Genomic DNA, 72,089 nt, shown 5'->3' on the forward strand with positions numbered 1-72,089 from the left:
TAAAATAAATCATACAAAAGCTCCCTATCCTATGTGATTGCTAAGGGAACCAAATCCTCCCTAGTTATATAATACTCGGCCAATAGGCTTATTCACATATTTTGATAGAAAGCATTATTTGATGCTGAACAATTCCTCAATTCTTTCTTTACTAATACACAAATAAGAGGAAGGCATTCTCAGTCGAGAGCTCACCTGTATTTCAGCTGCAGCCAAAAGATTCTCAACCGAAGACATGACCTCTGCCTGTAATACATAATCAATGAAGTTACATTCATGAACAGGACAATTGCAAGGGAAATATTATGATGCTATTTAAAACGAGCTTTCAATTAAGGGAGTGGTCAATCATTGCCCCCCTTTGTAAAAACAAATCAGTCAAGGCAGTTATTACATTGACAGCCTTAACAGTTGATGACCTATTAAAGCTGGTTTAACACGGTCTAGTTCATCACTAATTATGCTCATAACTGTAAAGTCTAGCTTTTCAACGTTGACAACCAGATGGCTAAACAATTCAGTTCACAATAGTTAGCTATGTAAACTCACCTTCACAAGCACAAATATTACATTTACTACATAAAAGACCCAGAACCACGACAAAAATAAGTTCAAGTACCTTGGGCTCATGGTATATAGTGTGCAATGCATCAGTAAGTGGATGATCAAATAGAGTTAAGCAACGACCTTCACCAAATGCAATCAGAGGAACTTTCTCCTCTAAAGAATAAAGGCATGCCTGCACCTCATAGAACAAAAATTTAGATATCCGTAACAAGCATCTTGTGTTAAAAAGCCTTTACTTTATTAGGTTTGTCAGAAAATTGTTCATAAAATTATCATTATTTCTGTGATTCTTACAGTTTTTAATTTCAAACCATACTCAGAAAAGAGGTTTGATAGCTGAGTCATATTCTTTGGCAAGCATCGTTACATGAATACATCTATTCTAGAATGTTTTGTGCTCGCATGGCTTTAATCCCCAAGACTTATCCTTAAAAAAATTTTACTTAATCATCATTCAAACTGCAGACTAGTACATATAGCAAACAGCAAGAGACATACCTCTCTGCAGACATCTTGGTCTAAGTTCCTCCTATAAATTTCTTTGCCTTGTCTACCATAAACGAGTAATCCCTAGAACCAAGGAAGGAAAGAGAATATATAATGAATAAAATAATGTGGAACAGTACATAAAAATAAATTGAAAGGTAAGGATATAAGTGAAATAAGTCTGAACTTCTATTTTGCTAAAGGTATAAAATCAAGGAAACCGTGGCTTATTATCAGGAGTGTGTGAATGTATATTTGTATATTTTATCAGGGATATAAAATTGAAGTTTGCATAACATATATCAATAAGAAGTTAGCAAGCTCCCCTGAATTGGGATTCATCTCCACTCTTCTTGTACTTTCAATCCTCACTTATTATTATATATTATTTGGTTGAAAAACTAAGCCAAGAATATACAAGGGCATAAAAAAAACACCTCCATTGAAAAGTGGAGAATGGGAAGCCCACAACATAGCATTAGATCTAGCAATATTCCCCAGGTCACACCTCAACCGTGGATCTTTTCACACTCCTAAAGACCCGAATATTCCTCTCAAGCCATAAAACCCAATGCACAACAAAAATACAATCATACGGAACTCTTCCTTCATCCCTAAAGGGAGGAACCAAGAGAATCTCCTCTATCAGAGAACCACCACCTTTGTTACAATCCCAACTAATCCTGATGCCCAGAAACACTCCCAGATGGGGACAACAAACTGCTCTCCCAACATATAATCCAGATCCTCCATAGCTCAATGACACATACATCGCCAATTACAAGATGTAAAAGCACCTCAGGTAACTGGTTATTCCAAACATATAATTAGAAGTAGCTATGTATCCTCAACGTTAAAAGTTATGTGAAGAAAGATGAAAAGGAAAGGGGGAAGATTGAAACCTGTAAGAAAACTCCAGGAGAAAATTCAGACACGGCACCATCTTTTCCAGCTAAACCTGCCTTCTCCAAAATGCTAATTACTGCTGGGCGGGCCTACTCCATGTATTAAATCTAACCATTATTCCTTAAAATCTTTGTGAAAATAAAGCAATAGCAACAAAAGCTACAAAAGAATATAAATACAGAAACACCCAAACATTCAGTGAAGAGTAATAGAGCAGCTCCTGGGAAAAACAGTTGGAAAACAAGCTAAAGGTCAATATCCTGACAATGAAGCAGAACGCCCTACCTTTCCAGTGGCTATTACAACTTTAACACCCCTTGACAAGACAGCCTTCAGAGCCTTGGCAGTTGTTGGAGTGATTTGACTTTTACTGTTGAGCAATGTACCTACATTATTAATAAACTTAATAAAAGTCGTAAGCACAAGTCATGGAATAATTTAGATACACCTCAAAAGGGCTCTTACCATCCATATCACAAAAAATGTAGCTGAACCTTGGGCGGTAAAATCGAAGACTACCTTCTTTTTTCCTGTCTTTAACATGTCAATAGTAAGAATATACAGAAAGCGAACATGGTATTACAGTATAGAACAGTAACAAATGTACTGAACATAATACAGCCTTATTAAAAATAAAGGAATTTTGATATTAGTCTTGTTCTTTTTGATTGGAGTCTTCTCTGTAGCTCAACAGTCATTAGTAGAACAATAATGACTACTACATTACTTACCATCTGAGACAACTGCAGCTGAGTTTGAATTGGTTTCAGCATCAATTGCACTCTGAATTAGCCCTTTCCCTTTCCATTCTAAATTCTTCAAAAGTAGTTCCTCCTCCTTTTCCATTTCTACTTCAGCCTCTTCACTAATCTCATGATCAAATCCCACAAGATGCAACAATCCATGCACCTGTACAAACCCCCATGCAATGATGAATTTCCTTTTCTTAGTTGATGTTTTTATAGTAAAAATTTCTCAGGAGGCTAAAGAAGAAAATAGATAGTTGCTTCAGTTTGGTTGCCTATCACTTAGTCTATAGTGCTTTTCTTTCAACTTGGTTATAGACATAATTTTGTATCAACTGGTTTTCTTTTCTTTCACATAATTTTGATATTCCTAAATCAAACAAAAATAAATAAGTAAATTATTGAAGTTTCTATTTCTAGGAAATAGATCCTTCAACATTTTAATTCCCATTGCCTTTGAAAAACAGTACTTGAAAATGGAAAGCCTAGTATTGCTTAGAATGAGATATCTAGACTTTGAATACTTAATGAGTTTCAAATGCTTGAAAATGAAGGATGTGGTGTTAAAAATGTGATAATAATTGTGATATTGGAAATATTGGTATACGTTGCATTGGAATGTGAAGCTTGAGAATGAAATGTTTGTGTATAGGTTGTGCAAGAAATTTTTATTAGTGACACCAAATCCCATGGAACCGTCATGACTCATGCCTGGATACTAAATGCCCTCATAGTCTTATACACTTCCCTAAAGGCAGGTATGCTATATGAATAATAGCAACGCTACTAATTCTCAAACAAAAGGATGTAGGGGAAAAATTCTTAGGTTTTTTCTTTAAACAAGAAAGGCAATCAAGTAACAAACCAGGAGTATCCGAATTTCATCAAGGAGTGTGTGCCCCCTTTCCTCCGCCTGCCTCGCAGCAGTCTCAACAGAAATGACAATATCACCTAACATAAGCTGAAGATACAAAAATCAGTCAGTTATTTATCATTCTCAAAGACAATTTTCCATTCTCATTTCTACTCAAACTCTTACAATTGGAAGCTTCAATTCGGGGACATGCTGTGACATGGACAAGACATCAGTGGCATGATCCTCATCCCTCCATTCTTTGTTAAGTTTACAAATAAACTCGTCGTTACAAAGTAGCACGGACAACTCGACACTATCAAATAAACCAACATCATTTATTGAACTATCTCGAGTTTTATATTCTGAATCCTTTAAATTGTTGAGAGCTAACTTCAGAGCCTTAGGAACATTCAAACGAAGCATTTCTGCAATACTCTGAAGCATTGGGAAAAGGAAAACCATAAGCATTAAATGATCAATCAAAAATGAACCTTCCAAGAATGCAGAAGAGATAAAACATGCAAGTTCATTCTACTCCTGATTCTTGACATATTCTCCCAGATCCAAGTTTGATATGTTAAAGCATAAATCTCTCAAATACGATTCTAACGTCCAAGCACTCTGCACCTCATGATTAAGAACTACAAATTTTTATCCACATGTGTGACAGATGAAATTATAGTCTTCCTAGATGCATTTGGTGCATAGATGTTAAACAGCTGGGAGAAGCTATGTTCACCTCAATTGTTGGGAGAAGATTTTTTTTTTCTGGAAGGAAATAAAACTTTTCTTTGAGAGGCCAATGCTCCAAAAAAACTAGTAAAAATATTGAAAGCAATACAACATCAACAAAACAATACAAATTGAAATCAAGCAGAAAATATAAACGCTCCCCAATTCAGATAAATATCTTGGATGAAAAAACTCACGAAAAATTTAGAAAATGAACACCAAGAGGAAGCATTAAGTCTTGCTACTTCAAAGCGTTCTGTCCACTGAAGATGCTTATCTTGGGAGAAAATGATGACACAAAACTAAATTTCATAGCTTACCTGCTTTTCTCAAGATTTAGAAAAATAACAATAAACTCCAAGATGATTACCAGATTATTGCATACCCAAAATTAAGTATAAGAGTGAGGAATGTGTCGACTAGCAAGTCCTCTTAGTAGTAACATTCTGCTAGTCTTCTTGAGTCTAAATAAATGATAGGTGGTGGAGATTCAAACTTCTAACATTTACGGAAAGGATTTGATGTCTTAGCCAATTTCTTATGCTCAGGTTAACTTATGCCCGTGCTACTATTGTTAAGTAACTCGCTTAAAGACAATATCCACATTCACATATTATATGAAAATAATGTTATCGGAAATTAATTCCACCTGTAGATTCCTAAATATTAGAATAGCATACAGAATTTTTATTTTTATTTATTTATTTTTTTTTTTTTTTATCAATGAATAAGGAGATGATTATTTGTTTGTGAGTACAACTAGTGAGATATGACGATTTAAACCTCTAACCTCCAAGAAAATGGTATAGGTCAATTATAGTTGAGTTATGCACTAAGATAGCATTCACAATTACAACAAAGAATGCAACAGGACTGCCCAAAACACCATTCTTGATCCCTCCCATTGTCGTCATGAAAGAAATTCTTTATGCACATATACTACATCAACCAAAAAAAAAAAAAGAAAAAAAAAACTGAAAAAATGAACAAATGGACAAATGTGTAAAATGTAGGTGAAAAAAGGGATACCAAAATTTCTGGGTCGTCCGGCAACTCTTCTTCAATACATATACTGACGTTGAGCTCTAATTCCTTAATCTTACTCTTCGGGACTTGTCTCCTCAGCTTTCGATACTCTCTTTGCCCACAAAAAATCCTTCCACAAGGCCTCTGTACCTTATTGTAAGTTCCCGATAAAACGTAGAAACTCCGAACAAATTGTGAAAAAGTTATTTTAGCCGAAATGCGGTCATAACCATTCGCTTGACCAACAGAAACCAAATGGGAAGAAGATCGCCAAGAAGTGGAAGTTTTACAGTTGGGATATAAAGGGAGATGAGCAGCTAGCGCCATGTGAATCCCAGAGGAGAATGGAAAGTGGGAAGCGCGAAGAAGAGAGGACGCTCGGAGAAGCATGAAGAATTGAAGATACAGAGTGGAACTGTTGAGCCGGCTTCTTCTATTGCTTGCTTTGTTTGTGAGGATGGTTGGAAGGATTTGATTGCGCCCAAGCCTGAGAAACTTGAAGACAGGGAGGTTAATTCCTTTTTCTTCTTTTTGATGTTTAGCCTTGTTTTTGATGTCTAGCCCTATTTTATCTATTCCATGTAAATAACCCCCCACAAGGCCACTTTTTGAAGTTTTGTCTCTAATGCTGGTAAATTGACACTATTACCCTTGTTTTCTGTTTGTGCTCTTTTGACGTTAACTGTGATGAAGATTCAATTAAAAGAAAGTTTCGATACTTCAAAGTTGTTATAATGCAACTATCTTTTGTAACGATTGAATGAAGATTCAAATATCAATATAACCTTAGTAACTATTAGACACGATTTGAAATATTTTTTGAAATATATCGGTCAACATTAAAGAATAAATATGGGATGGAGTTCAAACCTTCAACTTCAAAAGGAAGTATTGATACTTCAGCTGATAAATTCTATTTGAAAAAGTAATTGGATGAGATTGCTATAACGCAACTGTCTTTCGTAAAGATTGACTGTAGATTTAAATCTATAGATCCTTAAAACTATTAGACTCGAATTTGAAACATTTCGTACATCGGTCAACATTAATTTCTGTGACCCCAAGTTGTCTGAAACATAAGTTTATAATCAAAACTTATAGGATGCAGTAAATTCCCAAGAATTCAAAATCAAAACTCATATATTTCTGAAGAAACAGAATACAATTATATACACACAACAGCAGTAGCCTCAACCTTGAAACCCAAGGCTGCGCTTACAACTTGCAGCTTCATAACACTGCCAACATCTCTAAAAGTGTAGGAAAATGAAAAATCTACATGTGAAAATCCTAACTGTTGCCGTTGCTACTCAAAATTGCTGTTATTCTCAGCCAAGACTTGAAAGACTTTGACAAGAACGTTTCCTGTACCTTTCAGATGTTTGTGATTGAATTTTGAAAGGAGCTTCACTTCATTTCAGTGGCAACAACAGAGCTCTTCAATACACGTAGCCTCTTCACAGTGGAAACAAACATGCTGCATGAAAATGAAGGCAAATAAGTCCACTATACAAAGAAAGCTCAAGTAATGACTGAAAAAGAGTTCTTATTTCATATACTGAACAACAAGCAAGGATGCGTTTTAACAAACTGTTTAGATTGATGCAAAGTAAGGCTAAAAAAGACCCTTTTCCTAAGATTGTATTAGATTTGGTCAGGCAATGCTAGATGATGACATAGGTTACAAGACAGTAGTGGGAAATGCTTACTTCCATGGGACATCACCAACAAGCATCCTGTCCCCTTCATTATCATAGTAAACTAGAGTGTACAGCCCATTTTTGTGTTTGGAATCAGATACTGAAGTTGTTTCCTCCATCTTTCTCCCATCTTCAGTTGCTAGGTAGTTTCTCTGTGCTGTAGTTAATTAGGAAGAAGGATATAAGAACAAGGAGGTAGTAATTTCAGCATATCACTTTAATTTATAACTTACGTGCATTTAATTACTATTTGGTTTCATGGTTTTAGTTTTTGAAAATTAGACTTATAAACGCTACTTTCACCTATAAGTTTATTTATTTTGTTATTTTGTTATCCACGTTCTACCCATGTTTTCAAAAACCAAGTCAAGTTTTGAAAACTAGACAAAAGTAGTTTTTGTATTTAGAATTTAACTAAGAATTTAAATGTTTCCTGAATAAAGGAGAAAACTGCAGTAAAGAAATAAGAAAGAACAAACATAAATTTTGAAAAAAGAAAAAAAATTATCAAACAGGCCTTAGTAATTATCAAATACAAAAGAATATGTAGTGTTGGACAAAATATCGTCAAAATGCAGGGCATTGAAGGATTACCTGCAAGAAGACAGTGGAAGAGTTCGTCTATGCCAGCAGACAGTTGATCATAACTATTATAGGCTTGGAGATTCAGTTTTCTTCCAATGGGAACCCCATCCATACAAACTTTCACAAACATTTGTCCCTTGGAACAGTCAGATAATTTTGAGCCATTCTCATCCTGCACAGTTTCTTTTGACAACTCCAGAGAGTTAGGCTTTGAAGAGCGGGGAGCAGCAAAGTTCTTCCTGAAAGAACGGATGGGGGGCCAACCAACGGCTGCTGCAACTGAAGCCCTATCGACAAGATGTTGAATTTCTTGCAATTAGCAACTTACCATTACTTGTTTCCTTGAAAAACTTGTAAGTCATATACATTTTGAAGTTAAAACTGGTTATGAAATAAGAAAAGGCCTAATTATCACCAAAAGCAAATAATAGCAAATAATTAATTGGTTATCAACTCGGCCACTTTTAGAATCTTCTGCAACAAGTACCAGAGCGACATGAAAACAATCAGTTGCACTGCAGGTCAAACTTGTGTATTTGAAGTGATCTTATGTCAGTTAGGGGTAGCGGCTTGGATATCAGAACATTTTGTTCCCTTGTAATATAATCCATAAAAAACTTATTTCAGCTGCAAGTGACTTCAAACTTCCAAGATTTCAAGAAACAGTTTAAACAGGAAAAAGAACTAAAAAGAGTTTAGGCTTCATTTCAACTTAACAAAAAGCAATTTGAGAAAGTTGGTGGATTATTTGGGCTGATGAAACAAGTAATAATAGTCTGGAGATACAAAGTATAATTGACATGAGATATCCATCACTTAAAAGGTGGAGTTTGTATGAATGATTATAAATAGGATATGAAAGAAGATAAGCTGACTAACCTTTTGTCATGGTGTTTAGGTTCAGATGATTCTGCAGGAACTGAACCACTGTTGAGACATGATTTCAACTCAGCTGTTTTCAAACTGCATGGCTTTAATGGCTCCTCTGACACCAAGTCCAATTTCTGAGGCATAAAAAACTGTTTCAAATATGAAGATTGTGCTGGTTGAGATAACTTCTGAGCTTCCCTCTGAAAAGCTGAAGATGGTAAGGAAGCACTAAGACAGGGAGTGGGAGGAGACACCTTCTCAGCTGTTTTCTCATAGAAAATCAGCTTGTGGGGTTGGAATTCATCATTTCTATCCAACCAATTTCCATCTCCGGTTATTCCTTCAGCTTTCTCATAAAGGGCCCTTTTGTTGCTTCTAATGTTCAAACAAGAAGGAAATGGTTTAGCCGAAGAGAGAGGGAATTCACCATTTTCATGGTTACTATTCAAGCAGCTACTTCCCTCTGCAAGCCCCACTTCTCCTGGCAATCCAAGTCTCAGTTCAAGTTTATTGTTCTCACTAACAGAACTTCCAACACCGTTTCTAGTCAAGTCCCATTCCCTGTCCCTGGAGATCAAGTCAAGAAGCTCAGGACATCTGACCATTTTTTCTTCTAAGAAAAGGGTATAAATTGAGCTTGAAAGAGAAATAAGTTTTTGTTATGCTTCAAACCATCTTCTCAAAAGTCATATATATAAATATGACAAGAAGCAAAACAGAGAGAAATTTTGGATGAGAACAAATCACAAACAGTTGGTGTGCATTAGTTAAAGTAAACGCAAAAAAGGTTCCGACTTCAACCACAAGACGACAGATTCAATAGAGGGGTCCGGCTAAAGGGGATAACTAGATTAGATCACTCTTCCTTTCCACACCCTCAAATTAAAATTCCCAGCAAAAAAAAAAAAAAAAGAAAAAGAAAAAGGCACCCAAAAACCACTAAGAAAATGCTTTAGCCATATACCCCACCATCTTTAGGAGTAAAAGATCAAAGCAAAAGGGGGAAAAGATCCCAAAAAATATTTAGAATGTTTTATCATATTGAAATGATGGTAGAGAGTGAGGGGTTTTTAAGTGGAAATGGTGGTGGAGTGTGTTTCAGTCGGTAGAGCAATAGAGAAACTCAAAAAGGATGAATTATTATTTAGGGTGAATCAGCACTAAAGATGGAAACTGCTGAGCTTTCACATGGCAGAGTCGTTCAAGTGCAGAGAACTAGTTGAATTTGCTCTCATGAACATGACATAACAGAACCCAAACCCAAACCCAAACCCATGTACGTCACCTTCATCAAAACGTGTCAAATTCATAAATATATATAATATATATACAAATCCAAACCCATGTATGTCACCTTCATCAAAACGTATATATATATATATTTCCGTTTATAAACATTAAACACCAAATGGATTAATCTATTCATATTTATATATTTAAGTACAGTGTTCTCCGAGGTTTGACAAATCAAAGACAAGTTTTCAGTATTTATCCCATTTGAAAGTCAGATTCTTTAGAGATGATCAAAATTCTTAAACCATCATCAAAATCCTTAAAAATGATGGTTTGAATTTATCTAAGTCGTTGAATGTTGCTAAGGATTTTCTTTTTTCTTGCTACTCAAGTAAATGTTGTTTTTTGTCTGTTATAGTGATTGTAATAATGTTGCTCATGTCCTTACAATGGCGCGAAGTTCTAACTTTTTCACGATTTTTATATTTTTTATTTTGTAGTGTCTTCTAAGAGACATCAAAAGAGTTTTATTAGTTTATTGGATTATTCATAACAATATTCAAATATCTTCTACCGACAATTAATTATTAATTTTAATTTTAGTACAACATTTTATTAAAAACTTAGTACAACAAATTTGGAGATATGAAATTAAAGAAAGAGAAAAATTCTTAATTTTTGTTTTATTTTTCCTTTTGTCTTTTTATTCTCTCAATGATTTAAAGGAAATAAAAACAAAAGTGCACTGAATAAATATTAACCTATTTTTTAATATAGGTTGTTCTAGCAAAATATTACAATTTTATTACCGCGATTTCAATTTGATTCAAATAATCTAATCCAACATCACCAATGGATGCAACTACCACTTTTGGTACTTTTTCTTTCTTATTTTTGACATGGCAATAGATTAAATATAATTGCCATTTTTATTGAGTCTAAAACAATTTAGAGATGATTTACACAGTTTAGCTAAACTATAAAGACTCGATAAAAATTATATTTAAAACCATCTGACCAAATATTTAACTTAAATTAATGATATAAAAATCCTCGTTTCTAAAAAGAAAGAGAGAGTGGAAAAAAAAAAAGAAAAAAAGAAAAATGCATCGTTGACTTGGGTTCAATAAAAGTATACTATTCTCTGTACTAGATTTCAGAAGTTCTTCCTCTTTATACTGTTGTCGAATGTCCATCATTTAATATATAATATGTCACACATTTTCAAATTTTTTAGCATAAATGGTTACTACTTGAGTATTTGTTCCTTTTGTATTAAGAACAAAATAAAAAACATGCCTTCATTGATATGTGCAAGAACGAATATATAAATATTGTACTTGGACATTATACATGCATGATTTAAAGAATTTCAACACGTGAGAATGATATTTCATTATTTTCCAAATCATATGTATACTAAATCAACAAAATGGGGGATTTATGATTAATAAGTAATTAACTTGAAGGAGTTTTAAAATTAAAACATAAACAAATAAAAGAATATGATTTTAGTGTTGATGTTAATATAACATTAACCAAAAAGTCAACCATTTGAATTCTCTCACTCTACATATTGTTAAATTCAAGAGAAAGAGAAAAAGTTGATTGCCTACGAGAATATAATTCTTATAAACGTTAGCTAGGAGAATGGAGGAATACTACTTTAATACTATTTGTGGTTTAAGTTCAGATATAGCATGTCTAGTATGTGACACTTATTGTATAATTGATATTTGGATGGTGCAAATAAATTATTTCCATTGTATATGGTTTGTATTATAATAATAATAATAATAATAACTTTTTTACGTGACCACCTACTTAATTAGAATTTAATATCCTACGAGTCTTTTAGGCATACATGAGACTAGTCAGGTGTGCACAAACTATTTCGAACGTCCACAAATATAAAAAAGAAAAAAATTAATTTCATAAAATGTGAAAATTGAGGACCAAATTCTGAATTTGTTTGTAACTTTTATATAACGTGTGGATTAAGAAATTCTCATGAATGGAAAACAAGTAAACCCAACCGATGTAATAAATACAGATTTTACTTATTTTATTGGATTACACAAATATAGCTAATTAAGTTAATGACCAAATATTCCAACTTGTATTTTTTAATCCATGTATGGTAACTACGAGGTTGTTAATTTGGTTTTGGTCGTTGATTCAAACATGCAGAGAAAGAATGAGTTGAAGTTGATTTTGGTTTAGTTAATGCTGCATTGACGGGAAATTAAATGAGCCTCCACCAAGGAAACAACAGTCAACTATTTGTAAAATGACCAAACAGAAACAAGTTGCCATTTATTGCAAAAAAAATTTCCGCTGCTTCATCATGCTTACCACCCACATTGTTACTTCACCATATGACTTCGCTCTAATCTAAATCTTTTGGTTTTTTGGACAACTTTAATTTGCATTCTTAATCACACATAAAAAGAAAAACGCTTCGATAAATGACAAAATTTGTATTAAAGGTCAACTAAGGGGATGCAAATACCTTCTTTTTGTGTTGAAATGCAATTATTTAAATTGTATTCGTATTTATGTTATTTACATTATTTACGATTATGTTATATAAACCCTTTAATTCTACTAGTATCTATAAATTTGTAATATGATATTCTCTCTAATAAGGCTCTCCCCCTCTACTCATAAACGTAACTAATACACTATTAGTGAACCACATAAATTTCTATATTGATTCTCTACTGCTTATATTCGTCAACATCATGACAACTTATTTGAACATTTTTCATTTAAAGTTCATTTTAAGAATAAAACATCTAAATTCATGCACAGAAGAAAAATTAGCTTTCAATTATGAAATGAATTAATGTTATTTGATATTGAAAAAGGTATATCAGTAAAGATTTGAAATGATGAATTAGATAAAATTCGATAAAAAAAAAAAAGAATTATTAATTTAACATTTGGTCAATAGAGTCAAGTTACTAAGATTAGCTTCCGCAATTTTCAAAACTTAATAGCAAAATCATTTGGGAAGTGAGTATCACTATCATCATGAGAATAACAAAGTTCTTGCGCCTATCCTAGTGGCGGACCCCTACATTCCACTTAATTAGATACGATTTTAACCATAATAATTTTCCACTTTCACTTTTATAAACCCTTTTTGAGACCCTTTTTTTCAGCTTTTAATACACTTTTCTTTTTCTCTAATGATTTTGTAAAAGAAAATATATATAGAGAGAAAAGAAAGATTCTGCTGGACGTGTTGGTGCTCCTAATGCAAGCCTTTATCCCATTTCCTAGATGGAGAGAATCATAATTCCCTACTACTTGACATTATAAACTACATTGACTCGTGTATCGCACAATTATAAAGTCAAACCTACTGAGTTTCAACTTTGGCATGCTTGTCCTATATTTGCATCTCTATTTTCTTCGAGAAGAAAAAGAACATGATAAACTAAACTAATCTTTGAAGAAAATGGTATTACACTAGGATTAAATTATGTCTTTAAAAGTATCTAATTCGACAATACACATTATGTTTCATATTCTTTTCTAAATATTCATGTATATCCAACCAAACCAACTAGTGAAAGGTTGGCAAACTCCATCGCATTTAAAATGCATAATTCGATCCTACATAAACCTCAATTTATGATGTCTTTGGTTTTTCTTTCTAGTAACGGTATATATATATACATAAATCAGTTGTCCTATAAATTATTATTTTAAAAATTATATTAAATACATACTCTATTATCCAGATTTCGAAACCTATCAAATCTTTCATGTTACCTATTAAAAACAAAAATTAAGAAAGAAACATACTCATTCCATGTGCGAGGTGACATTTGGTTATATACGGCAAATGTCCCCATTACTAAAACGGGCTTCAGTGCGTAGTCAGAGAAAATACTTCACAGCAAATCAAAATAACAAGTCATTAAAAGAATCCAAAAGCTCCTTTCTTTATTGCTGGAAAAGGTTCATTGACATACTAAATCTCATTCCCGCAGTCATCTTGAACAGAGTGTCATGGTTCCATAACGGCATGTGAAAGAATATGCAGTTTCCGTCGGGTACCCAAATTTAGAAGTTATCACAGTATAAAATGTCCAAGAAGTTCGTTACAGCAAGAATGGTGATAGTGTCAAATAAAAACATCTTTCAACTTAATTTCGGCCATACAATATGCTAGCTTGTATTCTGCAAAAACTTATGGACAACAGGAAGTTACCTAGGTTGTGGTTGCATTGATGTTTAACCTTGAGAATCTTTCATGACAGCTCAATTATGTTCCTCTCCGAAAGAAACCCATAGCTTGATAGACATTATTGACAGTAACATCTGCAATACTTGAAGCTTTCCTAGCACCTTCGGCCAGGACTTCATCCAAATACGCTGAATCAGATATAATTTCCTCGTAGCGGACCTGCATAGTAGAAATTCAAATTGAAGATAAAGAATGAATCATTTATGCTGACCATCACGGATAAACTTAATACTCAATAGCATCCGAGGAAGGACTTGTAGTGCAAAGGTTCGGGATAAGTGAAAGAAACGGACGCATCGACTGGAAAGAAAAAAATGTAATAGTAATCATCTTTGGCACGTAGGAATAAGTTCAGACAGCATAAAATCAGTTCTGAGACTGGCATGTTCTATAGATTTTTAAATAGTTAAAATCACTTTTTTTTCTTGGTCAAAAGGGGTGTTTGAGGTAAGGAGTAGAATAGTGAGGAGTAAGGAGTTATGAAGTTTAGGAAGTTGTGAACTCTCGGAACCCACAGTATATAGAGTTGATAAGGTATAAATTTGATGTATTTAGTGGTGGGACTCACAAACTCCTTGGGCCCAACAAGGAGTGGAGTTCACAACTCCCTACTTCTCTACTCTACTTCCAAACTCCTTGGACCAAACACACTCTAAAAGACATGCATCTAATCCTTCAAAATCATTTTAATGTTTGGTTTTACACTTTTAACATGATTTACATGTCACTAAAGCTGATTTTGAATGATTAAATGTGTTCTGAAGTAATTTTGAACATGTTAAAAGTGATTTTGATCATTTCAAAATCATTCTCAAATATGTCCTAGGTCTATGAGTCTATCCCGTGCATTGTATGAATATTACATGATAAATATTTTTTAAAAAATCAATAAAAAGTGCAACTTTTATTGAGAATAAATGAAATAGAATACCCTAGGAAAATTTAAATAAAAGAATGCAAGAGGTAAATATAACCAAAAGGAAAGCTTAGGCCGAGAAGAAGCCAAAAAGCAACAGAAATTAAATGACATTGAAAAATAGAAGTTATTAACAAGGGGCGCCAATTCAAAATAATGGGAGTAAAGAATAATCGCTATATGGAAAGCATTGAATCTAGCCAAGGCCCAAACCTCCCCTCTGAGGCAACCCTTACATAATCGAAGACTCTTATTTCTCAAGCCAAATGTGTTATATAAAGTAAATACAACAAACATCATTTGGTTAAGCTCGCAAAAGCAAATACCAAACTTATCTATTAATAACTCGAAATAGTTGAAAAAATAGTCATGGGTTTATAAGAAGAGAAGGTAAACATTATGATCAAAAGAAAAAAAATTCAATTCAAAGTCATTAACATTCTGAAATCTGATATAAAAAAAGTAGTACATTTGAGTAAAGAATTTGGGATAATGCTAGTTAAAATTTACACTCATCTATATAACAATAACACAGATTTTAAAGTTCCTATCCACATAGTAATCACCAACTTCAAAATATTAGTACTAGGAAGAGTTAAAAAATAATTGGTTCACAATTATCGTTACTGAATGGAAAAACGTAAACAGGGTAACATACTTTTTTTTTCCCAACTAATAAGAAACATACCCCTTTTTTTTTTTTAAACTAATAAGAAACCAAACATTTATGGCCGAAAGGTACAAAGGGAGAGTGATATCCAGTCAATCAAAAGCCAAGAGTGCACAAAAAGTTTTGCAGTTGAACACGAGAACCTTCTCTCTCTAAGATGATAGCCAAATGGCTTTCGCATTTCTCCTGAGCAAAAATCTCTTTGGAACAGGGTCATTGCCAGTAAGTATGATCATCATCCTTTCGCGTGAGGTTAAAGACACATGTTGAAACCTATGGAAGGATATTTCTAGGGAGCTCCATTCTTTTGTCTCCTTTGTTCATTGTGTCGTACGTGAGGGGAAGGAAACATATTTATGAGAAGATCTGTGGGTGGGGAATAGACTCCTCTGCTTATGCTTCCTCGTCCTCTTTCCTTAAAAAGCTGTCTATCTTTTTAGTTTGGACAAGGAGCTCACTTTCATTTTCGTTCAAGTTTTGTCATTCTTTATCCAATACGGAAGCAGCGAATGTGGTTTATCTTTTGTCTTTGCTCGAGAGTATAACTCTAGGCTTGAGAGAAGTGATTTCCAAGTGCGGAATCTCAACCCTACATAGGGATGCTCGTGTAAATTTTTTTTCCATAGTTCGATTAACCCTTCCCCCTTAGGTGAGTCAATCTTTTCTATTCTTTAAAGGATTATGACCCCAGGTAAAGTGAAGTTTTTTACTTGACAAGTTTTCTATTAACCCTTCCCCCTTAGGTGGTCATGCTAACACGATGGATCAGCTTGCGAAGAAGCTACTTCACTAGTTGGATCGTTTTGTTATATCCTCTGATGAAATATGTAGGAAGACTTGGACCATATTCTCTGGAGATATGATTTGCAAGTTTCGTCTGGGATTATTTCTTTCACATGCTTGGTTTCTTACTGGCTCGACATCAGGACACCAATGTTATGATCAAGGAGTTCATCCTCCATCGTCCCTAAGTATGGCTTGACGAAGTGTGTGCTATTCTATGAGTTCTTCGAGAGGGCAAAATAGCATGGTGATTAGAGGGATGGAGAGGGATCTTAATGATGTTTGGTACCTTGTTAGATTCTATTTTTCCCTCTAGGCCTTATCATTATTTTGTATCATTGAAACCCCTTTCTTTATTGAGGTTCCTTCTTTTGTGAGCTTGGTTTTTTGTATGTCCTTGTATTCTTTCTTTTCTTTTTTCTCAATGGAAGTGGTTGTTTTTATCTAAGAAAAGTGTTTGCAGTTGATATGGACCAAAAATTAATTTAATTAGATAAGGTAGAAATACAGCTCTAAAAAGCCTTTGGAGTGAAGAACATCCCAACAATCTTTGAAGTCTCTTGCCACATTTTTTATGATAAATTGAACTTCTAGTGACTTGACCTTTCTGCAACACCCATTCGAACGGGTTTGAGTGCTGAAGAGCTGGACTAAGGAAAGTAGCATATTTAGAAAGAGATATATTGGGGTTGGGGCATCTTTTTTGCATCACTTCGAGAATATTATAAATATGATACATAATTTGGGAGCAAATATTGGTCACGCTTAAAGATTAGAACATAACAGTTTCAACATGCGAGTGATCTGATCTCCCAAGGTAGTACTTATGTACGTAATGACCAACAATATTTTCCTCACTTTTAAACAAAAAAAGGGTGCAGTTGTGGCACATGCAATACAAACTATACCCTCCAACCTCTAACTAGCCTACTCTCCTTTAGGGGTGTAATCGGCTTGGTTCGGCTCAGTTTGAGACTCAAACCGAGCTGAACCGATTAGACTACTATACATATATTAAGAATCGGAACCAAACCGCCCATTTATGTAGACCAAACCGCTCAAACCGAGATTTATCGATCCGACTGGTTTGGACTTGCAGTTCACCGGTTATTGAATCCTGCAGTGTTTGCCAATGGTTATGCTGGAATGTGCGTCTGGTTGTTGTGGGCCTCTATCAGATGCAGCCCGCTTGAAGTATATTGCAAATGAAAAAAAAAATGTGTGAGACAAGCCTCGAACTCGCGACCCACTAACTTCAAATAAGAGGGGCTCCATCCAGCTGCGTTACGAGGCAGCTTTGAATACGTGTCTTGAAATTTAATATGAATAATATCGGCCGGTTTCGGGTTTATCCGGTTTGGGTCATGCAACCCTAAAATCGGCCGAATTTCATCGGTTTTTTTTCTATATGCAAACCAAAACTGCAAATCTGAACCGGTTTCAAACTCAACCGACATTGGTTTCAGTCAGTTTGAGCAGTTTTTTCGATTTTCAGTTTTCGCCGTGCACCCCTACTCTCCCTTAAATAGATTCCTTCATATCCCCCTTATATGCATAAAGCAAATGGGAGGTTTCTTATCGTACTAAGCCATCCAGTACCAAATTTGAGTAGAAGTATCCGATTTGCTTCAGGAGGGTGGAGTTTTATTTGTCAAAATTTTGACAGTTTGCACTTAGCTGCCCTCCTAAGAATATCGAAGATTGTCTTCCATAGTTGCTTTCAAGTTGGTGGTGTGGTAACAAAGAAAGATTAATTTAAATTTTTTAAAAAAATCCAGTAGAGCTGTTCCTTGGCTCCTTCAAAAGAAAAATCTAAAATATTTTCAGATGGACCAAATTCTTTTTTAACTTTGGACGTGGCAAAGTACACATCCTCAAATTAAAGTGATTTACCCAAGTTTTTTGCAACTTCTCTAGATTGGAAGAGCCTTTCATAATTTCATGGCACTCCTCTTCCGCAATTGACCACCTTGTCCTCAGCCTCTTCTTTGTCTTCAAATACATTTTTCTTGTTTCCTATCAAAAAGAGCTTGAGATTTGAAGCAATCAAGTCTTCCTGGCATCTCTTGACCATACTACTTTCAGGCAGAGTTCATACTTCATAGAGCCTATTTCTGTGTTCCTTTCAACAAATTTTACCTAATTGCTTCCTTTATTTGCTTCAAGGTCCGGTAAAAAAATTCTTTCCAACATTTCCATGCCACTAAATACATCAAGATTCCGAGAAGCAAACTCAAACCTGGATAGGATGGAGATGATCGACCAAAGTATCAGTGAGAAGTGTTTTAAATGTTCCCCAGTTCATATTTTCGCACTCCTGCTTAACATCCTGAAATGGAAAATCTTATGAGAACAAACTTAGAGAAGGTTCAAATTTCAACAGCTTGTCTAGATAGAACACCTCTTTTGCTTTTCCAGAAACAAGTTGGTAAATTGTAAGAAGATTGTTGCATTCAGGTCTTTCAGGATTGTCAAATTCCAACCTGTGCAGTCCACCAGAGACGAGATAAAAGTATTGTAGAAAATTTCAATACAGAAACATGTCAAAGAAACAATTTTTAATAAATTGTAGGAAGCAAAAAAGAGCATTATATAAGCAATCACACAATAATATTTAAAGCTTTTGGACTAACCCTGGAAAGGAGTCAGTTTTGCAACGTTTTATCTTGTTGACTATTACCTACATTGTAAAAAAGAATTCACATCAAATTAAATCAAGGAAATAGAGAATAAACGGACAACCAAAGTTGCATTATACATCAGAAACTTAATATGGTAATTTCAGCTTCAAGGATTAGAAAATTAATATTGCACCAAACTAAAGTGCAGCAGTAATTTTGCATGTCCAGTACCACTTGAATTGAATGAATTGAAGTGTCAGACAAACAATAGTCAAACTGTAAGCAACAAATCCAAAAAATAGAATACCCCTGAAAGCACATAACCGGATCAACTTACGGTATTTTCAAGAAATGAGAAATGAGTGGAAGATAAAAAATGAACTGTTGGCATTGAAATGTGAACTAAAGAAGGTATACATTATAATTTGTAAAAGGAAATAACAGCCTATAAAAGATGATGCTCATGTATCAACCATACTCTAGAAAAAAAAGAGTCCCAACACGTCATCCAAGAACTATTTGATGTAGATATAATTTTGTTGAAAATAGAGGATTTCACCATTTAATCCTAAGGACATTTTAGTAATTTTATCTTCGTCCTACGTTGTATTAGGGTCTCCTACCAGTCTACTTATATTTGTGCCCTCTCTTGTACGTATTATCATAAAATAATAAAAAGTGTTCGGTATCGTGGTTTTTTCTCCCTATTTTAGGGTTTTCCACATAAAACATTGTGTGTTCTTTTCTTCTTTTATTTTCATCATGGTATCAGAGCATGGCGATGAAACCCTAACCGTCATCGATGAAAATCAACCAGGGGAGTCACAATCACCACCAGCAGGCAACAATGGCATCACTGCCGTCGACATAGCCACCGTTGTACAGGCTGCCGTGGAACAGTATTTTCAGACGACGCTTCCACCACTCCTCTAACCTGCGCAACAGCCAAGTGAAGCCCAGTCCACCGCATTCCCAGTCGAGCCAATCCAGCCAGCCATGCTCCCGGTCGAGCCGAGAAGCCTTCAGACGGCGCCGACCCAGCCAGCTACTGTTCCGATCGAGCCGAGCTACCTCCAAACAGCGCCAATCCAGCCATTTGCCTCAGCCCAGCCGGTTCCACATGTCGATGCCTTCGAACAAACCCAACTCCAGTTGATCCCAGCCAAACAGACCTACCCTAGCCAATCCATCACCCAGCCGATCCCAGCCAAACAGACCTAAGCCAGCCAATCCATCACCCAGCCGAACCCTAACTTTAGCCAATCCATCACCCAGCCGAACCCTAACTTCAGCCAATCCATCACCCAGTCGAACCCTAGCTTCAGCCAGTCGCAGCCCAACCTTCAGACTACTCCAGCCGTCTTCAATCACCAGCCAGCTTCAATCAAGGCTTCAACCAGCTACGCCGTTGTTGGTGGTCTGGTTTCGATGGCTCCAGGCGACAGTAGCTATCCCCCAACGGTGTCGAGCGGCGGCACCAATAGTAACCAACGGAGTAGTTTTGAGGGTGGAGAGTCCTCTTCACCATATCTCGGACAGCAACCCGTACAGACAACCACCATTGACCATATGGGTTCCATTTCAGGAGGATAGGGCACTACAAGCCCCATGAATCACAAAGATCTAGCAATAGTTCACCCATCTTCAACAACAGATAGCAGCACTCGAGGCAGCCCTCGGGACAACCACAAATATTCAGTCAACCCTAGTCCACTCAGACCTTTCTTCCAATCTACCGATATATTCCAAAAATCTGGTAAATTCTTTCCCTTCTTTACCCACAGCAAATATCTTGTCTGGTTCAATGGGAAATTCTGCAAGATTTACTATTGGGGAAAAGTTGAATGGCCAGAACTATTTCTCGTAGTCTCAGTCTATCAAGATGGCTCTTGAGGGACATCATAAATTTAGGTATTTAACGGGGAAGATACCAAAACCTAGGCCTGATGATCCTCAAGAACGTATATGGAAAGGAAAAGACTCGTTACTTTGGTCCGTGTTAGTGAATAGCATGGAACCACAGATAGGCAAACCCTTGTTGTATGCTGCAACCGCTCGAGATATCTGGGATGCTGTGCAGAGGCTATACTCAAAAAGACAGAACGCGTCACGTTTGTATACGTAACATAAACAGGTCCATGAATAAACATGGAATGATGGACGTGATATTTTATTTCAACAAGTTGTCTCTACTCTAGCAAGAGATGGATCTATGTCGTGAAGTTGTCTGGGACTCTCCCAATGGTGGAGTACATTATTCAAAGATTGAGGAAACAGATCGAGTTTATGATTTCCTTGTTGGTTTGAATTCAAAATTTGATACGGTGCATGGTCGGATATTGGGACAGCAACCAATACCCTCCCTCATGGAGGTTTGCTCAGAGGTTCGTCTTGAAGAAGGCAGGTCCAGTGCCATGAATAACCTTCTTATTTCTCCAACAGATTCCGTTGTGTTTAATGCAAAGTCATTTGGACTTGATGGTGATAAGCAGAATAGTAAGCCTCCTCCAGTGTGTGAACACTGCAAGAAGCCGTAGCACACTATAGATCAGTGTTGGAAGTTGCATGGTCGACCACCGAATAGTAGACGACGTCAATCACATGATAAGTCAAACTCAGGACGAGCACTTATGGGTGATTCAACAAATAGTAATTCTCAACCTCAATCTCAGATGAATAATCAGTATGATTCTGGTGTTGTTGGTATCAGTGTTATTGCTCAGTCAAGTACGAATCAGTCTTTTGGTCTTATTAGTATTAATAGTAGAAAGTCGTGGATTCTTGATTCGGGAGCTACGGATCACCTAACCAACTCATTTGATCAATTTATTTCGTATCGTGCGAATGCTGGTAATGAAAAAATTGGGAGTGCAGAAAAGGTCATCTTTCCCCATTTGAGGGTTTGACCTTGCAAGATGTGTGTTACATGACCCAAAAATATCCTACAATTTATTGTCTATCAGTAAAATTACAAGAGACCTGGGTTGTCAAGTTGTTTTCTCACCTGATACTGTTTTATTTCAGGACTTGAGCTCGGGGACGACGATCGGCGACACGATAAGGGACTCTATTTCCTTAATGCTGATGCTTCCTCTAGGAACAGTTATAGGGCTAGTTTTGTTTCTTCTTGTTATTCTACTTCTGAAAAAGATTTTATGTTATGGCATTTTCGTCTTGGTCACCCTAGTTTTCAATATATGAAATATTTATTTCCTCATTTGTTTCATAATGTTGATGTTATCTCCTTGAATTGTGATGTGTGTATTCGTGGTAAACAACATCGAGTCTCGTTTCAATCTCAGCCTTATAAACCATCCAAACCATTCACTCTTGTCCATAGTGATGTTTGGGGTCCTTCACCCATCACCACCTCTACTGGCAAACGTTGGTTTGTGACCTTTAATGACGATCACAATCGTCTTACTTGGGTTTTTCTTCTTACTGATAAGTCTGAGGTGTCACTGGTGTTCCAACAGTTCTATACCACTGTGGAAACTTAGTGTAACATGAAAATTGCCATCCTTAGGAGTGACAACGGGCGGGAGTTTTTTAACAATACCTTTCGTGAATTTTTGGCATCTAAAGGAATTGTTCATCAAAGCTCTTGTGCTTACACTCCACAATAAAATGGGGTCGCTGAACAGGAAAATCGCCACTTCATTGAGGTTGCTCATTCCCTCATGTTGTCTACCTCCCTTCCCTCTTGCTTGTGGGGGAATGTTGTCTTGACTGTAGCGCATCTGATTAAACACATGTCTTCACGAGTTCTAAAATTTCACACTCCTCTTAAGTGTTTCAAAGAGTCGTTTCAAACCACACGTCTTATTCCTGATGTTCCTCTCCATGTGTTTAGGTGTGTTGTCTTCGTCCATACTCATGGCCCTGATCGCACTAAATTTACCCCTCGTGCCAAAAAATGTGTCTTTGTCGGATATCCCCTTCATCAACACAGATATAAGTGTTACAACCCATCATCCAGAAAGTATTTCGTTTCGATGGATGTTACCTTTCTTGAGGATCAACTTCTTTCCCATTAGTCATCTTCAGGGGGAGAGCTCTAGTGAAGAAACTAATTGGTCCAACTCTTCGATTTCATTAGAATCATTCGAGTCACTCCTTGAACCTATCCTGAGTATTAACTATGTCCTACCTACCAAACAAGTCCCGTGGATAACATCAGGAAGAATCTCAGGAAGGAAATGGTGCCACCTGTTGTTTCTCCAGTTTTAGTCCATGAGCCAGACCCGACATCAGCTCAAGGTACTCATACCCCTCTCTAATGATATTAATGTTTGTGCTGAGAGTGATATGTGTAATAAGGGTGAGAATGGAAAAATCTCTAACAGTACCGACGCTTGCACCAAGGAAACCATGTGCGATGCTGATGCAGTTGAAAGTGACAGGTCTAAGGAAACAACCCCAGAAAGTGATACTGTTGCTGGTGAGGAAGAGTGTGGAAAAAGTACCAGAGGGTGAAACTCTACAGCAAGAGGGTGAAACTCTACGGCAGGAGGATGGATGTAGGGTTATTGTTGAAAAGTCAGACAGAATAAAGAGTCATGATGCCTCTCTTGATCTTCCCATTACTATGAGGAAAGGTACTAGATCTTGCATTAAGTACCCTATGTATAGTTATCAGTCTTACTATAATTTGTCCCCTAAGTTCAAGGCTCTTACTACAAGCCTAGATACGATAATAATACCAAACAGTATACATGTGACAATGGAGATTCCTGAGTGGAAAGTTGCGATTATAGAGGAAATGAGAGCTCTTGGCAAAAATAATACTTGGGATTGTGTTTCTCTTCCTAAAAGGCATAAGACAGTTGGATGCAAGTGGGTGTTCACTATAAAATATAAGTTTGATGGAACTCTTGACGGGTACAAGGTTAGGTTGGTTGCTAAAGGATTTACTCAAACCTTTGGGATAGACTACTCAGAAACATTTTCTCCTATAGCAAAGCTAAACACCGTCTGTGCTCTTCTGCCAATGGCCGTAAACAAAGACTGGCCGCTCCATCAGCTCGATGTGAAAAATGCATTCCTTAATGGTGAGTTAGAAGAAGAAGTCTACATGAGTCCCCCTCCGAGTTTTGAGGCTCAGTTTGATCGCCGGGTGTATAAACTAAGAAAGTCCCTGTACGGGTTGAAACAATCTCCAAGAGTGTGGTTTGACAGATTCACTACCTTTGTTAAGCCCTAGGGTTATGCTCAAGGGCATTCTGATCACACTCTATTCACAAAAAGATCGATATCAAGGAAGATTGTTGTTCTTATTGTGTATGTAGATGATATTGTTTTGTCAGAGGATGATGCCACTGAAATTGTCAGGCTTAAAAAGAAAATGGCCAAGGAATTTGAGATTAAAGACCTTGGGAGATTAAGGTATTTTCTAGGAATGAAAGTAGCACAGTCAAGAGAAGGGATTTCAGTTTCTCAACGGAAATATACACTTGATTTACTAAAAGAAACAGGTATGACTAGATGTAAGCCTGTGGATACTCCGGTGGAATTTAACACTAAGCTTACTGACGCTATTGACAAAGTTCCTGTCAATAAAGAAAGATATCAGCGTCTAGTAGGGAAATTGATCTACCTATCCCATACTAGACCGGATATATCCTACGTTGTCAGTGTGGTGACTCAATTTATGCAAGCGCCTTACAAGGAGCATATGAAGGCTATGGAACGCTTCCTGAGATACTTGAAAACTACTCCTGGCAAGGGTCTGATGTCCAAAAGGACCGACAAAAGATGTATTGAAGCTTACACTGACTCTGATTGGGCAGGCTCTGTTGTAAACAAAAAGTCGACGTCTGGGTACTGTACCTTTGTGTGGGGTAATCTTGTTACCTGGAGAAGTAAGAAACAAGGGGTGGTTGCTAGAAGGAACGCTGAAGCAGAATACAGAACTATGAGTTTGGGAATATGTGAAGAAATCTAGTTGAAGAAAGTTCTCTCAAATCTCCATAAAGATAGAGATTGTCCGATGAAGCTCTATTGTGACAACAAAGCAGCATAAGCATAGCAAATAATCCAATTCAACATGACAAGACAAAACACATGGAAATAAATAGACACTTCATCAAAGAAAAACTGGACAGTGGCAGTATCTGTATTCCATACATTCCTTCTGGTCAACAAGTCGCAGATATTCTCACAAAAGGATTATTCAGGCAAAGCTTTAATTTTTGTGTTAACAAGTTGGGTCGTATTGATATCTATGCCCCAACTTGAGGGGAGTGTTGAAAATAGAGGCCTTCACCGTTTAACCCTAAGGACATTTTAGTAATTTATCTTTATCCTAAGTTGTATTAGGGTTTCCTACCAGTCTATTTATATTTGTGCCCTCTCTTGTACGTATTATCAGAAAATAATAAAAGGTGTCCTGTATCGTGGTTTTTTCTCCCTGTTCTAGGGTTTTTCACGTAAAACATTATGTGTTCTTTTCTTCTTTTATTTTCATCAAATTTAATGAAGGGTACAACATGAAAGATCGGTTAATTAATTATCCATTGCAAATTACATCATCCCTAGACAATAAAAGGTTACAGCATTAACAGGTAGGATATATCTAGTTAATGGTCATGTAACTTTATTCATGTATGCAGCCAATGGCTTTCGTTATATCTACAATTAATTTATTATCAACTAACTAAATCAGTTATTGTCATATATATAACCATAGTAGGCTCCAAATCAAGAATAAAAATTAGGGAAGAGATCTTGATCCAAGAAACCAACTTCCAGGCAAGAAACATAAAGAAAAAAGATGAGCTTAGTTACATCTTTTGGGTCAAGAAGATTGATTCTGGATTGATCAGAAGGAGCAGATTTTGACATCTGCAACATGAACCATAAGGGACTTAAATAAGTTAACAGGGAGTTGTACTATCCTACTCGTTCAAATAAAATTAATCATAACCTCAACAGAAACTTTTTCCAAACGTACCTTAGAGAGACCATCGGTGAGGGACATAATTCGTGCACCAGCTGGAGGTATAAGTGGCTCAGGAACCTACATTAGGATAACAATTGAGGACCATTTCTAGTTGCACGAGGTATCATGTTATCAAGTAGAGGAAGGGAAGAAATCCACCTTGAAAATAACCCCACCTCTCCTGCATTAATTAGACAAGAAGCACAAGCAATCAAATAACTTTTCTTTTCCATTTGGTCCCCCCTTTTTGTGGGTTGTGAACAGAAATAGTCCAGTATGAAACTTAGATGACTCTCACCCTCCTAATTTCTTCCACTTCCTTCCACCATATAGATAATTAACACGCTCAGCCAGCTCACGAGTCAACTCAAGATGCTGCTTTTGATCCTCGCCAACAGGAACATAGTCTGACTGCAGAGATGTTTTTAGAAATTACATTACACACTAATATGCTCCTCTTTATTTGGATAAGGATATGAAGTTTCAAGAATATGGTGAAAGTAGACCCCTGTGCAATGGATGTTACACCTATATACTCCTTGTCCTTGTAGTTAGAGTATATAGAAGACATGCTTAATTGATCTTAACAAGCTTAACAATATCTAAAAATCTACCCAATTTGAAATGAGTTATGCATCATCCCTGCATGATATGCTTTTTGGTAAAAGAAATATTTTGTTGATAAATGAAAGATCCCTACATGTTATGCAAATAGGTAAAAGATAAGAATATAAAATACAATGCAATACAACAAGATGCTTGATAATACATATGGTAGAATTATGCATTTAAAAGACATGAGAAAAGATAAGATAAACATCAGAATAATTGGCAACCAAAAAAATGGTAAAATTTCTTAATGGCTATTATCTATGGAAATGCAGAAACAAGTTTCACTCTTCTGAATTTCACAAATTAACATACAAAGGCTACATGTCAAGGAGACCACCTGATATAGAAGAATATCAGAAGCCATAAGGACAGGATAAGTGAGAAGGGCAACGCCAACATTTTCATCCCCCTACAAAATCCAAACCAGATCAGTGGTATCAGATACATTGATTTTTGAGAAACCACTTCCCAGTAAAAACATGATGAAAGCATGACAATTATAAATTTAACACACAGCTGATAATGACTAAGGCATCAAATTTTCCTTTCCGTATTCCAAAGATGGTATAATTGCTAGCTTTTATTTTCTCTTGCTTTTCAGAGAAACTTTAAGTTTTTGGGCTTTCAGACAAACTTTATACATCAACCTCTTTGAGAGGTATAAAGTCTGTCAATACGAATCTCTTCTTAGTGCTTGTAAGCCTTCCACTGACAAGCTGTTTTTTCATTATATGCACAATGAAGACTTAAAAGAAACACCCGTTTCTAAGCAAGTAATTTGGAAAAGATGACAGAAATATCATATAACCATAGACGCACCGCCTTGCGTGATTTCTCCTTAAACTGGATCATCCTGTTCAGCCAACCAATTGGCGTGGCTGAACTAAGTAGCCACATCAGCTCTACATGAGCACGAACATGAGACTGAACAAAGACAGAAGCCTGCAATATAATGCACTTTCAATTTCATTCATAAATATTCCATAGCTATACGCATTCTAAATGCTTTACAAAAGAACCACATAAGAATCCCTTATGTGTGAGACACACACACACACAACTTCGACATTTCTAGTCATAGACACACGCACCCTACACACCAAACCTTGGAGGTATCTACACCACATGCTAAATAAATGGCGGCTGTATCTCTTGTTGCTTTATGTAATTGCTGAGTATCATAAGGTAATGTGATCTGGAAACAATGAGAAGTATAAAATAAAAAATGTAAGCTACAATTGTCGAGCAGATGAAAAACTCAAAGATCGATATAAAAAAGTTCTTTACTAAAAGAAATACTAAATTCCATAAAGATTACAATTAAGTTTTGTCTTGGTAACGAACACATCTTAAAATTAAATCTGAATGATAGGCATTCCAGTAACAACCATTCATTTTCTAAACAACCTTCTAAAAAAAACTCCAAATTAACTACTAGGCTCTATCAAGAAACTTATTCCTTTTTAATTAGAACATAAAACCATAACCTCCTTTAACCAAAATGATGTACCCAATTTGAAAAAGAGAATATGAGGATTATGAAAAAGGTGTTTTTCTTTTTTTGACTTTGACATTTGCAAGGATGGGGAATCAAGTCATGGACCTTTGGGATGATAATTAGTACCATATCCACTGAGCTATGCTCAGATTATGAAAATTGGCATTTGTTTAGAATTGCACTATTCCCCAATGGTTCGGTTTTCGATCAATGGGATGGAATTACTCAAGCTCGGAACCACACTTTCAGAAGAGCTCTTAAGGAAGAAAAGATTTCAGATTTTCAAATTTTGTTGAGTAGGTTACCGCACAAACAGATCTCGACTTCACTTGATGCCAAATGATGGTCTTTGGACTCCCTCAGGTAAATTCTCAGTTAAGTCATTATCTAAGCAACTTATTGCAGAAACTCCAACGGCTAAGGATGTGTCTCGGGCTCTTTGGAAATCCAAAGCCCCAAGCAAATTAACATCCTTGTTTGTATAATGTTTAATGGCTCCCCCAATTGTTCTTCCACGCTTCAGCATAAGCTTCAGCATCACTATTTATCTCCCTCTATTTGCCCGTTGTGTATGGTTCAAACTTCAGAGTGAGGATTTGCAGCATCTGTTTTTTTTATTGTGTTTACTCTCAAGCATTATGGCAGAATTTATTCTCATATTTTCAGATTCAGTGGGTTTTTGGCAACTCTTTCTAGGAGAATATCACTCAAATTTTGGTTGGTCCTCTTTTGGCCAATGCTTCTCAGATTTTATGGTCCAGTGCAGTTAAAACTCTCTTATCTTAGATATGGTTTGAACGTAATCGGAGAGTTTTTCATGATAAATCTCTCCCTTGAACTTGCTCACTTGGTGTTTTCACGATATTAGTTTGGATTGGATTGCCTTTATTTTCTCCGTTTAATCATGTTTTATCCTTTGATGTATTTTCCTTTAAAACATGTTTTCTGTATTTTTTTAGCATTAAACTCTTTTCATTATATCAATGAAAGTCTTGTTTCCTTTTTTTAAAAAAAATGGAATAACAATGAAATGAGATAGCACCTTGCATCTCCCACTTGACAAGTTTGGGTATCATATAAAGAACTACAGGCCCAAGCATTATGTCTCTTTCAATTGCTTGCTCACAGCACATTCAGTCCTTCCCGATAGCTGAACCCACCCTAAAATCATTCCCAACCTCATTTGATTTTTAAAATAATGCATTCAACCACTTTCATCAACTTCTTCAAGAAAGTAAAATTTCTTGAAGTAGAAGTTCTGATAATTTGTAAGTAGATACCATACAGAGAGAATCACATGAAGTATTGAATGACCACTCAGCCAACAAATAAAACCCCAAGTCACAGCAAGACCAACATGCACGAGGACAGACATTCTGCTAAAACCATGTGGCGCTAAACTGAGGTAGCCAAAGAATATGAATCTGTGCATAATTCACAGACATGAAAACAGTAATTGTCTTAACATACCGCGTGGAGATCCACAATGAAGAAGAGAGTATCATATGTGTCCTGCAAAACAGAACGGAAATGAATAGGGTAATTCTACAACAATATGAGAACATATACATTTTATGTTTTTTTTTTTTTTTTTTTGCCTAAGAAACAATTTCATTGATTAAATGAAATATCCAAAGATATCCAAAGATACACAAGGACCCCCATCATAGGGTGTACAAAAAAAAACCATTCATAGGAAGTGCAAAAGGTGTTTCCAATTTGTAACGAGGAAAGAAAAACTAGGACTGTGTATAGCCTGTAAATCTTTGCACCAAAAAAAAAGCATTGTGAATGATGGTATCAATAATATCCTTTATTGTCTTGGCCTTGTCCTGGAAGATTCTAGCATTTCTTTCATCCCATATCTTCCACAAAACAGCACAAATGATACTTAACCAGAGATGTTCTTTACCAGCTTTGAAAGGAGTCCAATTGATTAGTAGGTGAAGCCAACTTTGTAAGTCATTTGGAAAAGCCACAGACCAGTTGAAGGCAAAAAAGACTTCCATCCATATCCCTGTCTCTTATACACATCTAGATGTGTATAAGAGACAGGCTTTGAAAGGAGTCCAATTGATTAGTAGGTGAGGCCAACTTTGTAAGTCATTTGGAAAAGCCACAGACCAGTTGAAGGCAAAAAAGACTTCCATCCATATCCCTCTAGAAAAGGGACAGTCAAAGAAAACATGCTGAATAGTTTCATTGTTTGTTCGACAAAGGCAGCACCAAGAGGGAGATAGGTTGATCCATGGGCAACACTTTTGTAACTGTCTCTTATACACATCTAGATGTGTATAAGAGACAGTCCATAGTGTTTAGACATGAATTTATGATTTCTCAAAGGAGGAATTTAACTCTCTTCGAGTAGGGACAGCTCCACAATTTTCTACAAAAGATGACCAAAGATGAGTGCGGGTTGGACATGAGGGATGAGTATAAAGACTTTGTATTGAAACCAGTATGGTTGAGTTTCCATGTCCAGTGGTCCTTTCTACTAGTAAGGTTCAAACTTGGAAGGAGATGGGTAAGAGCAACCCATCCCTCTATCTCATCGTCTTTGAAATTTCTTCTAAAGTTTAGGGACCAAGAACAATTTGTAGCATTCCAAGCCTCTTTAATAGAAGTATTTTTGGAGTTAGATAACCGAAAGAGTATGGGAAAAGTCTGTTTTAGTGTGGAACCAGCAAGCCAAATGTTTGTCCAAGAAAACTATAGAGAAGCCATCTCCAATAACACATTGGATATTCCCATAGATAAGATCCTTTTGATGCAAAATGTATTTCCAAGGGCTTCTAGTTGAGATGCGTTTGTAATCGGCTGCGTTGAGATCAATATGATGTGACCTGTATTTGGCTTTGATTAAAATCCTCCAAAGGACTTCTTTCTCCAAATGAAAACGCCAAATCCACTTGGCAAGGAAGGCTTTGTTTTGTTGTTTAATGTCAGTGATCCCCAATCCCCCTTCATCCAGAGGTTTCTTCAATTTATCCCATTTTAACAAATGAGATAGCTTGTTGTCCCTATGACCCAACCATAGGAAATTTCTAAAACATTTGTCAATGGCATCAATAATTTTTCTAGGGGCACGATAGAGGGATAACTAGTAGATAGGTAGATTGGATAAAGTTGCTTTCAAAAGGGTTAGTCTACCTTCTCTGGAAATTGTGTTGCCAAAAGTGTAGTTTTTTGTCTATTTTGTCCAAAATCGGTAGCCAAAAGGTTATTGTAGTTGGTTTTCCATAAAGAGGCAGACCCAAGTATGTGGTAGGCCATTTCCCCACCTTACATTCTAATCTTGTTGCAATAGAATCCACCCATTCATCTTCAAAATTGCTACCTAAGAATTCAGATTTGTACCTATTGATGTTGAGTCCAAAAGCATATTCAAAAAGGGTGATCAAATTGAAGAGGTTTTCAATCTTCCTCTCATTGTTGATGGAGAAAAGTAGTGTGTCATCGACAAAAAGGAGGTGATTGATGTTTAGAGGTGAACTTGGGATAGAGTATCCGCTAATGAAGCCTTTTGCATCTGCCAAAGTGAGGTTTCTACTGAGACTATCCATGATGATGATGAAAAGAAAGGGTGATAATGGGTCATCTTGTCTAAGGCCCCTAGTTGCTTTAAATTTCCCTCTAGGTTTGTCATTTATAATGATAGAGAAATTTGTGGAGGATATGCAACCTTTGATCCATTATCTCCATCTTATGCCAAAGCCTTTTACAATTAACAACTCATCAAGGAAATCCCAATCCACTTTGTCGAAAGCTTTCTCAATATCAAGCTTGATGGTCACCCCTTTAATTTGCTTTGCATGCCAATCTTCGATGATTTCATTAGCAATCAAAGATGCATCCAAAATTTGTCTACCTTCCACAAAGGCTGATTGGTAGACCGTGATCGTAGATGGGGGGATTTTCTTGAGGCAATTCGATAGAACACATGCAATAATCTTGTAGAGTCCCGTAGTGAGGCTAATAGCTCGATAGTCTCCCACCTTCTTGGCATCAATTTTCCTAGGGATAAGGCATATATAAGTTTCGTTCACATTGATATTGATGATTCCATTCTCAAAAAAATCTTGGAACACTCTAATTAAGTCAAATTTTAGAATGTTCCATGATTTTAGAATTCTAATGTGAAACCATCAGGCCCCAAAGTTTTGTTAGTGCCCAATGCCTTTATCGCTGTCCAAATCTCAATTTCTATGAAGGGGGCTTCCAAGGATCTAGCTTGTTCCTTGCTAATAGGATCCCACTCCAGAGGATTTGGAATAAGTCGATTACCTGGTTTTTTGGTGAAGAGATCCTTGTAAAATGTAATGAATTCAGCCTCTATGTCGGTATCTCTAACCAAACTTAAGTTCTGGTCATTGAGTCCTCTTCTTGGCAGCAGCGTATTTGTGAAAAAAGGACGTGTTTTCATCTCCATTGATCAACCAATTTGTTTTGCACTTTTGTCTCCACTTGATTTCCTCGTTTGCATTTAAGAATAGGAGCTGATTTCTAATCAAATGTCTTCTATCAGCAAGATTGCAAGTGATGGGGCCATTTTTAGAAATGATGGCCAATTCCTTTTGTAGAGTATCTCTGTGTTTCAATGATACCAAAAGAGGATAAATTCCATTCTTTGATAGCCAACTTCAGCCCCTTTAACTTGTAGTTAAAGCCATAGCCAGGGTGCCCCATTAAAGGATGGTTGTTCCACCAAATTTCAACAAATGGGAGAAAACCTTTGTGGTTTAGCCACATATGAAGGGTGCAAGTCCCCATTTCTGGTTTCCAAGGGTCAAAAGAAGGGGGAAGTGGTTTGATGTTGGCTTGTCCAATCTTTTCATGGATGCATCAATGAATTTTTAGATGATAGAATCAGAGCAAAGAAATTGGTCAATTCTTGTATGTGCAGGAGGCATGTGAAAATCAAACCAGGTAAATCTTCCATTAGTGAGATGTATGTCAATGAGTTCCCAATGATCAATAAAAGAGTTGAAGGCCAGTATATCTCTATTTGGCCTGCAACCATTAGAGTTTTCGTGGGGCCAACGAATGAGGCTGAAATCGCCCCCAATGATCCAATTTTCATCCACAAGGAAGAAGAGATCATAAAGCTCATGAATAAAATACTCCTTTTCAAACTCATATGGAGGGCCATAGACACCTGTTAACCAAAATTTGTAACCATCAGCTAGAGTGAAAAGGATAGTGAGAGAGTATGCACCTTTTGTAATTGATGAGGCACTAAAGGATGGAGCGTTCCACATAATGAGAATGCCTTCGAAAGAGCCATTAACATCCACTGAAGTCCACTCGATCCATCTGGAGCTCCAAAGAGATTTAATAAAAACAAGATCAATATTGCGGCTTTTGGTTTCTTGGAGGATAACATTGATGGGTTGTGCTCGGTGATTAGTCTCTTGATGATGGCTCTTTTCCTCCACAATCTGAGGCCTCTGACGTTCCAAGAGAGAATTAACATTAGGATGATTGAGAACTCTCCCTCATCAAGGCCTTAGCCTTCTTATCATAAGAAATGGAGCATTCCAATTTCTTGATTTCACATTAGCCCCTTTTTTTCTTTTTTGTAAGTTTATTCTTGTTCTTTCTTGTAGGTATCGATCGGATACAGAGGCTACAATCTTCAAACCAAGGTGCCAAAGCAGCAAGATGAGTCCTAGGATTCATGGGAAATGAGTTATAATAAGGTGGTAGGGAGGAAAAGAGGTCTTGCCAATGCAAATCCTTGTGACTGGGTGATCTAGGGGCACTCTCATGAGGACTAATGAGGTAGCAATCGGAATCAATTTCAGAAGAATGAGGGATGATAGTTGTGGAGCATTTGTTGCCAGCAACGAAGGTAGTTGGCTTATGGTTGATAGTAACATTTTTTGGGTCAATGTGTGGGATTTCGGATGGGGATGGTAGGTCAAGGTTTGGTTGGAGTGTGGATGAGGTGGGATCTATTGCTAATTTTCCAAAATTGGGGATAAGATGTGGGCTAGTAGGGTCCAAAAGCGTGGAGGTTGGGACAGAGGATTGTTATGTGGGACCCGAGAGAGAGTTGGAGGGTGTTGGGGCCAAGGATGGGTTCAACGGAGGTGTTGGTGAAGGACAGGTGGGTCCCATCTGCTTGATCGAAAAGGGGATAGAAGGGTTGTAGTTGAAGGACAGGTGGGTTTCCTCTAGTAAGTATTATTAACCAGTGGTTTATCAAGCGTTTGGTTGGGTTTGGAAGCAATGTCAATAAGCAGGGCAGATTTTTGGTTGATAGTAATAGGTTGTTCTGTATTGTCAACATCACAATAAAACCTCTGTGCGTCTTCTCGGTATTGTCAACCTCACAAGAGTACTTTTGCTGTGTAAGATTATCATCAACGGAAAAATTTGAAAAATCCTCTTTCTTTGTGCCCTTTTTTGCCGGAAGTTTGGCCCGTGTGACATGGATTCCAACAATAACCCCTATATGATAATCTGCATTAAAATACAGCTAAGGCCGGAGATAAAGATGAGAGGAGCAACACTTTAGCCTAAAGGAAACCAGAGTGGTTTTTTTTACTTTGAGACTGATCTCCATCATATCCATTCTGTTGAGGGTCATTTTTGCCACATCAATTAGTCCTCCACAAGCTTCCCCAATATATTGAAAAGTTTCCATGTTCCATTTATCAATAGGGAGGCCTCTCACTTTTATCCATCCTCCATAGGAGGGGACAACTGTTCACCGTGAAATTCATTATGTCTCCAAGGAAAAAAGAGGATTTTGTAAGAGTCAATCTTCTGCCATCCTTTGTAATTCCCAAGGATTTTTGCTTGTTCCATATCTTCACATCTCATAATGGCCTTGTTGGGTTGAAAAAGGGAAAGAGATCCATAGGCCATGATTTTCACTTGAATGGCTATGAGAATTTTGTACCGTTCATCATGAAAGTTTTTCCTTATGATGACCACAATGTTGTGGGTAAAGAAAGGTGCCAGGGTCGAAGAGGACTTAGATGGTAGAGAAGAAAAACGGTGGTAGTTGGTTGGTTATTCAATGCTTTTGGCATCTTTTCTTTCTTTCCTTTGTTCTCTTTCTTCTCTTTGGTGTTCGCTTCAGTCGTTTTAAAGAGGGCTCCCTTGTAGGTGGGTTGTTGGCCAACGTTAATGTGGTTGGTAGAGTCAAAGATATAAAAAGAGGTGAGACCTGAGAACTGTTTCCAACCTTTATCCTGTTCACCAGAAGGTATAACAACGCGATTTTTCCCTCCATTGTAGTTTAGTTTCACCAGTCCGAAGGAGAAGCCTCTCTTGCTCGTGATTTTTCTACCTAGATGACTTGATCATCAACTCTGATTTCCTTGAATTTTTGGTTCAATTGTGCAATAAGGAGGGCTTTGATGGTCTCTGTGATCCATCGAAGAGTGCTCCAGTGGACAAAAATGGAGAAAGATTTGTCTTTTGTTTTCTCTGTTATGTAGATTTTGGTGCCTCGCAATGATGGGTCAATATCGATAAGGAAAATTTTCTTTTCAGTGAAAATCTTTTGGGCAGGCTGCGGGAGGGTCATGTTGAAATGTTGGTCAATGGCTAAACAGGAAGAGCCTGGCAGCAAACGCCGTCGTTGTATGCCAACATTATTTCCTTAAAATTTTTTGCATCTCCTTATTCCATATTCCAGTTCAGTATTTTATGTTTTTTTCCTAGGAAAGTCATGAAAATAAATAGCAGGTATTAAGAAGAAAAAGAAAAAAACCTGTGCACTTCAATAATGTATTCAAATTTCACTATAACTAATATGTGGGAAAAATGAATGATGACAAGATCGAAATAAATTTCTCAGGCTATTTCTCAGAGGATCATAGAGCTAACAAATTTATAAGTTATACATTGTTTGCATATAGATATAATTCTTCATTCTCTTTTAATCCTTTTCATAGATGAATCATTAAAAACCTAAACCTAGATTCAAGGTCCTGAGTACGTTTTGAAAGCTCAAGACAGAAGGACAGTTGGTATTGATTTAACTTGTTCGAGGGAGGAAAAAAAAAACCTATCTTTAGCCTTACGGAATTTTATTCAAAACCAAAAGAAGGAAAATGTGTATGCACATCATAAATTCCAAATATAATTTCAAGAGGTAATTAGGTTAAGGAAGTAGCAATGAGCAATGGTAATACAAGAACTAAGTCTAACCATTATTACTTCAAAAGTCACATTCAAATAAAGTCTTTCAGGGAGCTATACATAAAGATAGTAACATTATTCTACAAAGCATTGGTGGAGAATACAAGCAAGAGATATCATAGTAAACTTGCAAATATAAGGCCATGTGAGTATGGGAAGTAATATAAACCTGAAGTGAAATCCAATTCTTTATTGCACCTAGATAATTACCAAGGTGAATAGAGCCGGTTGGCTGAACACCAGATACTATCCGCTGTCTGACAAAACAATACTCAACTTGGTTTAATTGCACGACAAGGCTAAGTACTCCCAAATAAGTATATATACACGACATATACATCGATATGTACAACATACTAAAACCATCCATAAACCAAAAAGAGACAACGAAAAATAAGGGAGCAATGTGAAATGAAGAATATTAGAAAGACTGCCAATGGGATGTTACAACTCCTAAGCACCTACATTATATTGTCCACTGGTTTTGTTTCTTGAATCCCCCAAAACGCCCCATACATATGAAGATATTGTCCATCACGTACCCATGATCTTCCCCTTTCCTACCCCACATGAGACTTTGGTTGCACTCCAAAACATTATGAATCTCAAACTTGATAAGGCAGAAGTCAGAAATCTGATCAGACTTGGGACAAGCAACACTCCTCCAAAAGTAATATCCGATGCAACCCTACAGCAGTTTGACAGTCATTTTCCCGAAACCAGCAGTTTGACAGTCATTTTCCCGAAACCAGCAGTTATCTGGTGCTTATCTTACTCCTTCTACGAAATTCCGTAACAACTTGAAATTTTATACACTCTGGCGAACAATGAAATCTCAAATAACACGGTAGATTCAATTCTCTATCCACTACCAATACTTAGTATTACAAAAACGAAAGAAATTCGAGGTCGAATATAAGAATGCAGTATAAGTAGAAATTACTTGATGGAACTGGGAGGACGCTCTGGCGCAGCAGGTTCGTTGAGGGAGATACCGCAACAACATCGAGAACTATTTCCAATTGAAGACCGATGAAGCGGAAAGATTGAATGAGGCTTGGTGTATTTGCTCCCAAAAGTAGAAAATGTTCTGCTCGAAAGATGAATCCGACTAAGAAATCAACATTCGCTGCTACATTTGATATTGCCTGTATATGTGTGCGATAAAGAGAGCAGATAAGAGAAGAAGTACGTACAGAGAAGGTGTAAAGCGAGGGGACGACTGTGAGAGGACGAGAAAGTGAGAGAGAAGGGAACGACCCATCCTCGTCTATGTGCTTCAGTCTTCACAGCTCAGGGATGAGGTCCGTACTGGTAGTTTTATACTGCACGTTGGCGTAAGTACCACGCGCTTCAAAAATTCTCTCTTTGGCGTGGGTGTGTCTTTTTCTTTTTTAAAAATAAAAATAGCACAACCGGTGCTAAAAGAATCTGAACTTTCAATTATATCAATTGTTTTTTTTTATAGTTTTCTATTAGTGTTGCAATCAACCTCTTTTATTAAAAGAATTTTTTATTTATATATAACTCACATAGGTAAAAGATAGCAAATTTATCCAAGTTTATCCTTTTTTATCAATGTGAGTTATATATAAATAAATAAAATGATTTAACAAAAAGGGATGGTTGTAACCAATAAAAAACCATTCGAGAGATAAATTGATCAATTTGAAAGTTCAAAGATATTATTGTAACTAACCTTATAGTTCAAGGGTGGGTTGTGCTATTTCCACTTTTTTTTAGAATAAGAATTGGTTTTATTATACCACTTATGCTATATCAAAAGCATTCTTTACAATTAAAGTTAGAGTTGACAAGAGAAATAACAAATTTTAAAGTTTCATTTGGAAAAATGGCAAAAAAGTTTCAAAATTATAAAAATAGCAAAACGAATTTATATAATAAAAAATACTAATTAATAAATGACAAAACTATCCTAAAACAACAAAATTAAGTACAAATGAAAATGCAGCTGCTTCAAAAACAACACGAATATCACAAATACACTCTATCTAGACATTCTATAATCATAAAATACATGGTATCTAAACATTCGCAAAATTAAAAATCACCCAATATGGTCCTTTATGCAAGGGAAGATGACGAGCAGTCGATAAAGGTCATTAGACACTCATGGATGTATACAACAATGGACTTCCTCCAAGGTGAGAAAGAGCAAAGTTGATTTCACTAGTAAAGTTGTTGTTAGCAAGTGAATATGTGAAGGAATTGCAACTTCATGACGATGTGACCATTGGAAGTATGATTGCGTTTGACACCAAACCAGTTGTAGAGAGTTTCATCATCTTCATTCCATGTGACTATTTTGCTCATTTGATCTTGAAAATCAACTTTAAACATTATCCATCCCATAACATCATTGTTGAAAATGATGTTTAAAGTAGAAACAAAAGCTAGAAAAAATGTGTGTAAGCGAAAAAAAGGTCGGCAAGCTAGGGTGGTTGTTAAAAGCTAGCCAAGATGATGAAATTCAAGAAAGAGTTGCTGAACCAACGATCAAAGACACGAGATTGCAAAGGAGAAAATGAGATTTTGGGGCGCTGATAACTGGTAAAAATGCAAGTTATTGTAGCCCTTTATTTAGAATTATGAGGCTAACAAGTAGAATATGTGGTAATAATTCTAAGAATTCACGTGAAAAGTGAGCTTGAATCGATCAACATTGAAAATCTCGGTTAACCCAATATTATTCGTTATTCTGCGTCCAAATGTCTATTTTTGTAGCTATCACAGAAATCAATCGCATGCTATGAATCCCAGTCCATCGCAAGGGTGATCGCGTACGCTCATCGCATGGACGATGCGGCTATCAACTGCATGCGTCCATCACATAGAGGTTGCGGCTACAAAGCAATAACCATAATAGAGGGATGAACGTAAGGGTGGTGGAATGCAACGACACTTCGGAAACCAAGCATGAACGCATACCTTGGGAGTATCAAAAAGATGATGTTGACATTTCACCTACCACGCCGTTAGTGTTGGTTTTTTGGCCCTTAATCTCAAATTAATTAATTTTAATTAATTAATTAATCAATGTTTTGATGATAACAAACTCAATTTTTAATTACTGAAAATCTTAGTGTTTTAATATGTCCATAGCATAGAGCTCGGAACAACGACCTCTTCAATCACTCAAATCGGAGCTAAAACGAAGACGATATGATCGAAACAAGTCTATAGAGAAAATACCGTGGTGGATGACGTGGCATAACCAGACCATTTGCATGTAGATATGTGGCAGCATATTGGTTGAATGGTGGATCATTAAGAGATAAACATATGATGAATTTTTTATTTTTGGATTGATTTAAAATTAAAAAAAATTGAAATTAAAAAGAAATTTAAAAGGAAAATAAATTTAATATTATTTTATGTTTATGTCTAACGACTAGTTTTTTACACCTGGTATGTTTTTTATTTTTGGATTGACTTTAAAGAGAATGAATTTAAAAAGAAAATGAATTAAGAGGAAAATGAATTTAATATTATTTTATGTTTGTATCTAACGACTAGTTTTTGACACATGGTATGTTTTTTTTATTTTTTGGATTAACTTTAAAAAGAAAATGAATTTAATACTATATTTTGTTTGTATCTAACTACTAGTTTAGTTTAAAATCTCTACCATTGATTTTCTTTTACAAAATCCAATGGTCCAAATTAATTGTGGTTTCTAAAAATTTTTCCATCTCTATATAAACCATCTTACTCTCCAAATTTTACATTTCATAATCCTCCAAAACTCAAAAGTTTCATTTTTACTCTCTCAAAGTTCCCAACTTTTTTTTCATCTTATTCTTGAGTGAGTGTTATTGTATTGTGAGGATAAATTTGTTGAGTGCTTAAACTTATAAATCTACCCTAGTGAGAGTTGTATTGTGTTCTTCAAAAATTCCAACATTTGTAACGGTTTGATCCTAAACCGTGGAAAGGATCGGATTTGCTCTTGAACCCATAAAAGGAGCGGTGGTGTAACGGTTGGGCTCTAATCCGTGGAAAGAGTCGGAAAGGTTTTATTCAAATTCCCAAGAGGCGCTTGGGGAGTGGAGTAGGTCGAGTTTGACTGAACCACTATAAAAATTACGTTGTCTTCTTCTCTAACTCTTTCTTTTTTATTTTTGCAATTAATTTAAGCAATTTATTGTATGTTTTAGTTTGTTCTTATTTATTTGCTAAAATTTGATAGAATTAAATTATCACATTTTTGTCATATTATTTGTTGCATAAATTGAATTTTTCTTACTATTTATAAAAAGTGTATTAATTAGTTTAATTGGGTTAATTTAGAAAAAAAAATTAATTAAACCCTATTCACTCACCCCCTCTAGGGTTGCCATATTGATCCAACAATGATATCAGAGCGAGTTGCTCTTCTTGAAATATTTATTTCTTGATAAACTTAATTGTTTTTTAGCTATGACAACTTTAGATTTTATCCCTTTTACCAATAGATTGATTATGATTTATGGGATATTGTTGAGGAAGGTTTTAAAATTCTAACAAAAGATGTTGATGGTGTTAGCACTATAAAACCTAAGGAAGAATGGTCAATAAATAAAAAGAAAGCATGCTCTTTAAATGCCAAAGCTATTAATTTTTTATTTTGTGCTTTGAATGAAGTTGAGTATAATAAAGTGTCTATTTGCAAAAACCGCTAAAGAGATATGGGATAAATTAGAAATTACTCATGAAGGAACTAGTTAAGTAAAGAAACAAAGATTGACATGTTAGTTCATCAATATGAAATGATGAAAATGAAGCTATTTCGATATGTTTATTAAATTTACTAACATTGTCGATGTTTTAGAAGGAATTGGAAAAAGTACTAAAATCTTGAGAAGATAAAGAAACTATTGTGCTTTGCCTAAATAATGTGAGCCTAAAGTCACCGCTTTAGAGGCAAAGGATCTCAAATCTCTCTCCATTGATGAATTCGTGGCTCCTTGTTGACGCTTGTTGACGCATGAGATAAAGATCAAGAAAAACATGGAGGATGAGAAGAAAAAGAAAGAAAAGAGTACAGCTTTAAAGACCATCTCTTTAGAAGTTGACTTCCAAGATGAAATGGACCTTGTATGAAGATGATATTGCCTATTTTTCACGTAAGTATAAGAACTTCATTAAGAGAAAGAAGTAATTCAAGAAGCATCTCTCAAACCAAAAAGAGTCAAAAGGTGAAAAGAGCAAAGGATGAGGTAATATGCTATGAATGCAAGAAGTCGGGTCATATTAGAACCGATTGCCCTTTTCTCAAATCATCCAAGAAATCCAGAAGAAAACAAAGAAAGCTACTTGGGATGATAGCGATGAAGACGAAAATGGGAATGATAATGAAGAAGTGGCCAATTTTTACTTCATGGCTCATAGTGACAAAGAGGATGAACAAAATGATGAGGTAACTCTAGAACCTCTTTCTTATAATGAATTGTTCGAAGCTTTTGAAAATATGCAAAATGATTTAGAAAAACTTAATTCAAGTATGTTGTGCTTAAAAGAAATACAATGTTTTATCTAGTAAAAATAAGTCTTTTACTTGAAGGAAATTGCTTGCTTAAAAGAGAATGAGCATGATACTATGCATATTGATGAAAATGAATATCTCTTATGACAATAGTGCTTTTGATTGTGATGAGAAAAATGCCTTGCTTGACAAATTTAAATTTCTTGAGCATGATAGTTGTAAAAAAGATAATTTGATTAAATTACTCAAAGAAAAGAAATTTAGCGCTTTGCAAGAACTTGATAAGGCTAAAGAATCTATTGAAAAAAGTTGACAATAGGTGCTCAAAGATTAGACAAGATAATTGAAGTAGGCAAGCCTTTTGGTGATAAAAGAGATTTAGGCTATATTGATGAATGTTTCTACTCCTTCAAGTTATAAAACTATCTTTGTTAAGCATCTCATAATATGCCTAAGCTTAATATGCCTATGTTGTGTCTAAGCATGTTAAATCTAACTTTGTGCCTATATGTCATTATTATGGTGTTGAATGTCGTATTAGACTTAAGTGTTTTAAATTGAAATATGCTCAACTACTTTTCCAAGAAGAAATTTTCTCAAAATGGCAAAGTTTCACAATACTCAAGGAATAATTTCTCCAAGAAAGTAGAGTGCATAAATTTTTGTAAGAGATAAATCTTTGCATAATGTTGTTTGTTTCTCATGTGACAAGTTTGGACATACACTTATTCTTGTTACTTGTCTAAATCCAATGCCTTAAATGTCTATGCAAAAATGAAATGGATTCCAAGTTTTCAATGCTAACCATCTAGGACCAAACAAGTGTAGGTACCAAAGAATCAAACTTGAACATTTGTGTTTGTAGGTTGTTTGAAAGCCTCTAAGAAAAACAAGCGGTACTTGAATAGTGGTTGCTCGAGGCACATGACGGAGACCTATCCAAGTTTGTCTCTCTTCAAAAAGGATGGAGGTCTTATCTTTTGGTGACAACAAGAAAGGTAAAAATAATTGGTAAAGGTAGTATAGATAATGAATCTTCTATTTTAATTAAAATGTACTTTTGGTTGATGGTTTGAAGCATGATTACTTAGTATTAGTCAATTGTGTGATAAAGGCTTTAAGATTGTGTTTGATAAAAAGAATTGCATAATTGAAAATGCTAATGATAGAAAAGTTATATTTGTTGGAAATAGAGATGAAATGTTTATACTATTTGATTTGAATGATTGTCCATTAATGATAAATGTTTATCGACTTTGCGTTAATGATTCTTGTTAGCATTAGAAGGACTATGACATGCTAGCATGCACTTAATTTCAAATATTTCTAAGAATTCTTTGGTTAGAGATCTTCCCAAATTTAAATTTGAAAAAGACAAAGTTTGTGATGCTTGTCAAATGGGTAAGCAAACCTAAGTCCTCTTTCAAATCTAAAAATATAATCTCTACAACTAGACCCCTTCAACTATTACACATGGACTTATTTGGCTCTTTTAGAATTGCTAGTTTTGGAGGGAACTATTATGCCTTTGTGATAGTTGATGATTTTTCAAGATTTACTTGGGTTTGATGCTAAAACATAAGGATGATGCTTTGAAAAGCTTTTCTAGTTTTACAAAAAGAGTTCAAAATGAAAAAGGTTTTTTATTTCTAAAATTAGAATTGATCATGGAGGAGAATTTGATAGCAATGCTTTTGAAACTTTTGTGAAGAAAATGGTTTTCTCTTAGTTCTTCCGCTACAAGAACTCCTCAACAAAACGGTGTAGTTGAAAGGGAAAATTCATACTTTGCAAGAATTTGCTAGATCAATGTTGCATGAGTATGGTTTACCTACATACTTTTGGGCGGAAGCCATTAACACCGCTTGTTATGTTTAAATAGAGTTTTAATTAGACCTTCTTTAGATAAAACTCTTTATGAACTTTGAACATAACAAAATTCCAAATATTGGGTATTTCAAAGTTTTTGGTTGCAAATGTTTTATTTTGAATAACAAGAAAAACTTGGAAAATTTGATTCTAAGACAGATGTTGGTATTTTTCTTGGTTATTCCTCTACTAGTAAAGCTTTATAGAGTTTTCAATAAAAGAACTTTAATAATTAAGGAATCTATGCATGCAGTATTTGATGAATCTTGCAATGTAATTTCTAATGAGCCTATTTATAGTGATGTTTTAGAAGGAAAATTTGGAGATTACTTGTTAGTGACAAAGGCAAGGAAATTGTTTCAAGTAAGAGGTGAGCTTAATCGAAAAGAACAAAGTTGGTTCTTCATCCATGCCTAAAGAGTGGAGGTATGCTCCTTCCCATCCCAAAGAATTAATTCTTGGTGATCCCGAACAAGGTGTGAAAACTTGTTCCTCTCTTAATATGTTTAATAATCTTGCTTTTGTTTCTCAAATTGAACCAAAAAGTGTTAAAGATGCCGAAAAGATGAAATTTTGGATTTTCGCTATGTAAGAAGAATTAAATCAATTTGAAAGGAATAAAGTTTGGGAGTTAGTCCTTAGGCCCTCTCATGCTTCTATAGTTGGAACTAAATGGGTCTTTAGAAATAAAAATGGATGAAAATGGAAATATCATTAGAAATAAAGCTAGATTTGTAGCTCAAGGTTATTGTCAAGAGGAAGGAATAGATTATGAAGAAACTTTTGCACCCGTTGCTAGATTAGAACTATTAGAATGTTGCTTGCTTTTGCTCTTATAAGAATTTCATTTTGTATTCAAATGGATGTGAAAAGTGCATTTTTAAATGTTATATCATGGAGGAAGTTTATATAGAACAACCTCCAGGGTTTGAAAGTTTTGATTTTCCTAATCATGTCTATAAGTTGAAAAGGGCTCTTTATGGCTTAAAACAAGCTCCAAGAGCTTGGTATGATAGAACTTAGTAATTTCTTGCTTGAGAATGGATTTAAAATAGGTAAAATTGATACTACTTTTTTTATTAAGGCTTAAAGAAAATGATATGGTTTTAGTACAAATATATGTGTGATAATATTATTTGGTTCACTAATCCATCTTTGTGTGAAGAATTTCTAAGTGTATGCATAGTGAATTTGAGATGAGTATGATGGGAGAACTTAGCTTTTTCCTTGGACTCCAAATCAAACAACTCAAGGATGATATTTTCATAAGTCAAGAAAAATACACAAGGGATTTGCTCAAAAGGTTCAAATTTAATGAAGGTAAAATTTACAAAAACTCCTATGAGCACATCCACTAAGCTTGACAATGATGAAAAAGGTAAGTGTGTGGATATAAAAACTTATAAGGTATGATTGGATCTTTACTTTATTTAACCGCTAGTAGATCCGATATTATGTTTAGTGTATGTCTTTGTCCTAAGGAATCACATTTACATGCCGTTAAAAGAATTTTTAAATATTTTGCTTGGTACTATTGTATTAGCTTATGGTATCCTAGAATTGTTGAATTTAATTTGGTAGGATATTCCGATACAGAATTTGCGGGTAGTTTACTTGACCGTAAGAGTACTAGTGGGACTTGTCAATTTCTTGGTAGTTCCTTAGTTTTCTGGTTTAGTAAAAAGCAAATTCGGTTGCCTTATCCACTACCGAAGCAGAATATATTGTAGTTGCTAGTTGTTGTGCTCAAAATATTTGGATGAAAACAAACTCTTTGTGATTTTTGGATTAAAGTTTGATAATGTGCCTATATTTTGTGATAATATCTAGTACTATTAATTTGACTAAAAATCCTATACATCATTCTAGGACTAAGCATATTGATATTAGGCATCACTTTATTAGAGAGCATGTGCAAAATAATAAATTTACTCTTGAATTTGTAGGCTCTAATAATCAATTAGCGGATATTTTTACCAAGCCTTTGAATGAAGAAAACTTTACAAAAATAGGCTTGAGCTCGATATTATTCGTTGCGATGTCTCTTGATTTTATAATTTTACTTGTTAAATCTTTTAGAAGGCATTTTGATAGGGGAGATATGGAAAGCATGTGTTAATATTCTTAGGGAAGTTGTGCTAAATTTATGTTCATGTTTTTAAGGGAAACATTTATGTAGTTCTAAATTTTTCTTAATTATTCTTTTTGATAATTCCAAAGGGGGAGAAGTTTAAGAAAAATATGCTATAAATTGTTTATGATTTTGATTGTATTAATTAGGGGGAGAACTTATTTTTTTGAGTGAATTTCAAGAATGATTTTTATGGTGATATGTTGAATTTTATTATGTGCTACATATGGTTTATATGTATTTCAAGCTATTTTTCTTGAATGGTTTTTCATCATAAAAAAGGGGATTGTTAGCTTTTTGCCCTTAACTCTCAAATTAATTAATTTTAATTAATTAATTAATCAATGTTTTGATGATAACAAACTCAATTTTTAATTACTGAAAATCTTAGTGTTTTATTATGTTCATAGCGTAGAGCTCGGAACAACGATTCCAACACCTTTTGAATTACTTAAATCGGAGCTAAAACGAAGACGATATGACCGAAACAAGTCTATAGAGAAAATACCGTGGTGGATGACGTGGCATAACCAGACCATTTGCATGTAGACATGTGACAGCATATTGGTTGAATGATGGATATTAACATATGATGGACTTTTGATTTTTGGATTGATTTAAAATAAAAAATTGAAATTAAAAATAAATTTAAAAGGAAAATAAATTTAATATTATTTTATGTTTGTGTCTAATGGCTAATTTTTTACACATGGTATGTCTTTTATTTTTGGATTGACTTTAAAGAGAAGAAATTTAAAAAGAAAATGAATTAAAAGGAAAATGAATTTAATATTATTTTATGTTTGTGTCTAACGGCTAGTTTTTGACACATGGTATGTTTTTTTATTTTTTGGATTAATTTTAAAAAGAAAATGAATTTAATGTTATATTTTGTTTGTATCTAACGATAGTTTAGTTTAAAATCTCCACCATTGATTTTTCTTTTCCAAAATCCAATGGTCCAAATTAATTGTGATTTCTAAAAATTTTTCCATCTCTATATAAACCATCTTCCTATCCAAATTTTAATCTAACAAATTTTACATTTCATAATCTTCCAAAACTCAAAATTTCAATTGTTGCTCTCTCTAAGTTCCCAATTTTTTTCCATCTTATTCTTGAGAGAATGTTATTGTATTGTGATGATAAATTTGTTGAGTGCTTAAACTTGTAAATCCACTCTAGTGAGAGTTGTATTGTCTTCTTCAAAAATTCCAACATTTGTAACGGTTTGATCCTAAACTGTGGAAAGGATCGGGTTTGCTCTTGAACCGTAAAAGGAGCGATGTAACGGTTGGGCTCTAATCCGTGGAAAGAGTTGGAAAGATTTTATTCAAATTTCCAAAAGGCGCTTGGGGAGTGAAGTAGATCGAGTTTGACCGAACCACTATAAAAATTATGGTGTCTTCTTCTCTAACACTTTCCTTTTTATTTTTGCAATTAATTTAAGTAATTTATTGTATTTTTTAGTTTGTTCTTATTTATTTGCTAAAATTTGATAGAATTAAATTATCACATTTTTGCCATCTTATTTGTTGCATAAATTGAAAATTTCTTATTATTTATAAAAAGTCTATTAATTAGTTTAATTGGGTTAATTTAGAAAAAAAAAATTAATTAAACCCTATTCACTCCCCCTTCTAGGGTTGCCATATCGATCCAACAGTTAGTAGCAGAGATCCATAACAGGTCCATCACGCCGTTAGCAGTAGAAATTCAGAGCAGGATCATTAATGCTGTCGGCGATTAAGCTCTATAAATAGAGCCTTAGAGCCCAACTTCAAATCATCTGAGCTTCTACTTTAAGGCAAATCCTTATGGTCATAGATGAGGGCATGAAAAGACATTCTTTAAGAGTTCTTCATTCCTTCACCCATTCCGAGTGACGACCGGAGCTTTACCAGAGATAGATCTCGAGAAAGACTATTCCACCGTCCATCCATGGCACCACCGGTAGCCTTGACACACATCTGATGGAAGCAAGACATTGCCTACATCTGGCCCTCCATCTCTCTTCTATCTCTGTATTGTACTACATTTTGACTTAAGACATTAATACATTTTGTAATCAATGCATCTCTTTATTTCCTTCGTTTCCATCTTCATTTACCTCTTCTTTATCATCCTTTACTTTCATTGCAACGACTAAGTAAGATTGCTAGAGTATCGCATACTTAATCATGTGGCATAAACATATGAAGCATGTAGCAAACCACCGAGAGGTGTGCGTTACGCGAGTATATGAGTAAATCCTCTTTGCTTAGTGTGAGACTGTAGCAACGCTTGTCTATGAGCGGTCGCAATGCTTGTCTATGAGTTGATCAGCGGCGACTGTCACACCCCGCCCTAGACTACTCTCTGAGCCTAGGAAATGACATGATTGCAGCAGTTATCGACCCTTTTGTTGATACTTACTGCCTAATAACTCTTGCGAAAATAACTCTGATACCAATGAACAAATTCAATAATCATTGTTTAAGTCAAGGAGGCAAACAACAACTGATTAAATGGGCCCATTTTATATTACAACAATGTAACGTTTATACAACTCCAAGACTTAATTACAAAGTTACAACAATAACTGTAAAATCTCGGAAGTGTGACTGTGGCTTGTGACAGACCTTGACCTTAGCAGCACCCTGGAACTCCTCACCTTTCACTACCTGGGAAGAAAAACATGAAATAACAGATTGAGCTTCACAAAGCTTAGTGAGTAGTAAGTAACTTCTAGAGTCTATTTCAACTCATAAATAACAAGCATGTCATAAATACGAGGTTACATTCAAACCTCAGCCTTGAATGAGTCTGTTCTCAACTCTATCTACACGCACGGTAGATAGCTAAACTGATAACTACTTAGAATGAGTATGTTGTCTACCTACGCACACGGTAGATAGTTAACTATCACTAATACAACGCTTACTCTTTTGCGTTTCCTTTGTTCCCTATGTCTCCTATGTGCACATAGCTCCCTGCGCATGGGCTCAGAAGCTAGGCCCGTCGGCCCTCTGACCATCCCATATGAGGATTCTCCCACAGGCTCAGGAACTAGACCTCTTGCCAATACTTTGACCAATCATGCGTCCAACCTTACAAATGCATGGTTGCCTTTTCAACTTATGCGTTAATGTCTCCTAACTCTTAACGCATGGGTCCTTTTGACCTTACACTTAGCCTTCATCAATTAAAGCTTAACTCAAAACTACTTAAGAAAAATCTATTCAACACTTAGAAATTTCCTTCACTTCAACATAGAATTTAACTTCCACTTAGTTAATTCCTTTTAACACCTACTTAAGTAGGAAAAATGGAAATCCGGGTTTCACAGTGACTAACTGCCCGAAAGGGTAAGTAGTGGAACTCACTGAGCAAAGTAAGCAATGTTCCTAGAGATAGGAATAATCTTATGTCAACCATGTGGTATGTGATCATCTTGTCTTATGAGTGCATCATTCATCATTTGGACATACTTGAGAAATTAGTCTAAAAACCAAATCTAGGCTTGAGAGAGTCAGATTGGATCGCATGAGCAAGAGTAAAGGCTTAGGAATAAGTTCTATTTGCTATTACACAGCGCATGCGCTTTAAAACAAGGATATGGTGGTATGCGGTCTCCTTGTCTTATGTGTGTTAGCTCGCATAAGCAAGAATATTGACTTAGACATAAGTCCTATCGACATTATCGCATATGCATCGCATGCGTCCTAGACAATTGTGTATAGTATGATCGCATAACTTGTGTTGGTTGGGGTTACCTTTGCGATCAAGCTTATTGATGCGGTGAAGTCATCCCCTCCACCATTTTATCTATTTTTCCACACATCTTATTATACGTTAAAAGTTGTCGTGTCTCTACCAACTCTCATAGTCATACTTCCATTGCTTCACCTGTTTAGTTAGGAGTAGGAGTAGCTCATAGTCCTTAAACTTAATTATTCTTTTATTCTACGCAGCAAACACATCACTTCGCAACATTTAGCTACAAGTACCTGAGTTCGACCTCGGATCACCCTGAGAAACTTGTGATTCGTTATACTTGGCGAAATAACAAGAAAACTTGTGGCAGGAACATATGGTCATCACATAAATTCTTAGACACATATTGCATATCCCTTAGTTCAACGCATGACCAGTGACACATGGAGAACAAACGCATATAATAAGATGAACACATATTTATTTACTTCATTTTCCATGAACAAACGCCTAAGTGGAAGATGAAGAAGATGAGATTTAGGTTTTTTGTTATCTTCTTTTAGAAGAAGAATAAGAATACTAATACTAATATTAATATTAATAATAAACTGAAAAATATATATATATCACACCCACATGTTTCAAACATTTAAAATTTAATTCTCATTTATATGTTTCTTTTTAGGTTCAACAAGTCATTTTTACATGTTTGTATATGAAAAAATGAAAACATAAAAAATATAAAGGAAAAAAAGATCAAATTAATTTGATATCAATGTGTATATAAAAAAAATGTAGATACAATTGAATTTGTAACAAACATATAAACAAATCAAAAGTTGGTTGGATAAAATCAAATTTGATAATAAAAAATAAATTCAAATATTAATTGGAGAGGAAAACTAGTAAGTTTTTGTTTATTCTGATTAAAAAATCGATAAGTAGTTAGATAAAATCTAATTTGATAATAACATATAAATTCAAATATAATTCGAGGAGAAAATTCAGGAAGGTAGTTCGTTTATTTACAATTACACTGTATTCATAATTCCATTTTCATAAGCTTCAACAATATTTATAACTTCATCAACCACAAAAACCTATGAAAAAGCCTTCGTCGTTGCAGAGACATAGCAAAAATAGCAAGATTGCAAAAGTGAATACTTATTTGTTTGTCAAAAAGATAAATTAATGACATAATAATATGATAAGATGATAATGAATAAAAGGTAATTAAAAAATAAAAAAAAATAATCAAATTAAAATGAAATATATAGTTTATTAGATGATAATATATATAAAATATTCCGTAAAATCCTAATTAAAATTAAAAAAAATTAATCCAAATTTAGAATAATAAAAAATGAATAAAATAATATAAAATCTAAAGATGTATTATAATTAAAATCCAAATGGTGATAAAAAAATTAATCTTCTGAATGATTGTGAAGAGTGATTAAATCAAATCAAAATAAATAGCTAATTTGAATTAATTAAGGGAGAAAAATGAGGAAGAGATTGGTTTATTTTAAATCAATTCGTGAAGTAGTTATCAAAATCTAATTTTTGTATTAAAAATAAATTTAAATTTCAAAAGAGGAAAAAATGAAGAAGAGATTGGTTTATTTTAAATCAAATCCTAATTGTAAGTTATAGCAAAAACAATAGTTTGTTAAAGATATCACAAGAAAACCTAAATTGATGAAACATTTGTGTAAATAACAAAAGTTATGACAATGTATGGAGCAACAATTCAACTGATTTATGTGCAATCAACACATGACCATTTTTTTAGGAAGTGATATTTCTTTTCCCAAAACATTAAAATAATATCAAAAATAGCATATACAACTAATTTATTAAAAATGTGAGAAATATATAGCTAATTCATTAAAAATCTATGTGTACAATTATGAAAAACAATATAGAGATTTGAATAAAATATATGGATAAGAGAAGTTTTAATAATATATGGATATTTCAAATATAAATTTGGTAGAAAAATCTTGATATTTTATTAAGGTGAGATAAATTCGAAAAGTAGTTAAATATAATCTAAAATGATAATAAAATATATAAATTATGTTAACTACATGAGTAAAATTAGGAGGGTAGTTGTCCTTCACAAATATCAACAATTACCTTGTATATATGCCTCATCCCTGTTTTCTATTTTGGAATTACCTGGTATTTGTAGTTTCATCAACAACAACATCTACGAACAAGGCAAGGGCAAATCAGGAATTTAAAAATTTCTGGTCATGTGCATGTCACACGAGTTGCCATAATTCTTGTTCTTCGACGGTTTTGCCATTTTTCATAATGAAATCTCAAATTCCTCCATACACTCCAATTCCCCTTAAAGTTACCATCCATCGGGATAGGCCCAACCCAAACACCAAATAGGCTATTAGACCAGGCCTTAGCTACACAATGAGCAAGTTTATTACAATTACGAGGAATATGAACGAAGCAGATAACATCAAACCAACTTTCCATCTCCCAAATATTGGAGAAATAAGGTGATTTTTTAAGTTAATTAGGAAAAAATGGTTGATTTTAAACTATTTAGGAAAAATGGTGAAAATTTTGTCCTTATTAGGAGACACATTCCATATTTTTTTTTGTTACTAACAAAATAATAATAATAAACGAACAGTCAAATCGATGCAGGTCTTGTTGGGATTGGTGTCCTAATTCTCCCGAAGTCTCATTGTTTTGTAAAGATACACATTGTTTGATGAATAAAATAATTACTATGTTATTTTGGCATTGACTGATATCTAATAAACAAAGCTCCATGGTTATCTTATGTGAACTTAAGCATATATATGTGATATACAAGTGGATTATGCCTTAAGTGATGACCTAAATAGGTCTGTAGTATAAGGATTAAGGTGGGATACCTGATCCTGGTGACACTACGGATACGACCCGCTTTATAGAGATTTATAAATGTTATAAACTACTACAGATGGTAGATCATGACCATTCATGTGGAGAGACGTGCGAGTAGAGGTGTCCTATACAAAGAGTTTGTAAAAGACCTGGATCATGATGGCGGGAAATTAGAGGTCAATTTTACTCGACAGCCAAAATCCCGTGGACGTGTTATGCGATGCATGTTCCTAAGATATGCGTTGATAATCATGCGTCGATGGTTATGCGTTAACGAATGTATGCGATGACCATGCGTCCTGCCACAAGTTTTCTTGCGTTCATGCCAAGTATAACATGAACGCAAGTTTCTCGGGTAATCCGAGGTCGAACACAGGCACTTGTAGCTATATGTTTGCGGTGATGTGCATGCGGCAGTTTAAATAAAAGAATGGAAGGGATGTTGCTAAGTTAATCCTACTCCTACTCCTATCTAACAGATAACGCAATGAGAATATGCATGAAAGGTAGAGATACGAAAAATCTTGACATGAAATAAATGTGTGGAAAAACAGATAAAATGCGGAGATGATTTCATTGCAACCCTTAAGAGTGACTGCGAGGGCAACCCTAGTCAACGCAAGCCAATGCGCTCATGCTACACTCATGCACGACAAGTCATTTTCCATTGGAAATGCGGTGCTCCTAAGTCTAGGATGCATGTACTGAATGCAAAGTGTCCATAGAGCTTATTCCTAAGTCTGTACTTTTTTTCCTAAACGATGATGCAAAATGCACACAACGCTGTGGTGACGGCATTCAATCATATCGTATCTCTAGGATGCATGCGATGGGTTAATAGAAAACAGTGCTTATTCCTAAGCTCCTATCTCTTGTATTATGTGTTCTAATCTGACTTTCTCGAGCCTAGATTCTGACCTGACCTTCCCAAGCCTAGATCCTGTCCTTAGACTACCCTCCCGAGTATCCCTAATGGACGAATGAAGCATACATACGACAAGACAATCACATGAACATGGTTGATGCAAGGTTGTTACTATCCCTAGTGAACAACGCATACATTGCTTAATGCGTCCAACCACTTACCCTCTCGGGCAGTTGATTGTTGCTGACTTTACTCATAAACAAGTAATGCATTAGCCTATAGACAGATATTACAACAACTTCTCACTAAGCAAATAAGGTTACTCACACACTTGCGCAACGCACACCTCTCGGTGGGTTGCTACATGCTTCATATCCCTAATCCACATGACTAAGTATGCAATACCCAAGCAATCTCACTAAGTGTTGCAATGAAAGTAAAGATGCTAAGCCAAAAAGATGGAGATGGAGTTGAAGGAAACAAAGAAGTGCATTGAAAACAGATATTGTATTAATTCCTTAATTCAAAATGTCATACAATACAATATAGAAAAAGAAAGGAAAAGAAATGACCGGCTGGAAGTTAAGATTTTCTCCCAGCGGATGTGCGTCAAGGCTACCGATGGTACCATGGATGGGTGGAAGAGCTGACTCTCTCGAGATCTAGCTCCGGTCGAAGGCTGCGATCGTCAATCAGAATGGATGAAGGAGGTGAAAAACTCTCAAGCGTTTTTCTCACGCATTTTGTCTGGATCGCGGAGAAAATCCCCGGTTGAGGGATAATCTCTAGATAACTTGAATTTTAGTTCGTCGCCTTCTATTTATAGAGCTTGGGTCGCCGACAGCATTAATTGGACTACTCTGAGTCTGACATTCGACGCGTTAGTCCTTTTCTGAACCTCTGCCACCAACGACATGGTAGGTGAAATGTCAACATCATCTTTGGATTTTCTCATTGTAGATGCGTTGATGCGTTCATTCCACCTACCTTGCGTTGATCCCATTAGTTTGCGTTGCGCACAGCCGCAATCATTCAATGACCGCATTCGCTTAATACCGCAACTCTACATGATGACCGCAATCGCCTGACGAGCGCAATTCTCATGCGATGAATGCATGCGACTGATCACCCCAACACCCATGCATTGATCTAATGCGTTTGCCTTGCGATGGAGTGCTTCTTCGCATGCGGTCGTCTATGCGGTGGTCCGGTTTCTGCGTTTGCGTTCATTTCCTACATTAACTACAAAGATAGAACATTGAACGCATAATAGCAGGTTAGCTGAGATTCGGCATGCTGATCGATGCAAACTCATATTCTCGTGAACTCTTATCATGATCGACGCATATTCTGCCTAACAACCTTCATAATTTTAAGTAAAAGGCCTAAGATGACATGCATTTCTACATGTCATCAGACCACGATATGATTAGACTCTGTATGTAACGCCGTTGATACTAGAGACTTACATCTCACCTAAACGACCATAGGTGACACGACCTCAATCTTGAGTGTTTTGGAAACTTCTGCCTTTAAGGGCGATCCTTTGATTAGTATGGGTGAGAGTAGCCAGATTGCCAGTTCAACATGCCTACCTTTTTGGTGACTTGTCTGATCTAGGAGCTGGAAACTCAATCCACAAGATGGAATTCACTCCTTTCCCAAAGCAAGGATAAGTAGAGAGATTGATCCTTTAAGGGCTGATTCCAGGGCTTGAACATAGTGGCCACAACTTCTCTTTGGAAGAGAGGACTCAGACATAGCAGAACTATGACTTATGTTTATTAGAGAGATCAGTGGTACTTAAGGAGTTAGATGTAACTACAAGGGCATAACAGTTATTGGCCCAGCTGTACTTACGAGCAATCTGTGAAGGGTTGTCGCACTTCTGATTAGTTAAGATGGACGCATAATATATCTGTGGTAAGGAGAGTTCAACTATCGGTCTTTAGTAGAGTGCTTGACAGTTAACGGATGGTAGATCCCATGACTAAAGAGTTTAGTCAGTTATTCACGTACCGGTTGAGCTTCGAGCTACAAGTCCATAAGGTCCCCTTGGTAGCTCAATGGATTCAGTCAAGGATTAGTTCTTGGTGTTGATTTAAAATATTCAAATTGACAAGAGGTAATTCGATTATATATGATGTGATCGGTATGGTGTATGAGATACATCTAGTGGAGGATTAATGTAAATGAGATTTACATTAAGTACCATGGAATAGAAAAAGAACTATAATTTATATGTTTCATGAGATGAAATATTAAAACTATAGGTTATAAATATAGTATGATAAGTTGGTTATCATTTATATTCATAATAATATTAATTATTGGATAATTAAATCTTTTTCTCTAATAACAAATTAAGTGGGAGGTTATTGGCGATTCATGATAACCGTGAGATAAAAAGAAAATTATTTTCCTGATTTTAGTAAATTTTTGCTAATGTTGAATTAGTGAATTTTCTCTCAGAAAAGAAGTTGTCAAGTAAATATGATTTACTAAACGACAACTTAAGCGAGCTAGACGATCGTGTAGTGATTGTAAGCGATAGACACACTGTTAAGCGATGAGCTAAATGATCGTTTAGTTTTCACTAAATGATTAGGCATCGACCTATACGATAGGTTCAGTCTTCTCCCACTTGCCCAATCGTGTACAGAATTGTTGATTCCTCCTTCTCCTACCTCAATCCAAGTCCACACAGAGCCCACCCTCTGGATTCTCACATCGAGAATACCGAGGTAGCCTTCTTGGTAGTGACATACTCAACTCGATGCCATCAACATTCTATGGAGGCTGTTCATGCTGTTGGGGTGTTCATGACCGAGGCGATCGCGGAGTTCCAGTGCGCGGTATCTGTGCTATATAACGGTCGTGTTGTTCGAGCATTCGAGATTGCTGTGTTCGAGCGTTCGTGAGAAAGAAGTGTGGAGACGAGTCTACAAATGTTCGTAGCATTTCTCTTCTTGATCATTTGTAGTTTCCATGCTGTAATTTCTTTTTTTTGAATGCATAACCAGTTGTTTCTGTTTCGATTATAATTGTAACGTTCATACATGATTGTAATTTGGAATGAATTATTCCGTTGCTCATAGAAATCCTCGTGATTGATTCCTTCAGGTCTAATGGGTCTGTGATCAGACACATTTAGATGACCCTTTTCAAGGTCTGTGGTCGCAGCTGACCTCGTTGACCGTGTCAGTTTCTACCATTTTTGTCCGTTTCCACTCCATTCCCCTTTAAAAATTCAATCACTTTTTACAATTCCTTCATCTTCTTCACCCTTTTCTCCCCAATATCCGACACCATCTTTTCTTTTATCATTTCCTTCATATATTCTCCCCCAAACAGCCATCTTTTTATCATCTTCTTCATGTTTCTCCCCACAAATCCGACAGTCATCTCAATTTTTACCATCTTCCTCATCTTATTCATATTACTACTATATTTCAATTACTAAACAATTTTGGTGCAACATTTTTCTTTTGGTAAGTTGCTAAATTTTTGTTATTTAGTCGAAAATTAAGTTTTCCATGATTTTGTATTAATTTATTATTATTTTTTTTGCAATTATTTACTTTTATTTGAAATGATGTATATTATTTTTTACATTGGTTTAATATTGGATGCTTTTTTGAAAGAAATAATTACAACACTTGGTGTGAAAAGCTTTGGGGCTTTGTGTTAAAAAAGCAATAATATAAATAAAAGTTATGGAGATGTTGGTGTGCAGTAGTGTGACATATTTCAACTATCTTTATCATTGATTTTTCTAGAAATATTGAATGTTTGAATATCAAATTTATTTTGGATTTTTTTTTAGATTTATTTTGTGTTATATGCACTCTTATGTTAGAATAAGTTGTAAATCTAACTAAAAGTTTAACTAAAATGTTGTAATATTCATCCCAATATTTAAAAGTTTATGATAATTAACAAATTAAGTTGCATGTCTATATAAGAGAATCTTTATCATTTATTTTTAGAAATATTGAATGTTTGAATATCGAATTTATTTTGAGTTTTTTTTGTAAGATTTACTTTTTGTTATATGCACTCTTATGCTATGATAAGTTGTAAATCTATTCAAAATTTTAATGAAGGACTAAGTTTAATTTTTTTTTTTTAAAGTATAGAGCCAAAATAAAATAAGACTCAAACTATACATAATAAAATAATATTTTAACACTTCATTTATGTTTTAGAAAATATGAAATAAAAAATGATCACATAATCCCAAACTTGTTTTATTTGGAATTTTTATGTCTTGTAAAATTAAATTATGAAACATGATTCGTTTAAAAAAGGTAATCTTAGTTTTCATGAGCAGCGGAAAGGATCGTTCCAAATTCCATTCGAATTGAACACAACTAATTATAGTCTAATTGAAAACTAACAGATTATGCATATACAGAAATTACAACATGTTATGAGTAGAGTATGCGTACCTTTGAAGAACTATTCTTCAAGTATCCCTTGATTAGTCTACAACGTGTCTACAGCAACACTCGAATGCAATGAACAACACACGAACAGCCACGAACATCTGAATGCTCCTCGAACCCAATCGAGTCCAACTCAATTCATGAACAGAGTAATGACACTACCATAAGTGTTACCTTGGAATTTTCGATGTGAGAATCCAAGAGTTGTGGGCTTTGTATGATCTTGGCTTGAGGAAGAGAGGAGGTCTACGATCAAGTAGACGATCGAATAAGTGGGAGATATGAAACTGTCTATCGCATAGACGATGTACTTGACGTTTAGTAAATGAAGCCTATCGCATAGATTTTGCTACTCGATCGTGTAGCAACGATCAGGTGAATGACTATCGTATAGTCAACTCTACATGATTGTTTAGTCGCTGTCAACGCTGTCGCTTAGTAAAACTCTTTTACTTGATAGATTTTTTTGTGAGTACTTTTCGAATGGAACAACTTCTAAATTTAGGAAAACAATTTTTCTTTTATCTCACGGTTACCATAAAACTTCCAATAACCTCCCACTCAATCGGTTATTAGAGAAAAAGAATTAATTATCATATAATTAATATATTATAAATAAATATGATAACCAACTTATCATATTATATTTATAACCTATAGTTTTAATATTTCATCATATGAAACATACAAACCATAGTTCTTTTTCTATTTTATGGTACTTCATATAAATCATATTTATATCAATTCCTCCAATTAATGTATCTCATACATCATGCCAATTATATCACATATGATTGAATTTCCTCTTGTTAATTTGAACACTTCAAACTAACCCAAAATCTGATACTCAACTTAAACCCATTGAGCTACCAAGGGGACCTTATGGACATGTAGCTTGAAGCTTCAACGGTACATGAATAACCGACTAAACTCTTTAGTTACGAGATCCACTATCCGTTAACTGTCGGGTACTCTACTAAAGACCGACAACTACACTCTTCTCACTATAGATATATTTATGTGTCCATACCAATGAAGGAACTCTTATCAAAGAGTACATCTGAGTGGAAGCAAGATCGTACCAAACTCATTGTGATAGAATTACCGCATTCACAATCTAACAGATAAGTTATGCAATATTCAACAAATTACCGGTATGCTTTGAAATCAAATAACAAAGAGAATGAAAACGTACTAGTTGATGAACTCTTCTTTGCCTTATAACTCATTCTCGTACAAGGACTCCTCCTCTCGCTCTCATTGAGAATGTCCACTCTAGTCGTTCACCAAAATACGGTCGTCTACCTACGAACAACCTCCACATGAACACAACAACAAGAGGAACCACCACTTAGAACCCTCGGGTATTCTTGGTGTGAGAATCTAGGGGGTGTGGGCTTTGTTGGATTTAGCAGAGGGAAGGAGGAAGAGAAGATTGTATACCCCGACCAAAAAAGTGGGAGGAAGAGAAGATCCGAATCCGCTCATGGATACTCATGTTTAAGAGTTCCTTCAATAGGTATCAGAGCAAGGTTCTGATATTCCAATTTCATTAATGCAACGAATTGCATATACATTCGCGGTGGGTGTATATCTGCTCTCTGTTTAATTATTAAATTATTTGTGGATGTATGGATTCATGGAGTTTTCTGGGATGTAGTCTTGGTTTGATTAATTCTTTTGCTTTTCCGGTTAATTGTAAAGGCCCCTGCATTTTTTGGCACAATTAATTGTTATCGAGTCTGTAATTCAAGGTTAGTTTGAGTCTTGAGTCGTTCGTGAAGAAGTTCGGAGCAAGGGTTACTGTTCTTCGAGGGAGAAAACTATCAAGGGTTGATTGGGTCGTGTAGACGATGAGGTAAGTGATCGTTGAGTATCGGATGCTCGAGTGTCATTTAACGTGCACACACTAGACGATCATTTAGCTCAGCAAGCTTCATCGCTTAGTAACTGACTAAACGATCACGGAGTAATGCACGGTAAATCGTTAATCTTTTGTCGCGTTAAGCGATCGCCTAGACAATCAGGCTTCGCAGCCTTGTTATCGTTTAAGCGATAGTTTAGCTTTTTCGCGCTATCTTCTAGTGTGCGCTAAGCGATCGTTTACCTACGACGTTTATTAAACGATGGAGTTCCTCCTGGCGGTTCAAGACTCGGTTTGCCTGTGAACCGGTTTACTCGACGGAAAATGTAATAGATAGAGTTATTTCATTCAGATTTTTGTAAAGGTTCATCCCGATCCATTAATCCTTGATTTATTACATGAGATATATGGTTATTTATATGTCATATGGTATACACATATAGTAAATTCCACCTTAGGTTATGCATTGGTCATGCATCATCTCTTTATTGTAAATGTTATAATTTAGAGAAGCATGATTTAATTATGTAAGAGCATGCTCATGCATCCTATAATATAAGAGTTATATTTATGCATGCATAAAAGCATTGATATGCATCATCTTTATATATAATTGTTATAGTATAAGGGTGTATGGAAAGCATGTTTTCTTGGTTATTACGCATATCTAAAAGTTATGTATAGTAATGACCGGACATTGCATGAAGCATGACACATAGGTTTCTTTATAAGCGTTCTAAACATCTAGTTGTCGCAATGTGTTTTAGTTGTTTCTTTTTAAAGGTTAAAGAGAAATTAGAACTAAAAACAATAAGAAAGACATGCATGCTCACTTAGGTTTAATTCATGGTTTTAAAATGTTTAAAACTTGGATGACATCGACCTAAGATCATGGTTCTAATATGATTAGCAACCATTAGGATTTAATATTTTAATCAGTTTAGTAGGATTAAATTAACTAATAAAAGGTTAAAGTATAGCAAATCTATCCATAAGGGACCTTTTGTTTAAGGCGGTTTCTATCTAGGCTGAGGTATTTAAGTTGACGGAAACGTAACACCCCTACCTGGAAAGGTGAATTAGATAGATTTGATGCATGCATGCAAGTTAAAGACAGTCCATTAAAGTGTTTAAATGTGACTACATGAACTTATTCATAATTCATTGACAAAAGTTGTTTATGAACGGACTTAAAAAGATGACTTAGACTAAAATTAGTAGTCGAATTGTCTAGATTAATGAACCCCTAGGTAAAACATTCACTAGGAGATACTTGGGGCATATGATGCTTCATTTAAACCTTTCACGTTTCTCCTATATAGTCCACACCATGAGATCTACCCTCGGCCTCGTGGCACCTTGAGAGTGTCCCCTTAAAGCATGTGTTTGGTAGGTCAATATCGAGGTGGATGGAGAGAATTTTCATAGTAAGTGGGAGTAAGAGTGCGACAACGTATCCCTCAGTCTCCCTCGTTGGATTGAATAAAGTTTCTGCACATCGCTCGAGGCACCCTTGAGGTGTCCCCCTATAGGATGATAGTTTTGCGCGTTTCTTTATTGATCTCCAATAAGAAGATAAGGTTACTTAGTCTCTTTCCTAATCTGCTTCTTCATACAGTGGCTCATTAGGGCGGGACCTGGCACCGAAAGCGAAGGGTTACACTTACGCGGAATAGTTAAAGGTTAACAATTCTGGACCGAAAAATGGTGGCTGTTAGGTTCAATTCCAAGAGTTAGTTCTGCCTAATGGTTGAAAATGTCTCATCCTAGTGAAAGGGCATCTGATCACCCCACCGGTGACGTTTGTCCTGCCTCGCTGGGGCATCATTGCAAAATAGAAGTCTTTCACTTAGGGTACTTGAAATTGTTTTGCAAAAATTAATTGGTTAAAATGTGGTTTAGAAAAATCTAATAAAAATTTTGTTAATTTTTCAGCAACAATCTTTTGAAAATGGCCACACCCACAATTGCTTTGCTTAGTGCTAAAAAATTAACTGGCCCTTATGGAGGTTTGTCCTCCTATTCCAGCTCCCAATGTCGCTCGAAATGTTTGCGAGGCATACGAGTGATGGATACATGCGAATGAGAAGACCCGAGCCTATAGCTTGGTAAGCCTTAATGACATCTTGGCCAAGAAGCATGAGCCCATGGTCTTAGTACGTGAGATCATGGAGTCCCTGCGGGGGATATCTAGACAACTGTCTGAATAGCTTAAGCACGAGGCTTTAAAGTATATATTCAACTCCAAAATGGAAGAAGGCACCTCTGTTCGTGAACATGTTCTTAACATGATGGTTCACTTCAATGTGGCGGAGTTGAATGGGTCTACCATCGATGAGGGCAGCCAGGTTAGCATAATCCTGCATTCTTTGTTGGAGAGCTTCCTGCACTTTGTTAGTAATGTGATTCTTAACAAAGTGAAATACACCCTTGCAACTCTCCTCAATGAGTTGCATACCTACCAATTTTTACTGAAAAGTAAGGAGAGAAAGAAGGTTGAGGCAAATGTTGCTTCATCTTCTAGGACGTTCCATAGAGGTTCGACCTCAGGAACGAAGTATGCACCTTCTATTTCTAACTCTGCAAAGGGGAAGAAGAAGAAGGGTGGTAAGGGGAAAGAGAACACACCTGCTAACTTGCCACCTGTCGCCCCAAAAAGGCATCCGTCTCCGGTTGAAAAGGGAAAGTGTTTTCACTGCATCCAGGATGGACACTAGAAGAGGAACTGTCCTCCCTAGCTGAAGGAAAGGAATGCCACCAAGGCTAAGGCCAAGGTAGATAAAGGTAAATATGATTTACTTGTATTTGAAACTTGTTTAGTGGAGAATGATGATTCTGCCTGGATAATTGATTCGGGCGCCACTAATCACGTTTGCTTTTTTTTTTTCAAGGGATTAGATCCTGGCGACAGCTGGAGGCTGATGAGATGACGATGCGAGTAGGCACTGGGCATGTCGTCTCAGCTGTGGCAGTTGGAGGGATCCAGTTATCTTTACAGAATAGGTTTCTAATTTTGAATGATGTATATATTGTTCTTGAACTTAAGAGGAACTTTGTTTCTGTAAAGTGCTTGCTACAATGTAAATACACTATTTCATTTAATGTGGATAAAGCATTTATTTATCAAGATTGTGTTAATATTTGTACAACGTATCTGGAAAGTAACTTGTATGTGCTAAGACCGTTAGCCATTAGTTCCCCCCATAACACAAAATTGTTTAAAACTACCGTAGCTCAAACTAAACGTCGGCGAATTTCTCCTAATGAAAATGCCCAACTTTGGCACCTTCAATTATGGCACATCAATCTCAATAGGATTGAGAGATTGGTGAAGAATGGACTTCTAAGTGAGCTAAAAGAAAATTCTTTACCGGTGTGTGAATCCTGCCTTAAGGGTAAGATGACTAAAGAACCTTTTACTGGAAAATTTTATCGAGCCAAAGAGCCTCTTGAGTTAGTACATTCTAACCTTTCTGGTCCAATGAATGTGCGAGCCCGAGGTGGCTATGAGTATTTTATCAGTTTTACTGATTATTACTCTAGGTATGGGTATGTTTATCTCATGCAACGGAAGTCTGAATCCTTTGAAAAGTTCAAAGAGTTCAAGGCTGAAGTTGAAAACGCATTGGATAGAAGGATTAAAACACTTCGACCGGATCGATGTGGAGAGTTTTTGGATTCAACATTCCAGGACTATTTGATTGTGTTGGGGTTGATGCCCTAAAGTCTCGTGTCTTGTAGTTTATAAACAGTTTGTACGAATGCTTGTTTTGTTAATATATGATATTTACTTCACATCTTGTGTTTTTGCTCAGTTGCTTATTTTATTTGCTTTACCACAAACCAAAAAACATAAAATCCCTGGTTATATGTATGTGACTCAAGCATGCATGTGGTGACATATAAGTGGATCATGTCTTGAGTGATAACCAAAATGGTCTGTAGTATATGGATATAGGAGGGAAACCTTATCCTGGTAACGCTACAGATGCGACCCGCTTTATGGAAGTGTCACAAGTGTTGTGACTTGTCACAGATGGTCTGATCTTGATCATTCGTGTTGGGGACATGCGAGCGGGGGCGTCCTATAAAAAGAGTTTGTATAAGACTTGATCACGAAGTGTTAACGTCTTGTTATATAACACCATTCATGACAGAGACTTCACTTCACTATGATGACCACAGGTAACATGACCTCAATCCTGAGTGAATTGGGAAATCCTGCCATCGAGTGTGGTCCTTTGATTTGTATGGGTACGAGTGGCCAGGTCGTCGATTCAAACCTACTATTTTGGGGATTCGTTTGATTTGGGAGCTGGGAACTCAGTTACACAAGATGGAATTCACTTCTTCCCCGAGGCAGGGGTAAGTAGATAGATAGCTAGCTCCCTTAAGGGCTGATTTCGGTGCTTGAACGATATGGTGCCACACACCTTCTCTTGGACCGAGAGGTGTTCACACATAGTTGGACTATGTTGTATTGTTTATTAGAGGAATCATTGGTACTTAAGGAGTGAGATGTAACTACAGGGACAAAACGGTAATTTGGCCTAACTGTACTTACGAGCATATGTGAAGGGTCATCATACTCATGATTGATTATATCCGCTGGACACAGAAATATATCTGTGATAAGAAGAGTTCAGCTATTGGTCTTTAGTGGAATGCCTGACAGTTAACGGATGGTGGATTTTGTGGCTAAAGAGTTTAGTCAGCTATTCACGGACTGTTGGAGCTTCGAGCCACAGGTCCATTAGGTCCCCTAGGTAGCTTGGATAAAGTCGAGAACTAGTGTTTGGGTTAATTTGAAATGTTCAAATTGAGAGGAGGAAGTTCGATTATATATGATATAGTTGGACTAGTTAATTATATATGATATAATTGGCTAAATGTATGAGATACATTATTTTGGAGAAAATTAGATATAAATATGATTTATATCAAGTAGAGGAGAAAACACTATAGTAGATGTGTGATATCAAACTATAGGTTAAAAATATATTATGATTATATTTATTAATATTTTAGTTGGTTAATTATATGATATCTAACCCAAAAATCACGTTTGGATGTGGGTTAGTAGGGCAGCGTCGATTATTATAACCGATGAAATAAAAATGAAATTGTTTCATTTTGAATCGTGAGTTCAATCGCCCGTCCAAAAGAAATCATGAGGAGCACGTTGGTGAAAGTAAACGATTGCTTAAAAGAATCGAGAGCCTATACGATAGTCACTCTGCATTAAAATGATCGTCTACCTCGCGCCTAAACGATCATACACTAATTCCTACACGATCGCATAGCTTCTCTAAACGATCATAGTGTGTGCCGAGTTTGCTAAACGATCGTATACCATTTCCTAAACGATCGTTCAGTAAAACCTACACGATCGTGTAGCTTCTCCTAAACGATAAGCATTTTGCTATGCAATAGCGCTTGTTCCTTCCCACTTGCTTATCGCCTACACAATCCATCTGTCCTCCTTCTTTTACCAATTCACAAAGACCACGCTTTAGGTTCTTTACTCCGAGAATACCTGGGCTCTTTTTTGGTGGTGTTGTACTTAAGCGTTCTTCAGATTTGCGGTTGTTCGTGCTGCTGCAGTCGACGCTTCTACTGGGCATTGTAGAATCGTGTGCAGGTTTTCTGCTGCTTTGAGTTCCGAAGTTTGAAGTGTTGGGGTTGATGCCCTAAAGTCTCGTATCTATAGTTTGTAAACAGAAATATACGAACACCTGTGATTGTTAATATATGATATTTACTTCACATCTTGTTGTTTTTGCTCGGTTATTTGTATTATTTGCTTTACCATAAAACCAATAAACATAAAATCCCTGGTTATCTGTATGTGACTCAAGCATATATGTGGTGACATACAAGTGGATCATGTCTTGAGTGATAACCAAAAGTTTGTAGTAAATGGATACAAGAGGGAAACCTTATCCTGGTAACGCTATAAACACGACCGCTTTGTGGAATGTCACAAGTGTTGTGACTTGTCACATATGGTCTGATCCTGATCATTCGTGTTGGGGATATGCGAACGGGAGCGTCCTATACAAAGAGTTTGTATAAGACCTGACCACGAAGTGTTAACATCTCTTTATAACACCATTCATGACAGAGACTTCACTTCATTAGATGACCGTAGGTAACATGACCTCAATCCTGAGTGAGTTGGAATCCCGCATGAGGCGGTCCTTTGATTATATGGTGTGAGTGGTTAGGTTGCCGATTCAAACCTACCATTTTTGTGATTTGTCTAATTTGGGAGCTGGAACTACACTACACAAGATGGAATTCACTCCTTCCCCGAGGCAGGGTAAGAGAAAGATAGCTCCCTTAAGGCTGATTCCTGGGCTTGAACGAGATGGCGCTACACACCTTCTCTTGGACCGAGAGGTGTTCACACATAGTTGGACTATGTTGTATTGTTATTAGAGGAATTCAGTGTACTTAAGAAGTGAGATGTAACTATAGGAGAATACGGTAATTGCTCCAGCTGTACTTACGAGCATTGTGAAGGGTCATTTACTCATGATTGTTATATTCGCTGGACATAGGAATAATATCTATGGTAAGAAGAGTTTAGTTGTTGGTCTTTAGTGAATCACTGAAGTTAACGGATGGTGGATCTCGTGGCTAAAGAGTTTAGTTAGCTATTCACGACCGTGAAGCTTCGAGCCACAGGTTCATTAGGTTCCTGGTAGCTTGGATAATAAGTCGAGAACCAGTGTTTGGGTTAATTTGAAATGTTCAAATTGAAAGAGGAAATTCATTATATATGATATATTGGACTGTTAATTATATATGATATAATTGGCTAAATGTACTGAGATACATTATTTTGGAGAAAATTAGATATAAATATGATTTATATCAAGTAGGGAGAAAATACTATAGTAGAATATGATATCAAACTATATGATATAAATATAATATGATTTTATTTATTAATTAAGTTAATTGATTAATTATTTGATAATTAACGATTAATCCATGTTCGGACGTGGGAGTGGGGTTGCGAAGGTTTATGTAGCTGGCGATTAAAACAATGAAAAATCATTTTTCATTTTTCAAATCAATCGTGCATTCGTATCGCCTGCGCCCAAAAGAATCCGTGAAAGCGATCGCGGAGCCTATACGATAGAAGCTCGTTCGTCTAAACGATTGTCTACCTCATGCGTTCTCTAAACGATCGTATACATTTTTCTAAATGATCCTTAAGTTTTTTCCTAAACGATCGTGTAGCTCTACTATACGATAAGCATTTCTGCTATACGATAGCATAGTTCATCTCCCACTTGCTTATCGTCTACACGACGACTTCATGTACGTTCGAATTGTACTGTTGCAGTCGACATACTCGTCAGTGCTGGTAGATCGGTGGAGATTTTCCGCTGCTGAGGGTTCAGACATACGAAGACAGTCTTCATCTTGGTATGAACCCTTTCCTTGTGTTTTTATTGTATTCAGAGCATGCCGATAATGAGTTTTATATGTATAACTGTATGTATGGAATGTATGTCGTTTGTGTTTTTGTCACTGTGGAATCGGAGTGATCTAAGCCCGCTTATGGAACTCTCGGTATGAGATCCTTCAATTGGTATCAAAGCCAGGCTTCTGATACTCTGATTTCATTTGTTGCAACGAAATAACGTATACATCCATGGTAGGTGCATTTCTACGCCGTTTTAAGTGTTAATTCTGTTGTGGATGTGCCAGATTAATGGATGTTTTCGGGATGAATTGCCTCGATTTGTTTAATTCCTTTTACATTTCCGGTTGTTATAAAGAACCCTACGTTTTGGGCATAAATAATCGTAATCGAGTCTATATTCAAAATGTTTGGAGTCTTGCGTCATTCGGCGAAGTTCTGGGCAAAGGTTGCGGCTCTTCGAGGAAGGAGATGATCTAGGGTTGATCGCATCGTGCAGAAGAGGTTCTATGCTCTCGCTATCCATCGCATGGTGAAGATGAAGGATTATGCGATCGTGCTTGAACGTTTCGGTGAACGATGGGGTATGCGATCAAGAGTTGGTTGTATCGGGTTGACGATCGGGCTCGCGATCGCTGAGTATCGTTTAATGCATGCACGAGCTAGATGATCATTTAGGTCAGCAAGCTTTGTCGCTTAGTAACTGTCTAAACAATTGCTTAGAATCGCAAGGTAAATCTTACTAAGTTGCACGCATTGGTTAGACGATCAGACGCTCGCGTATCGTTTTATAAAGCGCCGCTAGACGATCGTTTAGGTCAGCAAACTTTATCGCTTAGTAACTGACTAAACGATCACTTAGTAACTCAAGGTAAATTGTTTACTTGTCATCGTGCTACACGATCGCATGGACGATCAGGCTTCGCAGCCTCGTCGTCGTCTACGCGATCGTTTGCTAAATTTTCTATTGCCTAGTTCGCACTGAACGATCGTCTACCTACTGAAGTTTGCTAATGATGAAGACCTCCTGGTGGTTCAAGACCCGGTTTGCTCGATGAAAAATGTAATAGATAGGGTTTTTCATTCTGGTTTTTTGGTTTAAAGGATCAGTCTCCCTTGTTAGGTTGAATAAAGTTACTGTGCATCGCCTCGAGGCACCCTAGGAGTGTCCCCCTAAAAGATGGCAGTTTTGTGCGTTTCTTTATTTGATCTCCTGTAAGAGGATAAGGTAACTTAGTCTCTTGTCCTAATTTGGCTTTTCCCTATGGTAAGTGCATTAGGGCAGGACTCTGGCACCGAAAATAAGAGGTTACACTGTAACGTTAAAATGTGTCTTTTACTTACAGCATGCGAACAAATATGAATATGGATGAATGAACAACAAGCTCATGTTGCCATAAACTTGATGACGTAAAGATGGAATTGGACTGTGGATGATGTGTTATGCATTACTACTTTTAGATATATGCATTGTTAACTATGTGCTTGTAGTATGCTATGGAGTAATGCGTTGTCACAAGTTTCCTTGCGCTGGAACCAAGTATAATTCCAACGCAAGTTTCTCAGAGTAATCCAAGGTCGAATACAGGGATTGTTTTCGTTAATGTGTTACTTTCGTGATATATACGACCGGTTTTACAATTAATAAAAGATTTCATTTGTACATGAATTTGAATTGCGATAAATATAAATTGCGTTGATAAAATAAAAGTGCGATAAAAGTAAAGTCCTCAACTATTATGATATAAGATACAAGATTCATGATACATGATACTAAGTTCGAGATTGGCTGTGAAGTTATACAAAGGACCGTGGTATGCGATGGCAAGTCTTTATGTATGAATCAGAAATAGAAAGAATAACTAGTAAAAACATCGCAAGTTTTTTAATTGCATTAAAGATGTAACTAAGGTTCCGCTTTCCCTTGGCATACACCTCTCGGTGATCATCCGCGTTCCTATATCTCTATAGTGAAACAGGGATGAACGTGATGAATGGAAGGTTGCTTCCATCTCTGAAAGTACTTCTCGCTTTAGTTAATGCATTCTTTCAACCCTCTCTCGATAGGCGGAATGACATCTTTACTTCTGCTCTCACAGGTGAAGATGTCGCTTAGCATGCTTTAGCTAAACACAATTATTTTTTTAACACAGATTCACTTACTTGCTTAATTCTTATTAATTACCCAAGGAATTAAGAAAACATAATGGAGAAAGTGAATCATGGATGAATGAAAATAGACAGAGAGATGATAATGGAAATGATCATAACAATTAATACTAAGATTAAGCGTCTGATACATGGTGTGAATGATAGAGTAAAGAAGATGAGTACAAGTGATGAAAACGAGATAGAAAAAATACAGAAGAGTGTCAAAGTCTTGACATAGATCTGGATGGAGGTTTTGCTTGCCGGCGTGTCGAATGGATGAAGAGAAGAGCTTCCCTCTCAGGCTTGCTTGTATGGTAGAAGTGACCTTCTTATAGAGCTTCAACGACGAGGATTGAAAGGATTCTTTGCCCGGAGACGCACCTCTCGGTCTTGTCTCTTGATTATCTCGGATTTACTCTAATCAGGCGCTCAGACCAGTCTCTCTCTCAGATCAGTATATACACGTCTCCCTGTATCGAGTATCTCTTTCTATGGAATTGCAGAAGCTATTTATAGGCGAAGCTTTGGCTCTTTGCAGTGTGGTCCCCACTTTATTGTTAAGGCAGTTCCTGAAATGGTGGAGTGAATATTCCTTCTGTTACACAATCAATCCCGTCAGAAATGCACAACTGAAAGTTGTACATGCGTCAGAATCCTCCACAATTGCGTTGCTCTTTATATCTTTGATATTTTGCCCGCATGCGGTGTTATTTTTTATTACCGCTTGCGGTTGAAATTGCATTGATCGTAAAGCTCTTGATTGATTGTCGCATGCGCCGTCATTGCGTTGATCGTCTCTTCATTATTGATTGATGGGCGTAATGCAACATAAATGCGTTGTTCAGTTTATCTTTGAGCCATGAACGCATGCGGTGACTTGATTTCCTGCAAAACAGAACTGAAACATTCTTTTCTACCATCGCAATGGTGTTAGTGGGTGTATTGAGGAAAATTTATAATTCTCGCATTTCTTAGCCAATTTCTATACTATTGACGCAACTTTTCTTTCTTTTGGCCGCAATATCTATATAAAACAGTATAAATAACTTGTATTTCTACAAGTTATCATACACTTACACGGAATAGTTAAATGTTAATGATTCTGGACCGAAAAATGGTGGCTGTTGGGTTAAGTTCCAAGAGTTGGTTCTGCCTAATGTTTGAGAATGTCTCATCCCAGTGAAGGGGCAACTGATCACCCTACCGGTGGCGTTTGTCCTTCTTGGATTTTATGTCCTAAAACTCATAGTTTGTAAATTAATAAACATGTTCTGTTTTGGTTTTCGATAAAGTTGTTATTGAAATTGTAATCTTGAATCCAATAAACTAAGGTCCTGAGGCTATTTAATGTAGTTTGAGTTTTATGTAGTGACATAAAGATATATCACGTTCAAATATATAGCCAAAATGTTCTATAGTATATGAATAAGGTTGGGCGCCTTATTCTGGGGATACTATGGATGCGGCCCACTTTGTAGTTAGTACAAATGATGTGATCCTGAATAGTTCATATAGAGATATATGAGTGGGGGCATCCTATGTAAAGAGTTTACATAAGACTGAACCATGAAATAGTCACTTTTTACGTTCTAAATGCCGTTTTATGTATAAAACTGACTATTTCGTTAATTGATGACCTAGGTAACTTAATCTTAATCGTAATGCCCTGGAGCTAACTATGAACTCCTGACACTTGGAATTATCCTTAGATCTGCATAGGTGAGGGCAGCTCAATATCGCTGGCCCAATAAGCCTCCCATTTCAGGGGTAAGATCGGGTGGATAGTTGGGAACATAGGGTGTAAGACGGAATTCACTCCTACCCATTATAAAGATAGTAGGTAGGTTGTTCTTTTTAGTACTGAATCCAGGTCTTGAACAAAGGGCCCTATCCTCTCCTTGGCTCGAGAGGGATTCGGTTTATAGGTTGGACCTTAAACCAATTGTTCATTAGAGGATCAGTGGAACTTAAGAAACAAGATGTAGTCTTGGGGGTAAAACTGTTTTTATGACCCAGCCGAGATTACGAACAACTTGTGAAGGATTAACTTACTAATCATGGTTATATCAAATGGACATAAATATATCTATAGTGAGGGGAGTGCAACTACGGGACTTCAGTGGAATGACCCGTTAGTTAACGAATGCTGATTAGCTCTGTCTAAAGAGTTTAGCTAGCTAATCTCGAATCGTTGAAGCCCATGATCTATAGGTCCATTAGGTTCCCCTACTAGCTCATATGGAATAAACTTAGAACAATATGATAGAATAATTCGAATTGTTCGAATTATGTAGAGAGAGAGAAATCTACAGCCACCTTATCATTGTTAAGCGCCGAATAATTAACTAGCGACAAGTTTTCAACATGGAAATACATGATCACGATGATCCTAATCATCGGGGATCTCATGTTCACTCTCACGGAGGCTTGTCCTCCTATTCCAGCTCCAAATGCCGCTCAAAATGTTTGGGAGGCATACGAGCGATGGACAAAGGCGGATGAGAAGGCCCGAGCCTATATCTTGACAAGTCTTTCTGACGTCTTGGCCAAGAAGCATGAGCCTATGGTCTCTGCCCATGAGATCATGGAGTCCCTGCGGGGGATGTATGGACAACCGTCTGAACAGCTTATGCATAAGGCTCTTAAATACATATTCAACTCCAAAATGCAAAAAGGCACCTCTGTTCGTGAACATGTGCTAAACATGATGGTCAACTTCAATGTGGCAGATGAGGGCAGCCAGGTTAGCATAATCCTACATTCTTTGCTGGAGAGCTTCCTACACTTTGTTAGCAATGTGATTCTTAACAAAGTGAAATATAACCTTACAACTCTCCTCAACGAGTTGCAGACATACCAATCTTTACTGAAAAGTAAGGAGAGGCAGAAGGGTGAAGCAAATGTTGCTTCATCCTCAAGGACGTTCCATAGAGGTTCAACCGTAGGAATGAAGTCTGCACCTTCTACTTCTAACTCTGTAAAAGGGAAGAAGAAGAAGGGTGGTAAGGGAAAAGGGAAGGCACCTGCTAACCCACCACTTATCGCCCCGAAGAGGCGTCCACTAGTTGCTAAAGGAAAG

The 72,089-nt window shown here is 36.1% G+C and overlaps 3 protein-coding genes across 7 annotated transcripts in view; all 3 read right to left on the minus strand.

The window, feature by feature from the left end:
- LOC120087072 (endoribonuclease YBEY, chloroplastic) overlaps positions 1-5,826 on the minus strand; it is a 7,275-nt gene extending 1,449 nt beyond the window's left edge. The window contains exons 1-10 of the mRNA XM_039043921.1: positions 5,323-5,826; positions 3,745-3,996; positions 3,571-3,666; positions 2,691-2,868; positions 2,425-2,493; positions 2,245-2,345; positions 1,956-2,048; positions 1,066-1,137; positions 620-739; positions 196-246 (exon numbers count right to left, since the gene is read on the minus strand). Of these exons, the coding sequence (XP_038899849.1) occupies positions 196-246; positions 620-739; positions 1,066-1,137; positions 1,956-2,048; positions 2,245-2,345; positions 2,425-2,493; positions 2,691-2,868; positions 3,571-3,666; positions 3,745-3,996; positions 5,323-5,709 (1,419 nt within the window). The 5' untranslated portion in view covers positions 5,710-5,826. The remainder of the gene's footprint in view (positions 1-195; positions 247-619; positions 740-1,065; positions 1,138-1,955; positions 2,049-2,244; positions 2,346-2,424; positions 2,494-2,690; positions 2,869-3,570; positions 3,667-3,744; positions 3,997-5,322) is intronic.
- A 574-nt stretch (positions 5,827-6,400) lies between these two features.
- LOC120085113 (auxin-responsive protein IAA6-like) lies at positions 6,401-9,687 on the minus strand. Its single transcript, XM_039040972.1, has 4 exons — positions 8,484-9,687; positions 7,614-7,891; positions 7,029-7,176; positions 6,401-6,796 (listed from the first exon to the last, which is right to left on the minus strand). The coding sequence occupies exons 1-4, from the start codon at positions 9,077-9,079 to the stop codon at positions 6,727-6,729; spliced, it is 1,092 nt and encodes a 363-aa protein (XP_038896900.1). The 5' UTR covers positions 9,080-9,687; the 3' UTR covers positions 6,401-6,726.
- Positions 9,688-13,638: 3,951 nt separating this feature from the next.
- On the minus strand, positions 13,639-37,520 carry LOC120085815 (tryptophan--tRNA ligase, chloroplastic/mitochondrial). Of its 5 annotated transcripts, XM_039042015.1 has the most exons (15): positions 37,362-37,520; positions 37,109-37,255; positions 36,335-36,422; positions 29,479-29,520; positions 27,616-27,705; positions 27,330-27,452; positions 26,848-26,919; positions 26,197-26,309; positions 26,058-26,079; positions 25,911-25,976; positions 25,745-25,801; positions 18,971-19,017; positions 18,739-18,820; positions 18,577-18,666; positions 13,639-14,127 (listed from the first exon to the last, which is right to left on the minus strand). In XM_039042015.1, the coding sequence occupies exons 1-15, from the start codon at positions 37,427-37,429 to the stop codon at positions 13,987-13,989; spliced, it is 1,248 nt and encodes a 415-aa protein (XP_038897943.1). In that variant the 5' UTR covers positions 37,430-37,520; the 3' UTR covers positions 13,639-13,986. The 5 variants fall into 5 exon arrangements, with proteins under 5 accessions (XP_038897943.1, XP_038897944.1, XP_038897948.1 ...); XM_039042016.1 differs by lacking the exon at positions 25,745-25,801; XM_039042020.1 differs by lacking the exon at positions 36,335-36,422 and having other exon boundaries at positions 37,362-37,501.
- Positions 37,521-72,089: the final 34,569 nt, after the last annotated feature.

The sequence above is a fragment of the Benincasa hispida genome, chromosome 9, assembly GCF_009727055.1.
Source record: "Benincasa hispida cultivar B227 chromosome 9, ASM972705v1, whole genome shotgun sequence".
NCBI classification, from domain to species: domain Eukaryota; kingdom Viridiplantae; phylum Streptophyta; class Magnoliopsida; order Cucurbitales; family Cucurbitaceae; genus Benincasa; species Benincasa hispida.

Excerpts from the sequence above, each read along its gene's own strand:
- LOC120085815 (XM_039042015.1), bottom strand. The coding sequence starts at position 37,429 with ATGGGTCGTTCCCTTCTCTCTCACTTTCTCGTCCTCTCACAGTCGTCC. Across the intron at positions 25,802-25,910 it reads TCACCGATGGTCTCTCTAAG|ATGTCAAAATCTGCTCCTTC; the intron begins GTACGTTTGGAA and ends TTCATGTTGCAG. Across the intron at positions 18,667-18,738 it reads TTTCTGGAAAAGCAAAAGAG|GATGTTAAGCAGGAGTGCGA; the intron begins GTGTTCTATCTA and ends TTTCCATTTCAG.
- LOC120085113 (XM_039040972.1), bottom strand. The coding sequence starts at position 9,079 with ATGGTCAGATGTCCTGAGCTTCTTGACTTGATCTCCAGGGACAGGGAA. Across the intron at positions 7,177-7,613 it reads CTTCCACTGTCTTCTTGCAG|CACAGAGAAACTACCTAGCA; the intron begins GTAATCCTTCAA and ends AATTAACTACAG. Across the intron at positions 6,797-7,028 it reads GTTGGTGATGTCCCATGGAA|CATGTTTGTTTCCACTGTGA; the intron begins GTAAGCATTTCC and ends ATTTTCATGCAG.